The sequence below is a fragment of the Blennius ocellaris genome, assembly GCF_963422515.1.
Source record: "Blennius ocellaris genome assembly, chromosome: 23".
NCBI lineage: Eukaryota > Metazoa > Chordata > Actinopteri > Blenniiformes > Blenniidae > Blennius > Blennius ocellaris.
In genome coordinates this window covers 16,638,491-16,710,579 of record NC_137672.1, presented here as the reverse complement: position 1 = coordinate 16,710,579, position 72,089 = coordinate 16,638,491, and the positions used below count along the sequence as shown (strand labels likewise).

At 42.7% G+C, this 72,089-nt stretch overlaps 2 protein-coding genes across 2 annotated transcripts in view; both read left to right on the top strand.

Moving 5' to 3' along the window:
• htr2cl1 (5-hydroxytryptamine (serotonin) receptor 2C, G protein-coupled-like 1) overlaps positions 1 to 25,948 on the top strand; it is a gene marked incomplete at both ends in the record, with an annotated part of 26,495 nt that extends 547 nt beyond the window's left edge. Inside the window, 5 exons of the mRNA XM_080519416.1 lie at positions 10,655 to 10,855; positions 21,329 to 21,492; positions 22,058 to 22,121; positions 22,571 to 22,806; positions 25,376 to 25,948. Coding sequence (XP_080375542.1) covers positions 10,655 to 10,855; positions 21,329 to 21,492; positions 22,058 to 22,121; positions 22,571 to 22,806; positions 25,376 to 25,948 — 1,238 coding nt within the window. The remainder of the gene's footprint in view (positions 1 to 10,654; positions 10,856 to 21,328; positions 21,493 to 22,057; positions 22,122 to 22,570; positions 22,807 to 25,375) is intronic.
• A 9,324-nt stretch (positions 25,949 to 35,272) lies between these two features.
• On the top strand, positions 35,273 to 64,772 carry LOC308147160 (actin-binding protein WASF3; the record flags this gene model as incomplete). The annotated part of the gene is made up of 11 exons (XM_080519252.1): positions 35,273 to 35,376; positions 50,185 to 50,330; positions 52,607 to 52,741; positions 57,910 to 58,063; positions 58,167 to 58,284; positions 59,616 to 59,684; positions 60,145 to 60,189; positions 62,011 to 62,144; positions 62,926 to 63,228; positions 63,352 to 63,773; positions 64,615 to 64,772. The coding sequence occupies exons 2-11, from the start codon at positions 50,198 to 50,200 to the stop codon at positions 64,770 to 64,772; spliced, it is 1,671 nt and encodes a 556-aa protein (XP_080375378.1). The 5' UTR covers positions 35,273 to 35,376; positions 50,185 to 50,197.
• Between the last annotated feature and the right edge of the window lie 7,317 nt (positions 64,773 to 72,089).

Here is a 72,089-nt window from a genome sequence, read left to right as displayed (position 1 = left end):
TCTTTTTAAACTCCATTAAAAAAGCCGAAAATCAGTTGAAATTCATTGTAATTCATACAATACTGTCCCTATTGAGATATTTCAATGTACACCCAAACCACCATACCAGCATGTGTTGGATTTTCAATATCCTCCTCAGATTCACAAAAAAAGTATGTTTTTGTCATAGTAGTTTTCTTTGGGACCACTTTCAACTACAGTTGAGGGTAAGTGTATTACTCCAAGCAGCTCAAGTAAATGCAATTACAACTACACGTAGTAGTAAAATGTGCATTTATGGTAAAACTCTACGGACCCTTTCATAAGCTACATAAGCCAAATTGTGCTGTCAGTCTCGAAATCTAATAATGTCCCTTCCATCCATCTTTGTCCAGCTGGAGCCGATCCCAGCTGATTGTGAGCGAAGGCAAGGCAAACGTGGCGAGACAGTCGCATTTACAGATACAGGCCGTTTAGAGTAGGAATTCACAGATACCGACATCAGACCAAAGGGTGTCCTAATAGATACCCGGTACATCAAGTACCACATAACGTAAAGTGTCACTGCATCCCAAGTCACCATTTACTCTCAATTGCATGCTTTGTGTTGTGTGAGGAAATTGGAGGACTTGGAGAAAACCCACACACTGGGAGAACATGCAAACAATACATAAAAAGGATCCAAAGTCCATTTTCAAACTGTGGCTATGCGAGATAAGAGGTGAGTGTCGGTATTCTGCTTTTTGACCTTGCTACTATAAAAAAGTATGTAGAATATTTTTGTGGGTTCTCCCAATTATTAACAAAAAGTATCAGCATGTCATCTGATGAATCAGTCATGTAAATTATAGCAAGGTTTTACTGTATGGTCAGAATCTGACTGCACAGGACATAAGCTCCTTGCAGCCTTTTGTCTCTTGAGTTTATTTTGTCTTTTGCTGTTTTGTCATGTCCGTTTTCTGAATGCGTAATCCCATTATACTTTATTTGAACACGGTCCTGTAAACATTGTTTACTCTCTGAAACCAGAAGCTGCTCCGTGCTTAAGTGCTTGTCGTTAATGATTTCCTGACACTGTCCTACTTTAATCTTTAATAGGCGAGACGTACTTCATCCGATATTGAAACAATACTCTGCTGCGGAGTTGTGCCCCTGATCTCATGCGCCCGCCCACTCAGCAGCTGTTTGGCAGCACACTGTGACATCCGCTCTGTCGTTATTCTCAAAACATTTTTCGGTCCAATTATTAAAAGGGATTCCTGCTTCTCGGAGACGCCGCACGCTGTTATCCTGCAAGCGACTCGAGTCGCCGCGCGGCAGTTTGATAAGTGCGATATCACAGCAGCTATCGACTCCGGCCCGGGAATCTGCATTAAACGCCCACATTAGCATAATAGGACGGCGGTGCTTTAACGTCGACAGGTATGTATTTAATTTCCTCTCGGAAAGTTTAGCGACACTTTAAATCTGCGAAAGGTTATCTCAGCCGGGTCTCTGCATTTAACGCCTCAAACAAGAAGTACTTTTCCCCACAGTGTACCTGTAAATGTCACCGGCGCAGAACTGATCGCTGCACCAAATAGCGTGCGAGGAAAAACCTTCCTCGGCGGTGTACTCAACAGCTTCTGACCTTTTCGCGGTTCGGGTGACGTTAATGGTCGCATCACGTCGGTCGCTCTGTTTGGAACTGATGTCGCGTCCGCAACCCATTTAAAATGATATTAAGGAATCCGTTTGGTATTGTGAGAGGGGTGAAAGCGATTCAGCACCACAGACGAAGATGTTACACACACGAGGACACGTTTAGACCCACGTCCGCATTTTTGTCAGTGGCTTTGAGCAGCGTCGTCGTATAAACGGACACCCTAAACCAAAACAAAACTTTGAAAACATCGCGTAAACGGAGCCTTAAAGTCTTTTGAAGACGTGTGAAGTTTGAGCTTTTGAACCGAGGCCAAATTGAGTCTTTAAGAATCTTTACGCAAGCTCTTTCACCACTGACCTAATGATAAATATATAATGTGTCTTGCCATGTCAGGGCTGTCACATAGATCTTTTATTAATCAGGGCAGCCGCCATGTCATCATCAATATTGCATAGCTTTGCTTTCTAGGTGCTTTTGCATTTCCGCTTTGAGGAAGTCATGTCGGACAGCACTCAGACCGGCATTCGGAGGTTCTTGAGACTTGAGGATACTGACGACCGGGAAGAAAGTGTGAAAGCAACACCTGACATGACTGAAGTTCGCCTGCTTGCGCAGTTTCTTTTTCCTGAAATCCGATGATTCCGGACGTTTACAGCGAAGCACTGGAGAAGCTTGTGTACAGTTTCCCCCGGGTTCAAAAACGGATTTAAATCAATTCCATTTCAGTTTGGTTTTAGAAGAAGAAGCGTAGTAATTGTAGATTTCAACATGTAAAAGTGTGTGAAGCTGTCCTGGTGCTCAGAATAAATCATAAATGAAAAGTAAAACTCTTCTTGTTAAATCATATTTTTATGACTGGATTTGCTATTTGTAGTATTCAGATGATTCAAATTTGTAAATTAAGCTGAAGTTGAAAATATAAGCCTCTTAAGGCTTAAGTCATTGCCAGTCATATATTTCAGTATTGTAAATACTAGAACACTATTTATTTGAGAACTCACTTGTTATCACCAAGGTCCATTCACTTGAATATTTTAATGTATCAAATGTTGTTTTTTATAGTAAATAGTGTGTTTTGTTTTCTTGGCTGTGATGTTATTGAGAAAAGACAACGGTTTTCCATTTTTTTCCCACCTTCCAAGCAACTCTATTAATTTTACCCATAATGCCTGTTGTTGAGCTATAAGGAGTTTTTTTTTTATACCCAAAAATATGATTTCAAACTGCCTCAGGCTTAAAAGAAGCCAAAATGAAGTCCTTTGATGGGCATAATAAATGAAAATGCATCAAAACCAATGTGCACATTGCGTTTGTTGATGCTTGGCATCTGATTTTACCTCCAATGAGTTCCTATGATTGCTAAGGCCTTCAGCCTCTTTTAGCCTCGAGCAATTTCCAACTCCTGACGCGAAGAAGAAGTTGTATTTCTGCAGCAGAGAGGGTTTATTGAAAGGGTTGGGCTCACTCAAAGTAAAGATACGAAAGATACCTACTTGAATCTGCATTTCACCTTCGCAGATTTAATGGATCTGCATTAATATATTTCTGGTGTATCACCTGATTTCTACTGGAATTGTTCTGTTTCATCTCTGACGTATACCCACATCAGCCATAAAGATCATGGCCACCTGTCGAGGGCTTGGACGACACACAACCTTTGAAGGAGTCATTTGGCACCAACATGTCAGGAGTGTAAAAGCTAGTATGCTTCTAACTGCTGTTTTACTGTGGGAATTGCTGTAATCTTGTGTTCAGATCGAGGTCTCGGTGCTGTGGTTTCCACACACAGTTCACACTGTGCAGACTCATCTGCAGACCTGATCGATCCCTCTTTTGGGGACCCCTCCCCCAAATCCTGGTTCTTGACGCTTCAAGTCAAGTCAAAACCTCCATGGTTCAGATGTGTTTGTCCAGCACATCCTACAAATGCCCAAATACATTGAGATTTGGATAATTAGAAAGCTGATCAACACCTCATTGTTGAGATATTATAAGCCGATCATTGGCTCATTCGGTACAGCCGGTTGTCTTCCAGTCTGATCCGAATTCTGATCAATCATCTCCTCCTCCATGTTCGAGGATCATTAGAAAAGACACGGAACGGCAAGTTGCTCTGAATGTTGGTTGAGCATCAAGTATTGGTGTGAGAGTCTGAACGGGTTCACATGATAGTTCATTTAAAGTGCTTTAAAATGTCGCAAGCAGTAAAATGAACTATAAAAGTTCAAACCAATCTCACCAAAAGCAGTCCGTTTACTACTGTTCCTTCATTGGACCACGTTTGAACCACAAGAGCTGCAGTTCTAAAGAATCTCTGGTCCAGTTTTCTTTCGATCACGTCGCAGTCGGTCATTTTTCTGCTTCTGACACTTTGAGGACTAAATAGTCGCTCGCCATCTACTATAAAAAGGTCACTAAAACGTGGCATGACGGAGATGATCCCTTTTCTGAAACAAAAACAATGCGTTTTCACTTGAAACTTTGTGGGTCTTCATGTGCGAGTTCCGCCATCCCTCATTTTAGTTTCCCCCGCCGTTCTCTTGTATGCTCGACACAAGTTGTTCTATTGACGCTTTGTGGCTGTCAGGGCTCCTTCAGGAATACTAAGCAGGACAGGGAAGGTTGATTGCTGCTTAATGAGGCGCGTATGGTCAATGGACACACTCACTCGCACACTGCGTATGTCTTGAGTTGGAGCTGCCGCCGCCGCTGATTGCTCGCTGGTCGTAATCAATGTTTCACGCAAACAAACAGACTGGGGGGGGACACACACACAAAAAAACCCTCTGAGTCTGTCGTATTAGTATGCACAGACTGCACATATAGTCTGAAAGTGTGTGTTTCAAAATACAATCTCCCAAAAGAGCACCAGTCCCTGCAGACACACCCACTCACCTGCTCATACACTCATCTGGATCAATACCTGCAGTGTTTGTCCGTCAGACCAGTGCGTGAAAGCATCGATCGTCACCGCTCGCTGAGCGACAGACCACACACACACACACACGAATACTGACACCCACCCTGCTGCATCACAAAATGTTCTCGCACCATTTAAATTGACAATGAATCACTCCGATTATGGTAATGATGATGACAACGATTGTAATGACGGCAATTATTACATGATGATGAGACGATGCGAATGGTAACATGGCAACTTTCCCTTTCTTTTTAATTTTTCTTCGCACATTCCGTTTTTGGGCAAATGTCTTTATTACGAGACACTTAGACGCGTTGATGAAGTCTCTATACACAGGCAAAGTCAATCGGGACATTTTATTGTGCTTTTGTCATAAAATCATGACGGCAGCACACTTCAACGGCAAAATAAGTCCAATCACGCCGCGATCCGAACACATGGCCTCTGCAGCTCATCAGCCGGGGCGCATGACGATAAAGTGGGATAAATTGCAGCAGAGGACGTAAACAAACACATGAGCCTGAAGCTAAAGGTCACTTTGAGTGTTGAGGAGTTCTGCTACTGATGAACTGCTTCACGTCGCGTCCGCTGAGTCATCTTTGGTTGGAGGTGCAGGGTTTGTAAATCAGAGGTTGTGACGATTGAAATTTACAAGAAAAAAAAGCTTAACGGAAAAAAAAGGCTCTGAGGAAAAACTGCCAGAACAGCTATCATGGCTAAAATTGTTTTATATATAATGGTATAATAGTTTTAAAATATAATGAATCACTGGAGTAGAATCTACTCATGTAAGTGGGAGATGAGATGGTATTATAATTATACATATATATTATATGTAATACAATTCCATAGATAACAGACACGCCGAATGGCAGGAGGTTTGATTTACCCCTTGAATTGTAAAATGTTTGCTGGTAGGAGGGAATTTCCTGCTCTATGCATATTGTTGTTTATTTATTTGTAGAGTACAGAGATATTGTGATGTGTGTGTCCAACCTGCTGAGTCGTCCTCGCGGCTCATTCCTCAAGAGTTGGAGGGTAATTGTGCCTGAACGACTTGATACTGTTGTTCATCCCCAGGTGGCCAGTTTCGTTAAACTTAATGCAGTGAGGAGGTCTTTCGTTGGAAAATGAGTAATGGCGGTTTCATCTCCCGTGACGCGACTTGAAGAAGTGGCTGCGGGACGAACTCCGTCACCCAGATAATGTCTGGAATTTCCATTTTACTTTACCGGCGTTCTCGCGTTTGTTCCATTCATTCACACTGCGATCTTTTAAATGGAAGACGGGCTTATCAGATGAGTGTCATTCCTCTTCTTTTGGCTCGTTTCCTTCCTTTCCTCTTCCGTTGCGTGGTGGTTTAAGCGATAATAAAACACTGATAATATATGAGGCGATGAAATTGCTATTTTTTTTAAATTTTTTTGCAGGTTGGACATAAAAAAGCCCAACATGTCTCACCCCAGGTCCCACTGTCAAAGATTTTAAAAAAAAACCAGTGAATGAATTAATATAAAGCAAATAATTCAGATGACAAGGGAACGGGCGGCAGGATGGATAAAGGAAAAAGAGAAGCAGAGAAAGCAGCAGAAAGGCGGGTGTGATTGTTGAGGACTCAATTAAAGGACGGAGAAATTACACGCAGGAACATGCAGACTAAAAGTGAGCGACCTTCACGGTCAACTTAATCAGTTATCGCTGCGGGCCATCAGCCTGAGCTGGACACACACACACACACACACACACACACACACACACACACAGACACAGACACAGACACACACTGACTCAACATGTTAAATAACATTAAGTGTCATTTCTGCGTTCATGAACAGGAAACAGGATCTTCACAAACACAAGAGTCCTGTTATTCAAAATACAGTGAATTAGAGTCGACTAACATCGTACTGAGTTCTACAGAAGGAAACAACTGATGCACATCAATGGAAATAATAGAAAATAGAGCTCAACAAGTATGCAAGTAGGTTTTAGTAACATATCTTTGACATGTTTCAATTGGCTTTTTCCATCTTCATCAGAAATATTTTCCTTTAAAAAAAAAAAAAAAAACTCACTCATTTTAATACCAAACTAATTAGTTCCGTTTTTTTCTAGTTTCCCTACGTATTGAAGTTATTTGCAGAAGGCGGTGGATTTCCAAAGTTAACTTTCAGACCCGAAAAGACACGGAGGAAACAAGGAAATAAGGAAACTTGTGAGATCAGGAATGTCAAACACCACAAACTTTTAACTGGAGCTGTCAAAACTAATGGATTAATCCATCATCATGATTAATCTGATTAAAACATCCAATGCAATTAACCCATCGGCAGTGCAGAAGTAAGGTTCGTGTCACCAGATTAATTTCTCACAACTCTCTCGCTAAAACGTCTAAACTGGCTGCAGCAGAGCCAAAACGAGGACCGACTCTGCAACTTCAAGCTTATTTCTCGCCTCAAATATTTTCCATATTACTCTTTGCTGAATTTTTTTCAATCATGAAAGAGAAAGTTTGTGACCGAACTGCCATGTTGGTCCAGTTTGAACCCCGAGTTGATATGTCTCGTCTCGAAGAACGTCAACAAGGTCATTTGTCTTGGTAACCAGCCTAACAGGTACACATTAATGTGAATGAATGGTTGATTTTGAAAGAGACGAATAGTTGAAAGTGGTTCATAAACATGTTTAGTGCAGATGTATCCCCGTATTTCTTGTGTGCAAAATTAACCACAATTGATAGAGCTAGAAAAATGAATTATATTTAATCACAGTTAATCTAAATTAATCCTCTGTGATTAATCTGATTAAAAAATATAACATTTGGCACTAGTTCGTGCTCAAATATTGATTAAAAACCAAAATATTTACATAAAATTAATTCCCTCACTCTTTTTTTTTTTTAGTTAAACATGGGGCTTATGTTGATTTTGAGTTATTCCATCTCTGTTGATCTCCGAAAAAGTTGGCTTTCGTTTATTTATCGTGGAGAGCTGGCGTCATTTTCTTCAGCTCTCCTTTTTTTTTTTTTTCTTCCCTCCAACGTATTGGTTGATTAAATCATCTTGTAAAACATGAACCCCGAGTGCCGGAGAAACGGCATATTATCTCCAGTTTATTTTCCCAGAAATTCCACCTCACCTGCCAGTTGAGTAACACCTTGTGATTCAGTGTGTGTGTTTGTGTCATGCACTGCCCCCGACAGGTGTTTGACCTCTGGAAAAACTTATGCAATCTGCCTCCCACTCAGCGACTCACACACACCCAGGCCAGTGTGTGAGTCACTCCACAGGCATCACATGCAAGCTGGACGGGCGGAATGAAGCAAGGACCCGTGCTCTGTGTTTGTACGTGCACGACTGCGCACGTTTCACCGCAGGTCTCGTCTTCCGCGAGACAGTAAATGAATAAATAAACGCACATTAATAGCCGCGGGCGCAGAAAGACGCAGAGGAGGCGGCGTGTGCCCTCTTTAGAGAGCTGACACAGCTGGAAATGAAACATCAAGGTGCAGATGTGCACCATCAGGAGCGATTTCCTCCACATCGCATTTCACTGTGTGAAGTAGGATGCGCACGGGGCAACTTCTAAATGAAGTTTTGAAAAGCGGATGAGGTGATTTGTCTGGAGACGTTGGGTTTTGCTACGACCCCGTTATAAACCACAGATCATGGGTCAAATACAAAATAACCAGTATGATTTGATTGATAGTCGCAACAACACAATGTCGTAAAAGTGAATTGTACTAATATATTTTGGGATAGTTTCTTACTTTTTTAAATATTGTTTAGCCTCCAGAGTGTCATGACTCCCAGTCCGTATTCGCCTGGGAGTTTTATTGTGAATTAATCTATAATAGTAATACACCTTGGTCGTCTGACGATACGAATGTCCGTGTTCTCCCATTCTAATGTTCATAGCATATTGTTCTCTGCATGAATGTGTGTGTAGTTTCATTGCAAAAACAAATAACACTGGTACCTATGACACTTTCAAAACATCACTGAGTAAATGTGAAACTTTTTCTTGAAACACTTGAAACGTTGTCATGGAAAGTAAAATAAATGCACAAAAACGAAAGGGAATTTGCCGGTATGTCAAAAACAAAAGCTGTCATTATTCTTTTAATGATGATCCATTTAAAATTAGAATAATCGGGCTTTTTAATCATATCAGATTTATTGACAAGATCTAGTTTAGCAGCAGAGAAATAAACTGCCAAAAATAAATGTCCTCACTCCTTGAAGCATTCAAACTACACACCAATATGCATGAGGAATATTTATTGGATTTTGATAGTTTTAATCAATTTTGTCTACTACTTTATGTTGTATTTGTCGTCCAAGCAGACGTCTTCCATAAAACTACCTCTTGTATTCCTGTTTTTTTTTTGTTTTTTTTAACTACCCCCAGTGCCGACAAAGTAGAAAGTGATTTTATTTCATAACATCAAAAAATCGTGTCCCATCGGAGGTTTGGAGGACACTTGGACCTCCCATGTGGAACGAGGAAAAGGCTGAACGAAAAAGAAACAGCCTTTCACCCCGAGGACCGACATGACTGGTCGTTTTTAGCATCACAGGCCTTACTGTAAGCCCTCCGCTGGCCCACGAGGAGGTAAATGGCTATTTTACTCGCAGCGAATCAACTGTACCATAAATACCATAAAGCAGAGTAAACGGGTTTTTATGTTCTGTAATGGCATTCCAGTGGCCCTCAGGTCTCACGCAGTACAATCGTCCAACATTTCACGACTTGAGAATTTTTTTTACCCCTCCCTCTTTCTTCAGCCATCAAATCAAAATAAATCCAGCTAATTTAGTATGCACAGGGGTCAAGTGTCGTTTTTTTTCAGCTTATTAAGTCTCATTTCGCTCCTGGAAGATGGCCGGCACTGGTCTGCTGGATCCCGGTTCACCGTAGGACAACTCGGTGGAGGTAATGACCGAGGACTCTTCCTCCCGCTGGTGTCGGGCTCCATTAAGCAACTTTATGGTTACAACTCCTCTTTATCTTGCTCTTTATCTCGATCTGCTTCTGCGTCTTTTGTCCCACATGAATTCCGCGCTCAGTATCTCGCAGCAACTTAATATTTGTGTGTGCTTTTTGACTTTGCGTTGTAAAAGTCTGCCGGTGAACCGTGGCTGAGCGTTATGTGGGATGCAGGCGGCCTCTCTGACAGGCTTGTATCTTTTGAATGAACTTCACCTTGCAAAACACTTTGAGAAATGCAGAGCAAGAGCTGCAAATTACAACATATTCCTCTTCATAAGATAACAGATTGGGTTTTTTTTCTTCATGTTTAGCACAATCGATAGGAAGTTATGTCGTCTGCGCACACGTGAGTAGAACAATAACGACATTATTGAAAGTTGAGTCTCCGTAGTAGCAATTCAACTTTGTTCATAGCATATTCTTCTCTGTGTGTTTATGTGTTTTTACGTAACAGAATCAAACAATTTTCCCTTCAAAGCATTTAAACATGCATCAAACCTAAAGTCTGAGATTTAAAAAGCTGCACAGCTGCAATTACAAACTTAAAAAAATAAATAAATAAACACGCATGTCAAAGAGTTCCTCTGATGTTTTGTATGTACAGCTTAGCTTGCACTGACGAACGGGAACAATGTGTACGTTGAAGAATATCTAAACAGTTTTGCATTCCTTTTGGGATCAGTTATATGCAAACTAATTATCCCCTCTTAACCTCTATTCTCCAGCGGTACATTTATCCATGTAAACATCTCTGCCTAATTATCCCAATCATAATAATCACAGTAAACCGTATAAACGCTGTAATCAAACCGATCGCCCTCGCCTGAAGTGTCGTGGGACCGGGGAAATCCAGGTCATGTAAAGCCTGCCGCGACTTGTTCTTTGATGCTCTTTAATTAATTGAAGTTTATTCAACCTCTCCGCTGTGCGTCTTAAGCCTTCAGACTCCGCTGTCCCCGACGACTTTCACTCAGCCAGGTCCTCGGAATAGATTGAACGTAATGACATTGCTGCTTTGAAAGGCGGCCTTAAAAAAAAAACGTTTTCCATCAGCTGGAATTGACGAACTGCATGTTTCACCACTGGTGTTCTCTCCGTCTTTTGCCCCCCTGCAGACTACGCCTGGCCTCTCCCCAGCGCCCTGTGCCCCATCTGGATCTACCTGGACGTGCTGTTCTCCACCGCCTCCATCATGCACCTGTGTGCCATCTCGCTGGACCGCTACGTGGCCATCCGCAACCCCATCGAGCACAGCCGCTTCAACTCCAGAACCAAAGCCATGATGAAGATCGCGGCGGTCTGGACCATATCTATAGGTGAGGGAGGCGCACGTGCGACACGTTCCCTTCGACCTGACCCGTCGCGGCGTCTCCGTCTGAAGGCGTGCCAGAAATGTCAACCAGGGATTCTTTTGAGACGTTACCACCTTTCATCAAAAGTGCTTATATCCTGATATAACACATCTAGTAAATCCAACGTACTTGGTGTAACGACACATTTAGTTGCTGGTGGTTGTCGTATTGTGGCAGATGCACACAAACAGTGCACGGTGAGTGATATTTAAAGTCAAGCTATTCTGCTTAAAATGCATTTGAACCAGAAGGCCTTTAATATCTACTGCGTTTGGTGAGTTAGTTCCCTTCGAGTCTAAATATAAGTGGTTCAAGCCCTGGTCTTGAATCATCCATTTCAACCTGAAAAGACTCAGAACACGGGTATGCGATAGAAGAACTTTACTGGATTAAGAGGTTATTTTAGCACTCAGGCCTCGGCGTAAGACTGCGATAGCAGCGGATGCATAGACGCGATGATCTGGGATTATTCTTCATTAGCTGGGCGGAGGAGATCCGCGGCGGGGATTGTCTGCCGCTCGTGGGCGTGCCTGCAGACGAGCGGTGGTTGGACGATGGCTGGAGGTCGGTCTTCCAGCTAACCATCGGCGTGTGAGTGTTTGCACGACTGGGTGAATGTGACCAACAGTGTAAAAAGCACTTTGAGGCTGATGAAGCAGTGGAAAGGCCAGTTTGCAGGAGTGTAATTTAAAAACCTTCATCCAAGAAATTAAAATTTTACTCTTGGTAATAAAGTCAACTCTGGACTCGGACGTCTTTCTGTGAGGAGTTTGCACATTCGCCCTGTGGGGTTAAAATGAAAGTCGTGAAAGTGAGTGCATGTATTGTATATTGGTTTGTTCTTAGTTGTCTCGATTAGGCAACATTATGATAATATGATGGATTGAAAGAGCGACTAATGACTGCCGGCTATTCTTTACACGAATTGATCCTCCTCTTCAATATGAGAATCTGTTTAAAAAGTTTAAAAAAGTTTAAAAATAAAAACTAAGTGTTGAATGCCACTACAATGAAAACTGCCTCTTCTCTTTCGATCGATAACAGTCAATGAAAGCTCAAATGCTTAAAACATCTAGTTATTACCTCTTCCGGAGCATGCAAAACCCATAAAATGTAATTTTTTTGGCCCGTTCAAAAATCTGTGCTCATGCAAGGTCCGTGGGGATTTTACTTGCATTTTGTAATTTTCTGCCTCAGTGCTGACATCGCAGAGCTCGATTATCCACTGAGATGACCGCTTGTCTCATAAAATGTAATGTCCTTGTAACACTCGACAATCCAGTGAATGCTTTTAATTGAAAAACGCCACCGATTTCTCCGCCTTTGGAGTCGTATGCGTTTGCTAAAATGAGAAAACAAAAAGGGGTGTTAATTAAAAGTCAGTTCTTCAAGTGAATGAATTAAATCAGTCTGTGAAATTATTTAAATGAGGCGAGATGATAAATAGAGATCAATCAGTGTGAAATGTACCTCTTTTTTTTCTCTCCCCCATAGTCGGCCATTAAAACGTGGCTACGAAAGACGATTTTAAGTCGACGCGAACCATAAAACTCCCTTCATTAGCAGGACGTCCACGAAAGGACAACGAAACGACTTTTCTTCGTTTTTTTTTTTTTTGCACCACAAATACAGTATCCGTTTCCCCGCGTGCTTTAAATGGCCTGAAACCCTCAGCCGGTGTGTCACGGACGCGTTTATGGTCATTTCTAAGGCTGGATTTGTAGTTTGTGGTTGTTTTAGGTTTCTTTTCTTTTTCTATTTTTTTTTTTATTGTTCAGCCTCCCTGTTAATGTGACCATTCCCCGCAGGCCTGTACATTGTTGCCAGATTGATGGTTGTTATTAAATTTAACGACTTTTCGGGATCCGCTCTTACTGTCTGCAAAGGTCCTCCCAGCACACCTCCTTATTTTCTGAAATACTGGAGACAGTGTTGGTTTGTTGACGCTCAGAGCGTCGGCAGCCGCATCGTTACAGTTAATATTCTAATCCCTGACGGCCATCACCACATATTTTATATACGTTTTTTTTTATCAATAATGAAGATGAAATTATACAAATGAATGAATTGTGTTGTATTTTCAGAGTAGCCATGAGATGTTATGAGAATGAGATGCATATAGTGTGGGTGAATGTTCATCTACCGCTGCATTAAGTCATTTAGGATATTCCAGGTAATTGCAGCAAAAATATCTTCTTGACTGGATATTTTAGGTCCATATTTCAAATTTGAATCTTTCCAACATGACAAAAACAAATCAAAACACATAAAGGGAAGCTAATACAAACAACCTTCAACAGTGTTGAAAATCTCAAGAGAATACCCAATGAGATACACAAAATATCTTCACTACAAAATCTGTTTAGTGGCTGTTTAGTGTTTTCATTCAAATCAAATCAAGCAAACAGTAGGAGCCACATTCATGCTCAACAAAAGGGCAATTTTACAAATAATAGTTTTTGTGTGGCTTCAGTTTTGCCATTTTCTAGTCATTTATAACACTTCCATACTGGAGACTTTAATTTGCATGGTGTCGTGGTGTTTTCTGTTTTTGAATAGTATCCACGTCAGTGGAAGTCATCTATTGCTTATTGTTGACAGGTTTCTAGGATAGGGGTGATATTGTACCAAATAATATTTTGGGGGGGGGGTTTTCAAATAGTAATATGCTTCCTCATACTTGGAATCTGTCCTCTCTCTCCCTGGCTTGTTCCAATGTTAAAAAGTCAGAAATCAAACCCTATATAGTCATTTCCAGTCATTGTTTTACCAATCTGTCAAGGTAGGCTCCTCCCTTTGACTCCTCCCACAATTAGGCAGCTCTGCTCCGGCACATGGCGCCACGAGAGGAAGTACTTCCTCCTCTTCGCAAGATGAGCATGTACGGGCGGAGCCAGTCCAGCTCACACAGACACAGCAGATTCTGAATGCAGCTCCTATGATCCAATGTTCAAATGGGGGAAAAGGAAGGAAAAGCTGGATTTGGAGCAATAAACTGTAAATACAATGTATTTGGACCAACAAGACCAATGTGAAACTGTTAAAAAATGTATAATATGACCCCAAAAGGAGAATTCCAACCTCTCCTTTGCTGTTATTGTTGTATAACTTTGGTCTTCTTCTCATCCCTCCCATGAGAGGTGCAGGTGGGGTGCACTGACATCATTTTCTTTTACTCATGCCACCATGGTGAATTGTCTGATTCTCCCAGGACTTTGGGCTGCGGTGGGAATGCAGGCAACGGTGCTCAAAGGAACTTTGATGGTTACTTGAACAGTCACATGGCTTTTCAGAAAGTCCTGGCATGGTTTATTCATTCTTCCTTGATGCTGCTGCGAAGAAAGCGCAGTAGAGGTGGACAGTTTACATTCACAACTCTGCAGTTCTCAGTTTTTTACATCCAAGCCAGTTGTAGTGTAAAGGATTATGAATGAATGAATGGTTTATTTTGGTTCTAGTTCCAGTGCAACAACTGAATTTTCCACATTCAGTTTATAGTGTTTAAAAGTTCACGTGCATGTTTTTTTTTCTCCTTTTGTCCAATTTCTGTAGTGGAAATGGGTATAGGATAAGGCCAAGGCTTATTTTTGCCTGTGCGTTGGTAAAGTTACCCCGGACACCAGTGATGCAAGAGAAAAAAACTGAAAAATATAATACATGTTTTACTTTATAATGAACATGTTGCCTCCACACCCTCGTCTGAATGACTGCACCCCTCCTGTCAAAAATCTCACCAGGAGGTCTATTTACTGGCTGCTCTCAATCATATGATGGGACTTTAATTGGCACATGAAGGAAAAGTAAAAAAAAAAAAAAGCAGTCCTTCCCTCTCTGCTGCCTCCTTCATCACTTGCTCTCATTTTCTTTTTCCAGCCTTTCTTCTACAGTTGAAGCAATCGTTTCTGCTGCGTAATGGCTCGGAGTCTTCAGCCTGTTCAGTGTGAGTGCAGGGGGAAGGTAGCACCTCCCTCGAAGGCGAGTCTGGAGGGATCAGATGACTTTTAGAACTTTTCTCTCCCTCGGCTGGTCTGACCTCCGGCTTCTGTCGATGTTGTTTTGTGCCCTTTAAGACCCAGGAGGGCTTCCTCTGTCTCACAACACACACACACAAACACAAACACACACAATGTGTCATTACATCCTATGACTCTACGGTAAATAGATCTCCCTTCTTTTAGTGTCTGAACCCCTCTGGTGGAGACGGATGCATAAGCTTTATTAAATGTCTATTTAATCAGATTCAAATGTGAAACTTAAGGATGGTCATTAAAAAATAATGAATGAGATGAGATGAGGGATTATCTATATTAAAGAGTATCTGTATCAGATTAGTAAATCATTAAGCGAGTATCAGTCTGCTCTTTCTTTTTTTAATCTACAGTTTTCAAGGTAATTACAACAACATGGACATTTTCAACTGCGTGATGAATGATCGGCTTTCTTCCATTTCCTGATACTTTCTTCCACTTTTGTACGGATTAGAAAATCGCACGTCCCAGTAAGAGACGCTCGTCTGAAATCAGACTCGCCAACACTGCGATAGTTTCCCGCGGAGTACATCTTGCCAAGATGTTGTTGTTGAGATTATTTCTTGCAAAGCTTCATGGACCAACTGGCTCGATTGACTGATTTCTCCAGGCGCCCGCTGAATTATTATTTTTTTTTCTTCTTCCTTGACTCACTGCTCATTCATATCTTTCTACTGTAGAAATCCCCATCTTTTCCCATCGGTACTTCCTTGCCACCCCCCCCCCCCCCCCCCCAAGAGGTTCTGCACCACAACACTGAACCGTGATTGAGGTCTTAGAAGGCTTACAGCAATCAATGCTAAAGGATTAGCAACCGAACATCCAACAGAAAAACGCACCGGCAGATTTTCCTGCCACTTCTTTGCCCGTTTATTTTCCAGCAGTTTGGGCCTCTAAACCCCCCCCCACCCCCCAACCCCACCCCCCCCCAACCCCACCCCCCCCTCCTCAGATCTACCAGAAGTGGTACCTCTGCACTGAAATCCCAATCTGAACCACAGCTGCTTCCTTTATTTGTGGTGGATTTTAAAACGCAGAGCGGTGGTCATGCATGAATTACCCCGGGTGTTTTGGTTGGTTTTTTGTGTTTTTTTTTTTTTTTTTTTGGACCACAGCGAGAGCTCTCACACGTTTTCGCTGCTCATGTTGTACTTGTCAGAGGAGCTGCTTTGAAGTCAGGTTGTTGAGTCAGGGTGAGAGCGTAGTGTTTGTTCCCGGAATGTGTTGGATGTGGTGCTTCTCAGACCAAGGACCAAAAAAAATAAATAAAAAATACAAGCGCATATTGATTGTCTTCCAGCCTTTGGACCGTGGCCCCGTATGCATCCGAGCGAAACGTTTCACCCGGGGAAGATTGAAAAACCAGAACGTCTGACATCAAATCTTTACTTTGCCCAGTCCAGTTTGGATTATCGTCGTGAATCGGGCCTGTTTTGCAACCGGAAATGATAAACAGGACGTGTAGTGAAGGAGGAAACTGGTGTGAACCAGCTAATTTACATGGCCCTTTTGCTTCGTGACTCATGTGGTTGTAAGTGCAAGTAGAATTCAGTGTGGCGGATCGTTTACGTCCACCTCGTTGCTCTGAAACAGGAAAACACCAGATGGACGTGATTGTTTCTTCACTCGGTGTGATGTATTTGAAAAAAAAGCACGTAGCTACTCTCTCTCGCCCTGAAGTCTGTAGTGACGTCCTGCAAACGTCGTCATTACCGCTGGAACATCTGTGAGTAAACGCTTTCAAAGGCTTTTGAAACAGGCCGCAACAGATTGTGGAACTTTAGAAGGAAGTAAAAACTCGGAGATGCATCAAAGACAAGAAGTGAGGTGTGGCATTCTTTCACATTTAGTGAACAATAGCTAATAATGGACTTTTTATTAACATGGCTGTAGATGTAGTTTACTGCATGATCTTGAACTCCATACAAAATAGCTCTACATTTGCTATCGCAACCGATTTACTCCTGTTCTGTGTCTTTTTTGATATCGCTGTTTTGTAGATGGACAGTAACACGTGATGACTCCGTCCATATCCTCCTGGGACTTGATAGTTTAACAGTTGATTCGCCTGTAACAGCAACTTCATCATCTGTCCATAGGAATGTCGGTGTCCTCACTATTGTTGATGTTTAACATAGTTTTATTTTTTTTTTTTAAACCAACACCGCCCACTAGTGGCACAACATACTAACTACATCAATTCCAGCATTCCTGTCTTGTAAATTGACTTTTTTTTTTTAAACGTAAAAGGTAAAACTTTTCTGAAATGAAAACACAAAAAAAAGATATTTTCACTTGAAACATTCTGCCTACAAAACCCCACAAAGCACCTTACAATTTAGGAGGAGGGGCTTCAAAATGTACATATTTGATGCTGAAATAGGACACAACCCTCAAGCGAAGGTCAGAGTCACAAGATATTTGGCATTAATCTGTAAGAACAAGGGAAATGGTGACAACGGAAATGTTTTTTTTACCGGTCACAGAAGACAAATATGTCAATTTTCGATAGAAACCAAAACAACACAGTGTATTTTCCAGAAAATTGCTTTGCCTTTATAAGTTGTGCCTCAAAAGTTCCCCTTGACAGATCAAGTTAATTGACTCCCCTCAAATATTGGAGCGGCTGGTGTTTTCACCCCCCCCCCTTTGAGCCCCTGAACCACCAGCTGTCTTCCCCATCACGGGAAATCCCCCCGTCTTTCTGCTGGCATTTCCTTGACCCCTCTAAAGGTTCTTCACCGCTACACGCCGCTGTGATTGAGGTCTGCGGGGGCTTACGGCGATCAATGCTGAAGGATTAGCAGCGAAACATCCCTCAGAAGAATCCTGCAGACTTTCTCTCTTGTCTAATAACCCGCCCTGTTTGATTTGGAGGTTGGCTCAATCCATCTGGATTTGTAGGAAAAGAATAAGGGAAGCTTACATAACGACGCATTATGCAAGATGTTATACCATGGCAACACGTATAGTCCTTGATTGTTAATGTGTTCTTAAAGTGACACCTCAACTTATCCTAGTTCCAGACTTGTTCAAACGAGTTTAGATTTTCATTTGTTTAGAGTAAAAGAAAATGTGTTGGGAGTAGTTCAATAGTAAATTAGCTTTTGTTCTTGTGTTCTTGCTGGATTCCTTATGATAAACGTTATTCCTGAAGTTAATTAATAATTAATTGAAGTAATTAAAGTATAGGCTTTTCTTGAGCTGCAGCACTTATAGTATAGCTAAAAATCACTATAGCTATAAATCCCCCCCGATCCTCTTCAGGGGGAATCCAATGGACATACAATTTACTTTTTCAGGCACTTTATGTGCTGCGAGTTTTTATTCAAACGTATTTTCTTTCCATTGCATCAAATGATTCATGTTCTAGGATGTACCGCAGATCAAATAGCTATAAAAGCGTCATGATCACATGTTTACAGGCTGGATTATTCTTGTTATGCAGAGCAGAAGTTTACTGAACAATGCACATGCATCATTATTCTACACAACTGACTTTTCTTCTTCTTTTGGATTTAACGGCGGTTTGCATCTGCGAATGTTAAAATACCGACATCTGCTGGTTCTATCGCGCTGTTAGTGCAGAAAACTCTATAAAAAAGGAGGAAAGAAAAGAACAAGGATGACCATCTGGTTTCCGGCGTCGAGCATATTTAAGCCTTGTAGATTTTTCGTATGTTTACTTTTTAGATGTTGCATTAAATTGGTTGTGTTATCTGAAGTCCCGGCTCTCGGAACACTGGGAGGGTGGATTTTGTCACAAATGGTGGTCAGTTTACGGCAGCTGTCGCAACGAGATCAGCTGAGTTTGCGCAATTTGTTAAAATGTTACTGCACAGTGCGGTAGAAAAACGTGGATGGAACTAGCATAAAAAAGGCGCGGGCTCTGTTGTCTGTATTTATTCTAATGTAGTCTAAACAGACACCAATTCTCCTTGGACTCCTTATGTGTTTTCTATTTCCAGCATTACCGCCATCGCTTTCATTTAAGCCGTAAAGCTCGAGTACGCAGAGCGCTTTTACATAATCTGCCGTGCGTGGAGTCAAAGCCCCCCCCCCCCCCCGCTGTGACTCGCTGGTGTTGACTCTCAGGTTCACGGTGGTTTGTGGGGATCACGAGGGGGTTTGTAGAGCAGCTCAAACCCGGTGATTTCACAGATCCCCATCTGTTGTTACAGTAAATCTTCCTCCAGCAGCCGAGAACAGCCTCTGACGGCGCCGCGTGGCGATCCGACACCGAGCGAGTGCGTCTGTGCAAGGCAGCGTTGAGTCCGCCGTGCGCTCTGTGAGTTTACAGCGTCGGTTTTGCAGCTGGAGTTTGAGGCAGATCACCACAATCACTCAAGTCAAATCTGCTCCATTTAATAGTTTGTATTTGTCAACGATGGCGAGGGCACAGACATTCCTATGGGCAGACGGACCAAGTCGCACTGTGTTCACGAGTGACTCGACTATAAAACTAGCAAGTTCCAGGGGAATTTGGACTGAGAGTCATGATGTGACGCCGCCATCGTTGTTATTTTCCATCTACTCATGCATGCACTATTTGTTAAACATGTACGGCAGCAGCGTTTTCAAAAAGTTGGGTTGTCAGTGGCTCCGAGTGCCGTTACCATGGAAACAGGGCCTCAAATATCGACGACGACGAAGCCTTTGTTTGTAGATCAGTCCCCTCCACACGCTGTGTGAGGAGATTTTGACTCTTGCAAGACTTTTCGACAGAGTCATTGCATTGACAACTAATGTGGACAGTCACAGAAGTAAAGTGGTTTGATTTAGTGCAAACACTTTCTTCGCCTGCGCTGTGATTACATTAGGGGGTGGGGGGGTGGGGGGGGTGGGGAGGGTGGGGGGGGGAGGAACCGCTGCTGCTGCTGCTACTCCGAACTTGCAAAGTTGAGCCGGTTAGAAACAGGATAAATCGATGCAGTTCGCACTCATTCCAGCCCACACAGTTCTGAGCGGAATGAGATATCCTGACTCGTCAGCGAAACACTCCTCTGCCCAGACGCTTCATACCTTCATACCGAGACCCCCCCCCCCCCCCCCCAAGTATGTCTCGGTAATAAAACAGGACTGGACTGCAGACTCTTCCACCAGGGAAAGCTCTTTGAGATCATTTTTGAGTCGGTGTTCTAATCACAGGTCAGGAATTCAGCTCAGTCTTCAAAGGCTTGTTCTAGCCTCGGCCTTTTATCAGCGTTGTCGTCTTGCAGCACCGAGACGCCACAGCGAAGCCCCATTACACCCAGAGAGTGTAAGGGCTCAAATAATGTATTGATTTATTACCTGTGTGGCCCTTGTTATGCTCCTAATAACTTACTTCACAGCTGCTTGTCCTTATTTACTCTCATTATCATAAAAATAGAGTCTTTAAAGACTTGTGTGAAAACCAGTAACGATGTTTTTGAGCGATCACCGGCAGATAGCGCTGCCTTTTCTGGCCATGATTTATGGTTATAAATCCATAATGACCCAATGTGTTCCCATGCAATGACTCAGGCCCTGAGTGTGTGACTCTAAAGTCATTATTCTCTCCCAGGAAGCTTGAAATGACTCCACGCAATGCTCACACTCCAATATTAACCTGCGCTGTGTTAGTGCTTTAATTTGAAAGAATCTTTTTCAGACATAGGGTGCATTTGTCTTGATGACTGATTTGAATTCATGCGAATTCGGTTCAGGAAATAAAAAGTGCGTATCGGAGCAGTTTCCAGTCACCGTAATGTCGCTGTTTAGACGACTTCACTCTGATGCTGCAGGCAGAAAATCTTCCAATTAAAGACGAGAGGGTCAATCTCTGGAATTAACAGCACTCCGTGGATTTGCTTTTATGTTTTGTGTGAAGTCGAGACATTAAAGAGAGCAAAATCTACAGCTCGTCTCCCAGCGGGTTTTGAGCTTTATGCACTTCAAAAGGGAATTATGATATGGGGTGGAGGAAAAAAGAAACACTCAACTATGCTACATGCTGTTAAATCATTAATTTTGATTCATTGAAACTCAAATGTTGAAATGTTCTCAACTTACAGACTAGTTAGCACATGGATGGATGGATGTTGTTTCCAATACATATTAATGTATGGATGTATGGCTATGTAGACATATTGAATAGAATGATAGAGGGATGTTATCAACAGGATATTAGTTAAAATGGTAGAGGAACACTGTTCATATATGTTGGATGTAAATACCCGCAAATTAAATCTGAAAGTCTGTATTTAATTCTCGTCTGGATTGTTTGTCAAACCCACTGGGACGACGTACAAAGCTGACAGGGTATGGTAATCAGTATGAAATGAAACAAACCAAATTCTCACCGCTCTATTATCGCAAAAAAAAGTGTCGTATCGAAATACGAGAAACACGACGTGTTGAAAGTTCTTCCTCTTCTCTCCCCCCTCAGGAGTGTCGATGCCCATTCCCGTGATCGGCCTCCACAACGAGGACAAAGTCTTCGTCAACGGCAGCTGCGTCCTCAACGAGGAGCGCTTCATGCTGATCGGCTCCTTCGTGGCCTTCTTCATCCCCCTGGTCATCATGGTGGTGACGTACTGCCTCACCATACAGGCAGGTCTTTGTGCAGCTTCAAGAGGCTCTAATCCGGCCCACCATGTGATTTATTTATTTATTTTTTTAAGTATAAATATGAAAACTGACAGAGGCTGATTTAAAAACACTTAGATCGTCAAAAATGACATTTAAAACCGGCCTTGGTCAGAATTAATTAATGCAATCTGTGGAGGTTCACATAACACAACACCTTTCACAATAAAGGTGTCCAATTTATGTGAAGTGATACTTTAGACACGTAAACTCAAAGATATTTCCAGATGATGACAAATTGTTTTAATCCTGAATAAAAATACGACATCCAGATACAGGTGACTGAGGGTTTTTTGTTGTTTTTTTTGCAAATATAATAATATCTGATTAACTTTAATATGTACATTTCAGAATAGACTGGTTACAAAAGGATCAAAAGAAGGAAAGACTTTGACATTTGTCCATATCTGCAGTTTAATATGTTACATTTGACTTGTTCGGCCCTCCAGAGGTCAGATCAGGTTGATGTGGCCCCTCAACTGGAATGACTTTGACGCCCCTGCTCTAACGCGAGCGCTCTCGTCTCCAGGTGCTCCAGAGGCAGGCCACCGTCTTCCTGTACGAGGCCAAGGCTTCCTCCCAGCAGCCTTTGCACACACCAGCAATGACGAACACACTGCAGCCTCCACCCAGCACCTTCCACCTTCCTCAGATCAACACCCTGCCTCCCCCAGACTCACAAGGTGAACGCTCGTCGGATGAAGTCGTCTTTGTGCTGGTCGGGAAAATCCAGCGACGCCATCGTCCAGTGGAATCGGCGGATGAGAATGAAATTGATGAATTTACATTAACTTGTGGTTTGGGTATAAAGATGGCCATAGATGTGATATTGCGTGAGGCATTTCCTCAGCCGGCTCACCACCATCATGTGCTCAATTTACTATAAGAAACTTTTTAAGCCTAGTATTTTCCATGAAAACCCTTTTTCAAGATCCATTTCAATTTTTGCATTCATATCTGCCTTAACCTTAACAGTGGATTTTCGTTTTGCCGATCCTTTCGGGTAAAATCTTGAATTTTTCACGTTTTGCCCCTCCCCCAGAGTTGAAGGCCCCGCCCCCCCAGAGCAGACGAAACACCCTGAGCTGCCTGAAGGGGGCGGAGCCCAGCATCCTGCTCAGCGCCTCCACCTCGGACAGCATCAGCATCATCCCCAGCTCCGAAGTGGCGTCGCAGCTCAGCTCGCCCGCCGCCGGGCCGGGCCGGAGCGACACGGCCGGTTGCCACGGGCGACGGGGGATGATGCAGGCCATTAAAAACGAGAGGCGGGCGTCAAAGGTGAGAACGGGGGGACGAACTCCACCAGGATTGTTTGATTTGAACACACCAAACACAAGTCTGAGATGTGCGTAAGATTACAAAACACATTTTTTTGATGTTGTAACCTCTTTACGTACTTCATCGTGAAGTGATGTGCACGTCGTGTGTCACAGCAGTAGTGGGATCCTGTTTCTTCCCGTTCCATATATAACCTTCAAAGTCGAGGCGACACAGCCTTGTATATGTAGGATGATGTTGTTGCTCATTGGCTGGGAAAAGTGCAAAAATGTCAAAATTGTCTGAGGAAATGCTGAAAAATAAGGTTAAATCCTCTAAAATCAAGAAAATGTAGTGAAATGTCGCCCATCCTAAATTGTAATTGAAACTTCATAAAAAGCAACCAAAGACACAGCTTATCGTTCTATATCAAAACTTTATATTAAACTGTGTTTGCCTCGTTTTAAAGTTTAAATGTTTTTTCCATGTGATTCGATGGAACGCGACAAAAATGTCTCTTTTAGTCATAATGGTTACAGACTAGAGCAATTTGGCTTTAGTGCCTTGCTCAGTGACTCTTCAACATATGGGGGCTCAAACGTGGCATCAGGGAAATCTTTTCCCACTGATTGAAACTCAATTTTCTCGACTTATCTCTGTAGGGATTCGTCCATGTGAAGCTTCCAGAGAGGCGTGGATTATCACCTGCAGTCAGGATGAAAAATAGCTCAATTTTACTGAATATAGTATTCAAGTTGATGGTTTCTTTTCTTACAAAATGTTCCCGTCTTAAACCAACAGACACGCAAAATAAATCAGGATTTCCCAGTTTGGTCTTTTCAAACAGGGATTTGCTTCGGTCATAATAAAGGAGGCAGTAATCTACTGAATGAAATTCATCCGAGATGAAGGTTATCACTAAGTGCTGTAACTATGACGATCAAGCCTCGTGTGTGTGTGTTGGGGGGGGGGTTTCAGAGTGACTCCCAGACGTTTCCTCACGGCGAGTTTCAAATGTCTCCTCTGAAATATTTAGACGAGCTGGTGTTATCAATCCCGCACAGGCACAGAAGAAGAAGCTTGAAGTGGAGCCGGAGTCACCGGGTGTTCGGGGGGCGCTCAGCAGTGTCTCCGGGAATTTTCCCCATAAATTTTGAATGAGGACCAAAAGCACCCGTACACCTATATGAAAAATTTAGATTTGGGTTGGGAGTGGCGCAGTCGAACACCTGAACCTGTGCAACACATTTTTAAAAGAGATGTTTGAATGTTCGCATAGTGAACAAATGACCAGTGGTCCTGCAGTGGATCCCACAGCACATGATGCTTCAAAATGGGAAATTAATGGAAAAATGTACTGCATAGACAGTACATTTACGCTATTCTGATTTACTTGTTTGAGCTAATCCATCAGACTTTATTTGTACATTGGTTTTGCAACAACTTGTGGTTTCCCAAAGCACTTTACTTTTAGTAAAACACTACATCATGTAGAATGCATGAAAACTGACAGAATATGAGGGCAGAACATGACGAACCTTAAATTTTGAATTAAACAACTGTGACTTCATGTCTCAGTTCACCATGTGCCGTACAACCGTGATTTTTATTGTATTTACATTTTTATAGGCATAAAACATTTGGCCACATGTAGATCTAAATTGAGTTGCCGTTCATATTATGATCAGAATAACTTGTCAAAGTGGCCGTCAATCGAGTTGCATTCGCCCCCTGATGGTCAAATAAATATATCGCAGTTAATGTCACGATTTCCCACAGGACGGCTCTGTTCTCCGGACCGTACGTTTGACACCTCTGCTCTAAACCAGTGTTTTTCAACCTTTTTTGAGCCAAGGCACACTATTTTGTTTGGAAAACTCTGGAGGCACACCACCACCCGAAAATGTTAAAATGTGAAACTCTGTAGCCTCTATTAACAATATAAAGTCATTCTCATCAAAGTTTTATCAACAGGAATCAAGTAAATACAGACAAAAAGTATTTCCCAATGTCTCTTTTTTAATTTTTACTCACTCAGTGTGAAACCTGGACCTGATGGATGAAGAGCTGAGATCCTGGTTCACATTCTTCCTTTTCAAAAACTTCTCCATCACTGACACAGTACTTTGATACAAGATGGGAGCAGCGCAGGTGGTGGTGATTAACGAGACTGACGTCTGTTAAGTTTCGATTTCACTGGCAAATTTATGTGCTGCCATCTAGTGGCGAAGAGTATTTATACATGATTACTCTTCAACACACTGCTCTCACAGCTTACAGCGGCTGAGAGCAAATGATTTTTAGAAAAAAATGTGAAATTGGATACTTTCCCACGGCACACCTGACTAGATCTCGCGGAAACACCAGTGTGCCGCGGCACAGTGGTTGAAAAACACTGGTCTAGACCATCAATTCTATCAAGGCTGCTCTTGACACATCTTTAAACAAGGACATTCAATGTATTTGCATTATATGTAGTAAAAGTGAGATTTTGAAGTTCTTGGGGTTCATAAGTCATCATAATTTCAGGTTGAGACATGTGGCAATGACCGAGAATGACTTTTCGTCACCTCCCTGCGTCTTCCCTCAGGTCCTGGGAATTGTCTTCTTCCTCTTCCTCATCATGTGGTGTCCCTTCTTCATCACCAACGTCACCTCCGTGCTGTGCCGCGACTCCTGCAACGAGACGCTCCTCAACGACCTCCTCAACGTCTTCGTGTGGGTGGGCTACATCTCCTCCGGGGTCAACCCCCTGGTCTACACCCTCTTCAATAAGACGTACAGGAGGGCGTTCTCCAGCTACATCAGGTGCCAGTACAAGGCCGGCGCCAACGCGGCCGGGCAGGGCTGCAAAACCCTCCTGGTGCCGCCGCCGTGCCCGTCGCACGCCGTCACCCCGCTCCTGATGGGCGGCCACGGGAAAGCCGGGGTGGACCGCAACAGTAACTGTCGCAACGGAGGGCGGGGGGACAACGGGCGGCTGGCGGTGGACCCGGAGGACACCACGGACGACGGCACGCAGGTCGGCGTGGCGTCGCAGAGCCTCTCCGAGTGCCTCAACGTGGGCATGCTCTCGGAGACGGAGCCGGAGACGGAGCTGGAGCACGACCTGTCGCTCATCAGCTACAGCTCCGCCTCCAGGGAACACACGAGCAGCGTCTGACTGAGCGACTTGTCGTGTTTTTTTTCCTCGTCTTCTTTTTTGCAGCCCGCAGACGGCGGGCCGCCGCCGCTCTCGGAGCCTTCCCACCGGCTTTCAGAGGCCAAAAAAAAACAACAAAAACCTGTGGTGAAGACTCTCTGCGTTCTGGGGGGGGGGAGGATCTTTTCCTTTCTCCACGAGGAAGCCAGAGCCCCGACAGTGAAAGAGCGGGATTTGAGTTTTCTACCCGTTGCCAAAATGTCGGATTCCACACCGCAGCGAGACGTCCGAGGCCCTCGTCTCGTGGGACACTCCGCGGTCACCGGGAAGAGAGATCGACACGGGCAGGAAGTGAAACTCTGGCAGTAAACCTGGCGTGAAGCGGCGAGGCCCTCGGTCGGAGTCCCCGCTGATGCAGGCTCCAGAGTCGAGCAGGTCAGCGGAGGGAGGTTGGGGGTTCCCGTGACGACGGGCCCTTCGCAAAAGAGAGAGTCGCCCGAGCTCTCGGTCCGTGTGGCTTTTTTTTTTCCCCTCTCCACACCAGGCAAACTTAAACCAAATATATTTTTGTGCCGGTCAAGCTTTGACGAAAAACAAAGTCGTGAAAATGCGTGTGAACAAAACCCTCTTCAGCATGTATAATCAAAGACTTCAGCCGACAGAAACCCCAGGATTTCTCGAAAAGGGAGACTTTCTCAAAAGAAGGGGGGGGGGGGGGCGAGGAGGAATGTACATCATGGCCGCTGGGCTCCGGTGGACTCGCAGTGCCATCTGCTGGTCGCAGAAGGGGGTCGCCGCTCCCTCGGATTGTTAAAGGGGGAGAGGTTCATAAAAAGAGCTAAAAAAAACAAAAGAAGGTGCAGGCCTTGGGCTCAACAGCCGTCAGGCTCCGCTTCCTGCTCACCAGTCACGTGGAGAAATAACAGTTCTACTATAAACAACCAATAAAAGTTTTAAAATAGAAGGAAACCAGTCTAAATTTGTAGTTCACAACTGTTTGTCATCTTTAAAATGTCATTAATTTAGTTATTTCAAGCCGTCATATGTGAGTCACCCGAGTGAGAGTTTTATAAAAGGGGAAAATCTATTCACATAAACAAATGAAGAATAGAGTTTCAAACATCTACCAGCTGATTGGCCAACAGAAATAAAAACTGACATATCTATTTAAATGATGACCTTTTTATTTGATTTTCAATTCAATATGGCTGAATGTTGACTTAAGTCAGAATATTAGGTCTAGAAAACTGCTGAATTCAGTTAATTCTGTCGTCTTAACCTCATGTTCTAGTTTCTTTTTCGACATCGCAGTAAAAAAACGTGTAAAATCATCTGTTACAGCGTTGTCGGTTAAAAAAAGAAACTAGAACTTAAAGCTCTAGAAAAGGTTGTCGGAAGTATTTTAGTGCACATATCCTTTTATTAGATACAATTCAATATAAATCAAATTTGTTAAAGAAAAATTGTGCTTTTTTTTTTTTTTTCCTCCCATTCAAGGTCACGGTCATTTCAACTTGCCGCCGGCAAAACTGAAAGCAGAGAACAGGAATGTGTTGTATATGAAGCTGCTAATGATCTTTGATGATGATTATTTCGATGAAACGTTCATTACTTGCAGGTAAAAGCTTGGTAATCTTGAGCATGATGAAACCTCTAAATCGGACGAGTGTGGTGACGGACAGGAAGTCAAAGAAAACGACGCTTACAAAGCAAGTATCATACGCAATTTTGCAAATTAAAAGAAAAGACCTAAAATAATCAACACAGTGTAATTTAATAGGGAATCATTCCAAAGGTATCTGAACTAACAAGCCAGAAATGTCTGCCTAACTCGATGTTGTAATACCACTTTGCACCACAAGGTGGTGTATTGAGTCACTTTAGTGTCTGTTCTTTCTGGGTAAGCTGAACAGTATTAATGAAGATGCCTGCGTTCTACGACCACCTAACAGGAAGTGGCCAAGATGCGTCCAAGTTGCATTATGGGTAATTAAGTGTTTTACCAGCCTGACCAATCATCAACACCTAAAGTTTGTTCTGCTTCCCTCGCGTCTGTTCAGATTTAATCTGCCGCCTTTTACCATCTCAAATGGTTTACAAGTTCTAAATGTGTTTATTGCAGTTTTTCATGAACACATATTTTTGTTTACCTCCTGAGTAAATCAGCGTGACAAAGTCCAGCATGTCATGAAGCCTCACTCTTCCGAGACACGAGTCATTCGTTCAGTTGATAATCCCTTTAGTGCAATTACAAACACTTGAATGTACAGACTTTTTATTGCCCACAATCTGCCCCCTTCAAGGTCAAATCATAAAGTCGGCGCCCCGTAATGGGCCAATCGATCCCGGAGCCTGAGGTCTGCCGCTGCCTCTGCGTACGATTAGCAGGAAGCCTAAGAGCCGCCAGTCCCTTCGTTGACGATTCGTAGTTCCTCCACTATTTGTATGCTCCAGCCTCCACTCTTCTCTCCTTCAAGGAGAAATCTACACGAGCTAATGTTGGCGAGCCGGCGCCGAGGTCCCGGCCTCCAGAAAAGCCTGGCGCACGGCTGCATGGTGTCGTCTCAACGGGTCCTCTCAGCCTCGTTTAGATCGGGCATTTCGACGGTGCGCAGTGTGGGGGGGGGGGGAGGGGAGAGGACGGTCTGAACTTGAATGGGTCATCTCGTGTTGCATCCACATGCGAGGAAGCTGCAGCCAGGCCGGCCAACTCCGTATGTCGCAATGTAATAACTATATGTTTCCTGTGTGTGTGTGTGTGTGTGTGTGTGTGTGTGTGTGTGCCAGGTTTGGCTCAAATTGCTGTCTGAGATTGATCCAATACCTTTTCTTTTTTTATTTTACTCCACTGATTGTGTCCAGCACGGCGAATTGAATCGGGATGTCTCCCGCACATGCCGATCTGTCCAGCCCGTCGTCCCCAACAGGTGAAAAGCAATCAGCCCGGAAAAAGTTATCTGGAAAGATTTCAAAGACTTAATTTGATCCAGGTCTGGTGTTTCTGGATGCAGCCGGAGCCGTTCGATGACAGAGTTTGCACGGAACTTTTAGGATGAACTGGGAAAAAAAAATAACACGCAAGGAATTTCCACGTGATTCTATTTCTATCATTACCCATAATGCACGTAACTGAATTTACGTATTTAAAGTATATTATTTACAACACATGTCGTGATCTCCTGCAACTACGGGTCACAGAAAACAAACTCGGTAAGTCCAAATATTTACCATAAGCCTATTTTTGCCACCTCTTTTCTTCTTAGTGATTAATAATGCAATAAAGCCAATAACATAAGTTTTTACATTAAATGTCATCAAGCCAGGAACGAAATAACCTGCAAATAGTGTGATAAAATAAAAAAGCAGCACGAAATCTGCAAAAAAGAATTAATCGTTTATATATTTTTTAAATAAAGTAATTTGTTACATTTGAATCAATTCAAGTCAACTTTATTCATATAGCATATGATATTGGCTCGATGTAATCACAGTATTTCTGGATTTTTTTTAATTTAAAATTGCTAAAATGATTGACGTAATGCGTACAGTCATGTCATGAAGGGTAATAGTGATTATATACAATCACAGGAGCTCAGAAATAGAATCTTATTGGTGGTATATGCATGATGACGACGATGATGATGATGATGACGATGAGCCATCTCTGTCACTAAACGGCACCGAGTGAATCCAGAATAGCAGGTTCCTCCGAGAGTCGGACAAACTGTGCAGAACCTTTGTCCTTTGCTTTTTTTTTTGTTTTTGTCTCGCTCTCGTACGACCCTGCGATGTTTTTAACGTGTCGAAAACCTTCTTCTGTTTTAACGCGGTGGCTATTTTATTTTTTATACCGATTCAATTGTGAATGTTTGTCTCTGACACACCTTTTTAAGTTTATAAAAAAAAAAAGAAATGATAATGTCAACATCCACACAATGTATATTTTCTTTTTTTTTTTCTGTGTGATGCTGCTATTTATTTATTAAAATATTATTCTAACGTGTGGACAAGTGTCTCATATGTACATTAAACATTTGTCACATTCCAAAGAGTTTAATTGAATTGCTAAATTTCAGCTAGTAATGAAAAAGTGAGGGTAAGGGATATTAGAAGACTGATTTACTAAAATTGAGTCCTAAAAATGGATTTAAGTACCAGTGACGACGTGTATTTTTACAAAAAACATACATCTAGTACATCTTAAGTCTGACAAATTATAGTTTAGAACAATAGGACTCATTTGTGTAGAAAATATGACGGAAAAATTTCACAAAATGACAATTTGTTCTCATTTAGAGCCATTTTCAAGCAATAAGATTATGATAGATTTCAACAGATTGCATTTCTTATGAGGGCTGGACCGGTAAAAAAGTGCCATGATAACCTTTAACATTTAAACTTCACAGTTGATGCATTACGCAATGTGATATTTTTCACAAAACCAAACAGTTACTACTGAATACGATTACAGTCACAACATAAGGGCCAATTTTACTGAAACTTTTCTGTGCAAAAGGCAGTAAAATGTCCCAAAAAAGGTCATTAGGAATATCTCAATTGGAGAATTTTGGTTTAAAAAACAAAAACAAAATCAGTTTCTTTGAAACCATTTGCTTGATGGTTTAGTCGGACTGGAGGCTCTTGCGTTTTGACTCACAGGCCTCATGTTTGAAGATATAAAGACTCTTTTTAATCTCTTATAATGGCCAACAATGTGGTTGGCATTCGAATTTAGTTTGGAGGATATGATAACAGCGTTGTAGCACTTTTTTTTTTTAGAGAAATACAGCGGTTAATTCAGCTGAATATGTTTAACCCATTCAGAGACATTTTGTAGGAGTGAATTTATCTCGAAAGACAAGATCCTGCCTCCTTTTAGAGAATTACAGCGACAATTTCAACGGCGACATTTGTGGTCTTTGAAATTTAAAAAAAATGTGCCATTGTGTTCAGATTTCAGTTAGAAGTTAGAAAATCTATATTCAAGCATCACAATTGTGTTAAATGTTTGAACACGCAGCCTATCAAGGGTTAAGTGTCTCTACTGTAAATTCCCTTAATCCCCGCCGAGGAATTGAAACTAAAAATGCAAAAAAACAAGCTACATTTCCTTCCCGGGCTGAATATTTAAATTGAATCCTCGCGTCTCTTACATCCTGTAGGCCTGCACACACACACACACACACACACACACACACACACACACACGGGAATGCAACAGGCCTCAGGTTAAGCTGATGATCACACCCCCACCCCCCTTCCTCCTCCTCCTCCTCCTCCTCTCTCCCGGTTGATTAAAGGCTGCACACCTCGCCGTGTAATTTGTGGAAATGCATAATAACAGTACGAGTCGGAGCTCAATGAGCTCTCTGCCGGAGGCTGTTGTTCAGAGCGCCTGGGCAGTGGAGCCGGACCAGGAGGTAATTAAACTGCTGGCTGCGTTTCAGAGTCTCTGCTCTGCCCAGTGAGCCGGAGTCGCGCTGGCAGCCGTACGATACGGGGAGTTTGTTTATTGCGTGCGGCGCTCGGACTCACGCAACACCGAGTCTGCAAGCTGCGAGAGAATCTAGCGGTGTCCTCGTGTGACATTCCTTGCAAGGAGTTATGGTGGAAGCCGCACCATAGAAACGATTGGACATATAAAAGGGCCTTTGATCGGTTGGTGGGGGTTTCAATCAATCCAGTGGTCGATCGAACCGCTGCTGAGATTTAAGCCTTTGCTTCAACCGGATCGCTTCCAAACTCGCTTTAATGAGTTAAAACAATTACGGAGCACATCACCATTCTGATAAAAACACATTTTATTGCAGGACAATGGCATCATGTGTCATTCAGGATGAAATTAAAGGTTTGTGATAGACATTTAATGAGAATTTGTGGTTCTACAATGAAAAAAAGTAGTACATTCCTTCAATGGATTTGTAAAAACAGTATATTAATATATAATCTGATTTTTAAATAATTATGATTTATATATATATATCTTGTAGAACATTTAAGATATGTGATTGAAAATAAGAGGCTGATCATGCAGGCATTTTTCAGAATTCTGGGTAATAAAATGAAATAAAGGTGAGTGTGATTAAAAATCACTCAAAGTGTAAAGACAACAACTATGTCTCGAGGTTCAAAGCAAAGTCCTTCGAAAGCAGATATCACGAGTATGTCTCAAAAATGGCCTGAAATGTGTAATTACAACAGTCTGTCACATGGTGGCAGCAGAACAGCCCAAAAAAGAAGTAATTAATTTAAACGAGTAACTTTTATGGAACGGCAGCAGTCAACATCACGTGTCTTGTGAATATTCACAGCATTAAATTCAACAAAATTACATTTATTCCACAATTTAGGCCTTTTAGAATCATTTGAAAGAGAGAAATATATCATTGGATTTCTGTACAACGTTAATTCTTATTTTTCCTCATTTGTTTTAGACCTTTTGATTAATACAATCCTCTAAAATAACTTCAAATTTGACTTTGTAGATTAATTGAACATAATATAAAAAACTCGTGCTGTACCCAGTAGCGGGGTTATTTTTGTATGTTGTCATTTAAAGTGTGTTGACTGGAAGCATAATTTCTCAGATTTTACAATTCCTATCAACACAGCACATATCTCAAGGTTTAAAACTAATTTTCAATCCTGTATTCTGTAATTGTTATTAACTTGGCACACATAGATTGTGTGGGGGGGGGGAAATCTATTTTGATAAAAAAAAAAAAACCTCAAAACGTCAATAAATTAGACAAATAATTATCTGTATTTGTGAGGAAATTGCAAATAAATTTTTCTTTATGAGCTAGTACCAGTCCAGTAACTGCAAAGATATTTCATAATGTAAAACTAGATAATTGAGTTATTTAATGCTTGCTTTTGTATTATTTACCAGTGTAGAAGTTGCAAAAAGTGCAACTGCTGCCTCGTGAGGTGCATTTATGAATCTTACGGACAGCAAATTCAGCACCATGGACAGCGAGACATGCATCCACAACTGCATGTATAGTTTTAATAAATTCAGCACCACGGACAGCAACACGCGAATCCATAACCGTTTTATTGCAGGTATTTCTAACCTAGATGACCAAAAGAGCCAATTTTGTCACTTTTCACCAAATCAAATTTAACTGGAGCTGAAAAACATGTTTAACCTTCAAAATGAGGCGAAAGCATCTCTTAAAGTTTCATATATGGTTTTGATATAAGATAAGTTGTGTGTTATGTTGCATTTATGGCAAACATTTCATTAAATCTTTTTATGTTTTTCTGCTACCTGATATTAGAGGTTTCAGCCGTCTTTTTGGCATCTGTTTAAGACTATTTTTCTTTTCTTTTTCAACCAATTTCAATCTTTTTTTAAGCAGCGTCATTAAATTCAGCACCATGGACAGAGACAGCGACGACCACAGGACTTCACTTTTTCAACAACATTGCCATCGTGTGGTCAAACTGGAGAACTGCAGCAAGGTATGAAGTCATGTGCAGTGACTGCACAGCACGGCGCAATTCGTTAAATATATTAAACCAGGTTTATTGTTGGGTTTTTATTAGTGATGTAAACGTCGAGGACATTGTGTGTACGTCGGTTCAGTACAATTAATGAAAACCTGTTAAACGTGACGAGAGTTCGCAGATATTGCGACGCTTTTAAAATGGTTTCTTAGTGTGAAAATATTGTTGATCTCATCCTTCCTGTTCCGCAGTTCTTTCCTCAGCCACGGAGCGTTAATTAAAGCGAAAGCCCGTCGTGTTTACACGTTCAGTGGATCTCTGCTGCTGAGCCTCCATGCTGCCTCGGAGTGGGTGGTGCTTTCGGCTTTCGTCGGTAAACGTCGGATAGATTCGGACCGCGCATGCGCGCCTCCCGTAATCTGCTGCGGCTGAGTTGAGAGTAGCGTCAAGCTCGAGGAAATGACATCTGAAAATGTTAACGATAAAGCGATTTAACTTTCAACACAAGATAATTATAATGACCGCTACTGTTTTATGACATTAAATACGATACTGTCTTGAAAATGACGTGATCAATTCAGAAAATACTGATTTTCGGTGTAAATATTCTTAGTCACAATAATAATTTACTGATCTATACTGCTCAATTTTCCAATTTTAAAAACGAGGATTGAAAATTACTACAATAATGAATAAAAAAAAAATCCTACTCTAGGAAAATAAAATCCATTGATAAATACAAAATACATGATATAATATGTTGTATTGCTTTTGTTATTTTAACATCTTATCTATTAATTGTAGAATATAATTTAAATTCTCTAATTTTCCATTGTTAAAATATATTTAAACAATGATTTGATTTGTTATCCATATCTGTTTTGTCTTTTTTGTTTGTTTGTTTGTTTGTTTGTTTTTAGCACCAGTCAGACACAGGCAGTTAAGAAAGGCAGAAATAAAGAATAATCCCCCCGGCCCCCCAATAATACACCTTAGTTTATCTTGTCCTCATCAGTAAAGATCAGAGATTAATTCTTGCTTCTGTAAGTCTATTTATTATTTATTAAGTTATTGATCGTTGTTATTCTAAATGATTAAGATCACTGCACCTGTTTTCAGCCTCTCTGCTTTATAAGTCTTTGCATAGTATGTTTTGTTATATTGTGTGATTTGCTCTGCATGCATCTGTTTTGTTGTCCATTGAGAACCAGTTCTCAACTAACTCACCTGGTAACATAAACGTAAGTCGAAATAAATGAATAAAATATGCCTTCCTTTATCTCACAGTGGAGAAAGTATGTGTTGTCAACAGCAGTACAAACAGAGATATACATATACTAGACAGGAAAAAATTAAACATAAGAAACTGCAAATTTAAGTATAAAAATACACAAATAAAATGCTAATTAAAAAAAGAGTGCAAGTCCAGATTTAAAAATAATATACAGCAGAAATGCCAATATGAGCATACATGCATGTCTTGAACTAGTGCAAATAACCAGTGTAATGTAAATAGAAGTTTATAAATGTGAAAATGTGTGTTTATTGATGTACTCGCTGCAAAGCTGGCTGGCTGTGGAGCTGGATTTGGATTAGAAAACAGACCCGTTTTCCAATGAGAGCTTTTATTCTGAAAATAGCGTCGGTTGAGGATTGTTATTCCGGCAGCTTGACGCTATTTCAGGTCGACGGACGGACGCTGCCTTGGAAACCGGAGAAATCCATCCAGTCCACGCAGCTGGGCTGTGAACAGGGACCCAGATTCCCCCCTCACTTCAAAGGCTCATCTTCCTCCTCCTACATCATCACCATCGTCACCCCTCCCACTCCTCCTCCTCCTCCACCCATCCGTCCATCCCTGCATCCATCCTGTGATCATGGTCGGTATGAAATGAAGCGCGCACCGGAGACGCGCAGCGGAGACTGAGCGTTTGACAAACCCAGCGCGAGGACGAGGGAGGCGCGTGAGGTGACGGAGGAGAGACCCGCACAGCCAGGTAAAATGTGACACACGTATGTTTGCATCCCGTGTACGCGCATACACACACACACACACACACCTACACACACACGCGCGCACACTGATTGTTTGTTATGATTGCATCGTCCACGCACACGTACGCACGCATGCAGAAATCACAATGCGCGAAGGGCCAGCGGGGTTGATCTGCATGCTGAATAATCGTAACCCCGGTTTCATGTTCAGGGTTTTCCCCTCCTCCTTTTTTTTTTTTTTTTTATTTATATATTTTTTTTAATAATTCTGTGGTTTTCCGACGGTCAGGTGCCTCCTCTGGTTTTCCGCCTGCAGCAAAACGTCACCGCCTGGTAGAATCTGTCACAGGGTTTGGCAGGAATCAAGCCAGGGGAAGGAAAAAAAAAGAAAAAAGCAGTGGGGCTTATATGTATATAGTGGAGGTGTGTAGAGGATTAGTCTGGCAGTGATGCCTCGTGTTTGTGTGGCTGCATCTCCAGCTTCTGACAGATATCTCTTCATATGTATGTAATTTAGCCTCAGGCCTACTGGGTCACTCTCATGTTTGTAGTAGAAACCATCCATTCATTCAATCACCGTCCATGGGTCATAAAACCTTGGACTAAAGCTGCACGGTATATTGCAATTTTATAGTGATATCAACATGCACAGTATATTAAAAAAAAAAAAAAAAAAAAAAGCCTGTGTGAAGCTGTGTTTAATTAGGATTCCCTGCACTGTGCCGTCATGCTCTGCATATCAACATTCCTGGCCAACCAAATGAAGCCCTACTGCCCCAGATACACGCCCAGTATGGAAGCGACACCAATTTCTACAACTGGTCAGCATCTGAAGTGCTTCCGGTTGGGAAAACAATTTAAATACAATCATTTCAACAATTTTCATTAAAAAAAAATTTATACAGCAGGAAGAAGAACCTGGAGAACATGTAAACATGCTCCAAGACCTAGACTTGGAAGCGGGTTTAATTTTACGAGAGTGTTAACCACAACCGCACCTTTTTCACATTTATTCCCTCTTCAAAGGCCGAAATCTAAACGGCGGCTTCATCTCTCGTGTTTCACAAGAAGGTGCAATATCCAGTAATGTTGTTTTGTATTATTGGTGAAAAATCTCATATATAGATGATGTTAATGTCTTTGTGGGTTGAAATGGATCATTGAGACGTCTTAAAGTGAATCAACTCTTTTCGCCTGGATCTGGACTAAAATATCCATCAATTCATTGAAAGATTTATCAGCGTAAACATTAACCCTGAAATCGATGTTAATTTATGGCCTTATTCTAGCTAGAACAAACATTTTATTGATTAGAAGCTGTTTTGTAATCTTCAGAACTGCTGGTATTGATCTTCTGTTTTCTTTTCTTTTTTTTCTTTTTTTTAAATTGGATCAATTATTTTGTTAAAATGTTGCCCAGGGCTTCAGAACATCTTTTAACTATTATCAAAATTCACTTTATTAAGATGTTGTCATGTTAAAAAAATGTGATTCAATAGAAACGATGAATATACTTGTCATGTGTATACGATTAGTTAAATATTAGAAATGCTTCTAAATAAAGCAAAGTGAACTTCTTTTACTTTGTGCGTCGTTAAACAACACCAGGGACCGTTTGACCCGATTCAGTTCCAGTGAGACGCATTCGGACAGTTTTGGGACGAACCCTCGCGAAATGTTGTGCAGAATTGAAAACACGCTTTTTGGAAATTGCAGATTTCCACAATCAGTGACTTCAAACCTCATCCTACTGAGTGTCTTGGAGGTATTTATTTTCTTCTTAATGGTTCTTATAAGATCATTGTATGGAGTTTTGTGGTTCGGCATGAATCACGTATGAAAAAAGGAAGCTAAATAGCTAAAAGTGAACATGATCTGGACGTTGCGTCATCTCAGATCAGGCTATTTTCAAACTTTCCCAATAACGATTACAACTGTCCTTCTCTGTCGAGTAAACGAAGATTTTTAGATAGTGTATTAACTATTCCACTAACCTGTAGAGAAAAGGTCAAAGTTTTGCACTCGGCACTCCATTTTGAGCTTTTCATCACAATCTTGAATTGCTGTACTCTTGATGTTAGCATTTAGCATCTCTAGCATCAGAGGTTCAGACTCTATAGCTCCGACTAGTGGCAGCCAGGTGCATGACAGTGTAATCGGAACTATGTATGTGGCCAAAACAAGAAAAAACGAATATTTCCGGTGCCCACGAGTGAGCGGATGAAAGTTTAACCATTTAATTGAAGTGTACCTTTTAACTATCTCATTGCCACTGAGTATGATGTTGTATAGCGATATCGCGATAACATCACACAGGAGTGGATTGACCATTGGTCTTCCTACGTTGCTTTGTAAAAAAAAAAAAAAAATTAACAAACCGAGTCCAGCTCTGTGAACCCTTTCCAGCCCAGACTCCAGCAGTGATTAGATAATAGGTTTCTTTTTTATGTGCGTTTGTACAGTACAGAGCTGTATTCATGAGAGACGGTGCTCAGACAAGCTTGCGCTGATTCCTTACATAAGCGAATCGCCGAGGAAGGAGGGCGAGGAGGGCTGAGCACTAAATAAGCATAAATGCTCCGACAGGGACGCAGCAGAACACACACATATGCATAACTGTATGCACACACACACACACGCAGTAATCTGACTTGAGGCAGTGAAGAAAACACAAAGGGCGACTGATGCGGCGCCGGCTAACAAACGCTCGTTCCCTGCCGAGGGCACAGTGGGTATAGTTTTCTGAGTGTTTCTTTCTTTTTTTTTGAGGGAGGGGTGCACCATCCTCGCTTGTATTTATAAATGCTGTGACCACAGCCCACTAGGTATCCCTGGCAGCAACGTATTGCCTATTACAATTCTTCCTTTAGCAACAGATGCTATCAAAACTAGCTAATTTAGCAAAGTAAAGCCCCCCCTAAAAAAGTTTGACATAAGTAGTATAAGTCAGTTTTCACAGTTTTTCGCAGTCGTGATAGGCAGCTAAACTTAGCAGTTATGCTTGCGTCGTCACAGTTTTAGGTTCATGTTGTCTTTTTTTAACTAAAACTGTTTGAACTGTGGGAAGAAAACATGTAAACGTAGCGTAGCAGCTATAGTATGTCGTCGTTGGCGTGTGGTAGAGTTTAGTCAAAGGAAGCGGAAGGAAAATATCTGACAAAAAATCTCTTTAATGTTCTTCTTGATGGGCTTTAACATCAAACAAGCTTGATTTCTTTGTGCTTCTCTGTTTTTGTGCCACTTCTTGAGTCTCTCCAGACACTGTTTGCTGTTGTTTTATTGATAAAGTGAGAATTTTCCTCCCATTTCCTTCACTTAAAAGGGAATTTTCACAGAATGTTTGTTGTCTGTTTGATATAAAGGCTTAAGCTCTTAGTTGCATCACTTGAGGGGTAAATGCATAAAATAGCTGCTGTAGAATAACAAAAAAAAAAAAAAAAAAAAATCGAAGGTGGCTGCCAAGTGTTTGCAGGAGATTTTAAACCACCGGGGAAGGTTTTCCTTTTTCCTGTGCTGAAACTCTGAGGATGATTAGGATTCCAGAAGCAGGAGGCGTGTTTACACAGAAATCTGAATTCACCAGAGCCTCTTTGTCTCCGGGTAGAAGGCATGTTATGTCTTTTCCAGTTTTGCTCTTTCTTTCCTCCCCGGGGATCGTGTTCTGTCACTCTGCCTCCAACAGGTCCGCTCGTCCTTTTTTTAAAAACTTTTAAACGTTTCCAGGTGACAGGAAGCGTGCTTCGGTTGCGTTATTTCAACTTTTTTTTTTTCTTTTTTATCCCTCGAACACATGTTCGGTTGCATCCCATGGTTTGAATTAACTCCCAAGATGCACGGCAGCCTCTTCAGGGTGCACTTAGACTGAGTGATGTCGCCACTTAGAGATCCGCTCTGGGCTTTTTTTTCTTTTTTTTCTCCTCCAGTTTGAATAACCATCTGACATATTTGAAAAATATATTTCTGTCATGGCTCCTCACTGTGCTTCTCTGTAATGCAAGACTTTTTTTTTTTTTTTTTTAGTAATGCAACATGGAAAATGGGCACATGTTCAGGGATGAATGGCCTGAAACCACTTTGATTAATCACAAACGTTATTGTTTTTCCACAAACAAAAGCTTAAACTAAAAAGATCTACTTGATATTTCCTCCTTAAAATGTACATATAGACACTTCAAGAATGTTTAAATAGGGTTTTTGACTTTAAAGTTACACAATATTTAAAAGTTACACCATTTTTCAGATGATATTGCACATTTTTGTGCAAAGCACTGATAAATAACCTGAAAGCAACACATGGAATAATCTGTTTTTCATATTCTTCATTGGGGGAAACTGAGCTGGAAGCTGGTTTACTTGACCTGTAAGCAAAGCCTCAATTATTTTAGTTGCATGTATTGTAAAGACGTGCTGATGTTCGTGTTATTTTGGTTACTTTATATTGTAAAATACAGTATTGTGCCTAAAATTAACGTGCATAATCTCCCTGCTTCTTCAGAAAAGTGAGTTTGATCATTGTTATGGCTTCTTTGAAGCTTTTGGTGTTATATTTCTGCAGATTTTTTTTTCAAAATGCACGGCCTTTAACTCATTTTGTTACTCTACCAACACGTTTTTCACACTTTCAATCTTCCTCTTTTTTTCAGCTTTGTGTCACAAATCAGTTCAACGACGTCATAATTTCTCCAAACTACCAAACTTCAAATTGCTTTTGGGATTTTAACCCTTTAAATTTTATTTTAATTCGTTATATTTGCCTGATTATGTTTGACGTTGTGATAGATCCCCATTGACTTCCATTAAAGTCACATTTTCTGATCTTGTCACCGCTGCAGTTTGAAAGCGTGCATTCTGCAACGTCTGCATTTTATTTAGAACAAAAGTAGTCCGATTTGACTTTTTTTTTTTTTTTTCCACTGTATTCCACCGTACTCAAACCATTTCCCCCATCGCACGCCGACGTGTGAGTTTCCTTTTTATTTTCCGATGTTTCACACTGGAGCTGTGTGACGACCTTCCGCCTCCATTTATCTTCACTTTTCTTCCGGTGCAGGTAGGAAGAGGTGATTATTCAGCATTACTGCGTTGTCAGGAGATATTTATTCCTGGATGACTCGGCTTCTTTCGGAGGGAAACTCTTACCCCCCGCCCGTCACTGACGGGAGCAATCCCTCCAGGCGGAAGATGGAATCTGAAAAGTCAAAGCAGATTTTTTTTTATTTTTCCATTCTTCTGCTTCCCTTCCTCACATTTTCCTTCATAAGGAAGTGAGCCTGACTTGGCGGTTTGCTGGATCGATGATCGGGGAGTGTTTTGGGTGTTGCAGCTGTTTTTTTTTATCGACGCCGCCATCGATCCAGCGCTGACCCCCCCCCCCCTATTGGCCACACGCTCGAAAGCGAACACAAGTGTTTTATGGCGAGGGGACGATCAGCGACGGGCTGCAGGAACACATCCTCGACATGATGCTCCTATTGATCTCTCTCCGAGCTGAAGGTGAACGCCTCCGGAGGAAGAAAGCGAGCGGACGGGTCTCAAAGTGTCAACATGGGTTGTCGAAATGTTTCACGGAGTTTCACGCGTTCGGAATTTTTTTGTTCATGTAACTTTAATCTTCTCGCTTCCCGCGAGGCTGAGCCGCAGGATTCCACCCGGGCTGAAACCTTTTTTTTTTTTTTGAAGGACGGCGAACGGAGGGATGGATCTCCTCTTCAGTCACGATTAAAGCGTTTCAGACTCGGGGCGGCTTCGCGGGGAAAAGCTCTCCGATTTCGGCGAGGCGGGAATCCCTCGTTTGAGGCGGCCTGTCAGTCGCTGTTAGGTGGGGAGGAATTTGTCAGGGAGGGACTTAGGAGTGTGAGGCCTCGCGGCGAGACACACACACACACACACACACACACACATACACAAACTTCCCATGTATTTTCACAGTCAGTATTTATTGTGTCAAGTCAGTATTTTAATGAAACAAACTATAATTAAAGGAAATACTGTAAAAATGGTGGCACAGTGGTTCACAGGGTAGTAAACTGATGATCAGATCATACTTTTTTCTTTAGTTTTTCTTTTTTCTCTTTTTTCCTTCACTTCCTTTTTTATTTTTTTATTTTTTCCTTTCCTTTTTTTTTTTTTTTGTCTTTTCCCTCCTGTTTTTGATCCGATTGTAGAAAGCTGAAGAAACGAACACTGATCTTTTTTTTTTTTTTTTTTCCCTGCTTGGAAACACTCGTCATTTCAGAAATGACAACGTCTTGATAAACATCACATTTAAACAAGCAACAAGCTGGATCCTTTAGAGTTGAACGTTATTTCTACTTCTCTCCACTCCTCCTCGCAGTCGTCGGCCTCTTTTCTCCCCCCAAGTTTGGAAACTGGTAGGGGGGGGGGGGAAACTGGGACACTGCGAGGCATCACACCACATCCTTAATGTGACCCGTCTCCTGCTGCTCTTCCTCCCGGTTGGCCCCTACGTCTGCACCGTCGCACCCAGTTTTTTGCGTCCGGCTGCATGCGTGTGCGACGGCGTCGGGTCACATGGTTCTGCCGGATGACTTGTTGCAATCGCGCTGATGCCGGCACATTTGATTGTGAGCGATGAGGGTGGCAGAGGGGCACGGGGGGGGGGGGGAGGCCAGTTCTCACACACAGCAAAGAGCTGAATGCAGCTCAGAAATGCTGCTCTCATTGCATTCATTCACAGGCTGACCTGTTTACAAACCACATGAGCAGTGAATAAAAGAGGGTATAATGGGCATGGTAGTAACACTGAGGCGGCTGTTAGCTGCTGTTTTGTGCAGCTCTTCTCTTAAATATGTGTTAAAAAAAGATAACATTACAGTTTTATTGCGATAACTCATCGTGAGCGTCTTGTCCTGGATTGTATTTTAGAGTGAAGTGGGTTTTTTTTACACTTCACGTGAAGGGGTGTGTTAATGATCCCAACTGCGGAGAGCAGATATATCAGTGGGCGCGAGGTGATTGTTTAAGCCGTCCTATTGATCACGGGACGAGATTGGTCGGGATCAGTCCGGCTGAGCTCGGCGGGGGGAATCGATTGTTCGATTACGCGCCGTCTGATTGTCCTTGAACGCCTCATCGAGGAGTGTCTGTTAATGGCCTCTGCTCATCTGTAGCGGAAGTCAATGGAAATGTGGCGTTTTAAGTGATCGCTGATGTTTCACACATCTGGAAAGAACTTTAAATATTAAAGTGTGCGTGCTTTTTTCTTTTTTCTTTTTTTTTTTTTTGGTTTCACATATTTTATTAACCTTCCATTAAAGTTGCTGTTTCATAACACCTCATCACTGTCAGTTAAGGGGTACTTTGGACACACGCACACACACACACACACACACACACACACACCCCTTGCATAACTCGCTTGTCCCTGTGTAAACTCTCTGATCGCCGTCTTATTCAGCCTGAAAACGACAACACTTCCTCAGAAACCATGACGACGCCACAGCCGGCGACTCACAAAAACCAAAGTGCAGAGGCCACCGCGGCGTCTCTCTTCTCCTCTCTTCTCTTCTCTTCTCTCTGCTCCTCTCTGCTCCTCTCTTCTCCTCTCTTCTTCTCTCTTCTCCTCTCTTCTCCTCACCCATTCATCTCCCTTTTGTGTCATTTGTTATTGGTGAGGATTGTAATTGTGATCATTTTGTACAGTGGCTCTTCACCCGAGAGCATGCAGACATCAAAGAGAGAGGGAGAGGGAGGAGGGGGTATTGGGGGCAGGGGGGAACAAGCAGGCGAGACTGTATTGGGGGGGTTGGGGTTTAAAAAAAAAAAGAGGAAGAAGCTGAAAGTGGCGTCGGGTTCATGTAACATCAAACAAGCACTTTTGATGGCGTTTCAGTCGCATGAAACAGAAACAAAGCTGCTTTTTTTCTTCTCTCATACAAATGAGAACTCGTCACCATCCTTTATTTTTTTTTTTTAAAAGATTAAAAAATTGTTTTGTTTTTTTTTAATTCCCGTGCTTTGTTCCGCTCTCCGTTCGCCCATGCCTTTTTGTTAGCTGACATTTGGCGCGCCATCAGGCTGGGAGCTTTTCCCGGGCTCGCGGAGCAGAACCACAGTAAATCCTGACTCCGAATAAAACATTAGCTCTGTTTCTCTGCGTTGGCTCACGTTCCTGTTTTCATAGCGAGCGTGCTCGCAGACCGTCGATCAGGGCCGGGCTCCACGCTCCTAACTGCGACATTACACGGATTCAAAACTGTACAGCTAAAAAATACAATGTTTTCTCACTGAGCCAAAACGTTTTGCAGTGACACGTTAACAAAGGTTCCGTGATATTGGATAAATACAAACAGTAATGTTCATGTCCTTTGAGATTTATGCTTGTCGTGTCACACATTTTTTTTTTTTTTGGAGAATCAATCCCACTTTTCTTTGATATTTATTGGATAGAGCATGAATTCACAATGCATTGAAACACAAAATGTATCGCTTTTTTATCGCTATTTTGTTCATTCGCTATATATCGCTATTTTCTTCATTTTGCATGTTTTGTACAGATATTGCAATAATGATAAATGTACAAAATTCTGGGTCGTCCTCTTTAAGACGTATTTTTTCCCCGTACAATTCCCTCGTGTGCCTTTCTAAAGTAATAACATTCTCAATTTTTGCTCAAATCTAAACCAATTTGAATAAACAAGGACAAATATTTGCAAGTTTTCGGTATTTGAGACACGTGCTTGTTATTTTTATTTCTTTTTTTTTTTTTTTTTCTGGCTCAAAGAGACGTGGACATTTGGGGAACAGCAGGTTCTGTGTAATGGAAAAACTCTTTCCAGGTATACTTTTGGGAAACGGAGGATCCGGTCTCATGCGAGGCAGTAAATGTCAGGATCTCTCAGGCACTGGTTTATACTCGCTGACCTTTTATATTTTACTTCTGTCTGTCTACCACTATTACACTTTTATAGTTGTACTGGCTTCAGTGGTTTGGTTGTGTCTTGTTAGGTTGTGACACCAGACTTTGTTTAATCTCTAAACGTCTCCTTATGCATCGACAGTGAGTCGTTTTTTACACGTTATGTATAAATATATATAGATATTTATATATATTGACCTAATTGTAAGATACAATTTGAATTTTACCTCTATAGTGCTTTTCCGCTGCTTGAGCAGCCCCCAAAGATCACTTTACACTATTAATCATAATCACCCATTCACACACACTCACGCCTGTTTGGGGGTTCAATGTCTTGCTCAAGGACACTTTGACATGTGGACAGGGTGAGATCGGGAATCAAACCTGCAACCTTCCGATTGAGAGTCGACCACTTAACCAACCATTTGTCTAAAATCTCAAAATATGTGCATTTTTCATTATATGGCACCATAAATAGCTGATAGATGAGTTTATTTTAAAAATTTGCATTCTGCTGGCTTGATGCTATTTTACATTTCAAGCCTCAAAAGACTCATGTTGGACCTGCTTTAACCGATAAGCTTCATGCCTGTCCATTCCCGCTGTATTTCTCCATCCATCGCATCATTAGCAGGTTAAAATCCTCCACAACAGCACATCTCTCCTAAAGTATAAATGTTCAGTTGAGCAGTTTGTCACATCATTAACATTCATGTCCGTACGTGATAACACGCGGCAGCAGGTGGCTGTCACATTAGCGAGACTCCAACCTGGGCCTTCATGTAGAATATAATCTAATTAGACCATTATATAGAATGGCTGCACGTCATTTCCATTAGTTACCGTGGGGATGATTAGCTGTGATTATACAGGTTCCTCTTATGGAGCAGGAGGAGGAGGAGGAGGAGGAGGAGGAGGGGTTGTTCTTAAGAAGAGGCTGTGGGACAGTATGTGTGTGTACTTAAGTCTACACGGCTGAACAGACGGTGCAGTAATAGCATTAGCTCATGCTCGCCCGACCCGCTGCAGGAATGATGAGTTTGATTAAGGGCAATAATTAATACGGTTTCCTCCTCGATGGGTCTCAACTAAAAGCAAATGGAGTAACTCACCCGCCACTCCATTAAACCCATGTAATGCTTTAAGTTGGACAAACATGGCAGCGCTTCTGTGCCCAGACCCAAATAAAGCCTATTACTGGACCCCCCGGGGAGATGTTTGGGTGCAGCATTCAGACTTGACGGGGGGGGGGGTTGGAGAACATCTCCGCACCTCTTTACAAAGATCAGACGGATCTCAGATAACTGTAATTACACACACAGCCATCGAAACGCTGTTCGAGGGAACGGGACCTATAAAGGAGACCGTACACCCACTGAATGAAATCTTTGAATTACACTATTCCATAACCTACTTTAGTGTAAAAGCATAAATTAGCTCCATTGAGTGCTGGATCCACCTGGTGAAGGAGTCAAAACACAGTTTGTGTCCCGGAAACAATGGGCCGACATGTGGAAGTTGATCGGCTCACAGTTAAATAACACATAAGTGTCATTTAAAAATTGAATAATGTACATGGTGTGCCACTGGAGCTAATAATATCAATGAATATGCTTTTTCTTTTGTTTGAGGACTATTTGTTTTGTTTCTTCCTTTCTTTATTGCAAAAGATAATTTTTATTTGCGGTAACGCTCTGGTTTAACTCCACAGCTTTTCCTGGAGGAGTAAATGGATTTTTGGAGTTGATACCAAGACCCAACACATTTCCAACCCTCTTAATAACTGCCGCCAAATAACTGAGTAACATTCCAGCTCTGGTTGTCCAGATCAAATCATTTGGCCAATGAGGAAACAAAGTTGTTGTTGCCTTATGTGGTCATCTGCTATGTGGTCAACCAGGGAAGTACAGAAGCTGGGGTCAAATTACAAGCATGGGGAAAAATGTGATTTTTACAGTAAAAAGATGCCTTTGGAAATAAGTATTTCTCGTTAACAAGTCTCTCTTCGTCGTCTCCCTCCAACTCTTCTATTTTCTCTGCGTGCCCTCCACTCTACCGCTGAGCTGGATTCATTTTCTCGGCACGTTGCCATGACGACGCTCCCACGGCACGCTTCCTTCCTCCTCATCGTCGTCTTGATCATCCCCTCCCTCCCTCCATCCGTGCGCCCTCGTCCCAAAACGTCTGAGAAGCCGATGAGAAGCATGTGATCCGAAACTTGCACGCGTCCTAAAATAGAGCGATTTAACTTTTAACTTGCTTTTTTTTTCTTTGTGCATCAACTGCATCACCAGATACGTCACATTTTGCAGTCGGCTTAAGAGAACTGAATAAATGACATTATAGATTACTGATTGTCAAACTGTGCTGTTTAAAATATCTTTCAAAATAGACATTTATTTAAGTCTTTATTAGTATGGGTTTCTGATATAGCTGCTACTGCTTTGTACAGTGCTATAATAATCCTTTTATCACAATTAAATGTGTATTTGTTAACTGTAGCTATAAAGTGAGCATTAGCAACTCCATATTGAGGTTGGTTATACTCTTTCTCATGCAATACACACTGTTAAACAAGTGAAAATCACAGTTTTATATTATAACGGTTCAGAACAGTTGATGTAAACTTTTGAAAACGATATCTTTATGTGATCAGTGGCAGTAGAGCCCATCTATTGTTTTCTCCAGTTTGCTGTTTAGATGAGTCACCAGCAGCTCTGCAGCATCTGTTTTATTTACGATGATGCGGTCTGTCATTTTACAGCCTTGATGCACTTTTTGTTGAATCCAAACGAGCTGAAATGTTCACACTATAGAGCAAAATAAGATATCGACAGTATGAGCCAGGAGGACATGCATAAGCAATGTGAAATCATATATATGCAAATAATTTCATGATTTGACTGCTGTATCAATCATGTCTCGCTGCCTTAGCTGTGAAGCATGTATTTTAATATTTTAACGTGTTTGAGCCTCCTGTTTAATGCCCAGTGTTGCTGTTCTCCCCCTCGCCGGTGCAGCAGACCAGACCGATATCATCTCGCCCTGCAGCTGACCCGAATGTGCCGGTGTGAGGAGACTAAGTGCCTGTGGGTCAAAATGCAGTCAGTTGTGTATGCGTGTTCCCGCAAGGTGTGTGTGTGTGTGTGTGTGTGTGTCGGCCAGACGGGGAGTGGTGAGGGCATCCACCGTCATTTCACGAAACCCCCACAAGCTGCAACTGACCTCAAAATGATGGCGCGCACACAATTTCCCCCCCGTGAAAATAAAAGGTGAGCTTAAGCTGAGATCGGTGCAAAGACGGTGAAAACCCACAGAGGAGTCGGGGGTGGGGGTGTGGGGGGGGGGGGTGAGAAGATAATTCACCCCTCCTGATTTATTGATGGAACCAGGTTGAGATGGAGACTAGATGTGGAATACACACACAAGGAATGTGAGGAAGGGACAAGTAGGGGAGGAATCCCACAGATGAGACGATGAAGAGCGGCCATCGAGGCGGCAGAGGAGGATGAGGAGGAGAGTGTGTGTGTGTGTGTGTATGTATTATTAAAAGGCCCGGGTGTTAGATTATTTACCACAGCTGGAGGAGGAGGAGGAGGTCGATGCACTCTCGGTCAACCACACCGTTAAAGAGGAGCCGGTGCAATCTGCGCCGGTTTGTGTAATCGAATGTCAGGATCTATTAGAGGACGCCGGCGTGTGAACGAGACGTAAAGGAGGGCAAACTAGTCACTTCTTATTAAAGCTGGCGTGTGTGTTCCAACAAATTGACACGTTTTCTCGGCGGCGGCGGCGGCGGGACCGATGTTGCACTCAGGTGTTGGCGTGACTCTTTTTTATTTTTCTGACACACACGCAAAACCTCGCAAATTTGGCAGCCGATTAATTTGTTTGTTGTTGTTGTTGTTGGTTTTTTAAATTTTACCTCCGCCCTCCCCGCTCTTGTTCCTCTCCTCCTGGAAGTATGACTCTCGCCAGTGATTGTTTTATCGGGGGGGGCGTGGGAGTGGCGCGCTTCCAGAGCACTGACCTGGGAAGAAAAGCGCACGCCTCCCACGTGCACATATGCGCTCTCTTGAGGAATACACACACACACACGCACACACACACGTGTCGCATCACACAAAACCCAAAAATAACAAGCGTGTCCCACATTGAGGGCTCGCTCCGGAATGAGACGAGCAGAGCGGCTTCGTCTCACGTGTTGCAGTCTGTCGGCGACCCAACCTCCCTTTGGTGCAACTTCTTTGCACGACTTGCTTTCAGACAGTTTGAAATGCAATCTGCAGAGGCTGTGTTTCCATTGGCAACAGTCGGACATGCTTCACAATGAAGTTTGTTGTTTTTTTTAAATAGGATCGATGGCAGCAGTCTGATCTGTGAGACAGAAAGGTTGTCTAGGCAGAGTAGTGCAGGTACTGACTTTGCAACTATTCCATAAGTGATAGCGAAAGGATGTGACAATGAGCAAATACGATGGGACATGTTTCACTAAATAGTCGTCGCACATGCCACTGTTTCAAAAAAAAACTAAAATAAAATTGGAGTTTGGGGCTGCAAATCCCAGCAACTTATCCAATGGACCATGACACCACTTGCTCCCAATCCCATTTAAGTCCTAAATTTGACACCTAACACCCACCGCATCCACCAATTTTAGAAGACACCCTCTCTATCTGATTGAGGGTCACAGGAAACTGGAGGCTGTTACAGTTAACAACTTCCAAAGGGCTTAGTACAAAGTAAATTGGTTTACAATCCGAAATGTGGGCTTCAAAGCGGAAATATGGGCTTCAAAGCGGAAATATGGGCTTCAAAGCGGAAATATGGGCTTCAAAGCGGATTCTCTAAGTTTAAAGACTCTTGCGTCTTGATTACTCGTCAACCAATAAGCCCGGGAATCAAACCTGGATTCTCTCACCATGAAGCACTTCCTCATCGTTGCACCTAAGTATTCATGTATCAAGTCATAATAATGCTCAATCCAGCAGCTTTACACGATGTATGGAGGTGCTGTAGTGCTCCATCAGCATTTTTTTTGTTTCGGCGGTGCCTTTGGGTGCTCGACGCTCAGACTGCAGTACAGGATCAGAGAGCATTTCTGCCGGAAAACGGTGGAGCGAGGAGGACTGATGAGAGCCGCGCGGAATCAATCATGGCATGGCGTCGAAGGTGGGGACCATAAAACTAAAACCAACGAGCTGAGGAGACGGAAAATTTCCATATCGTTGCCGAGGTTAGAGGCAGACATTTGCATCAGTGTCGATGTCAATAATATTGAATTATGGAGGTTTACTTGCAAACGTGAGTCTCCCCTCTGGCTTATTCTGTAATATATTCTCCTTTTTAGCTTCTTTTTTTTTTTTTCTTAACCTTCTAACATGCACCCAGTGCAACTTCACGACGTGACACGCAACATTTGCAGTCCTCTCGGCTCCCTCTCGGCCCCTCGCCGTCTCTCTGGCCACCGTTTCGGCTCGTTAGCAGCATTTAGAAACTTCTTTCCGCCTCATTTGGCTCTTGGCTCATCCGCCGTTCGCATTGACATTAAGCAGCGTGATGAGTGACTGCGCCCCACGGTGGACATGACACCTCCGTCTCCACGAGGACCCGCGGCCATTTTTCCTCTTTTTTTTTTTTTTTTTACCCCCCCTGTCTTTTCTTGTCCTTGTCTGCCAGTGTGGCTCTGTGATGTTGTCACCGCGCTTAAATTCCCCACAGGGGGGGGCCACGAAATAAAGAGTCACAGTGTGTTAACTGACGTCTAAATATACCCTGCTGAGTACACTGTCGCAGTTCGGGACAGGTTTTTTTTTTTTTTTTTTTTTTGAGTGTGTCGGATCTTGTTTAGGAACAAGTGATGGATGAAAGCGTGTGTAAGAGTGTGTCGTAAAGTTAACGCAGTGTCTTATGTGTGTTTGCGTTCCCGCAGGGTGTAGATCAAGATGCCGTTGGTGAAGAGGAACATCGAGCCCCGGCACTTGTGCCGCGGCGCGCTGCCGGACGGAGTGACCAGTGAGCTGGAGTGCGTCACCAACAGCACGCTGGCCGCCATCATCAAGCAGCTCGGAAGTCTGAGTGAGTTTTACCGTCGACCTGAGCAGCGCGATACGCGATATTAAGCATCTGTGTCACAAGATATGCTTCGATGTTTCAAAGCGTTTTAAAAGGACATTATTGAAATATCAAGAGAATTTGTGCGGCTTCATTATTTCATAGGACACAGGAAGTCAGAAACGCAAAATTCTCGGACAAACGTTTACGCAGCAACATTTTGAATGCGATGTGTTCAGGGTCGCGGGATTGTGAACCACACACACACTCGCGTACACACCGAGGGGCAATTTAGCGTCACCAATTGACCTCACATGTATGTTTTTCACACAAAAAGGCCCCGGGTCGTACCGGAATTGCGGCCCAAATACGATGTCTGTTTTCATAGAAATAATCAGGAATGTTGAAAACATTCCTGCTTGTTTTCAACCACACACACGGAAATAACAGTAGGCTATAAACAATAACAATGACAAGTACATTCCTACAGACAAACAGCCAAGTTGGATTAATTTTACAAATCAATATCAACTATAAAACTACGAGGAGAATATGAACTGGGAGTCATGACAATCTGGAGGTCGCCATCTTTTTTATTCGTATTAATATTATTATTGTCCATCTCCTGAGCGTGTGCAGAAGAACTACTTACTAAGGATGTCGTGCGCATGCGAAAGTTGCGTTTTGCCCAGTTTCCATGGAGACGGAGTCAGAGCATCTTCATAAATATGCACAGTGACTCGAAACAAAACGGCAGTTTTTGCCGTTTTCACATGAAAACTGATTCTGAGAGACATATTATGGCTTTTTTTTTTTTCACTCTGATGGAGAACGAGGAAAATTTCAAACTATGCAGCGCGTCTTTCAGGTTGTCATGGCCGTCTTTGGTGTTTGCACCCTTTTTCACTCCGCTAAGATCCTCATCTGCATCATCTCACGTACAATCGCGCCGAAAAGTAATGAATTCAGAGCGATGTAACTGTGGGACACGTCACTCAGGATTACTTGGGTGGTTTCTGGCTGTGTTGCAAGCAGCTGTGGGTGCAAACGCGAGTGAAAGCTAACCTTCAAAATGTTGAAGGTGGGCCGTCACTTAAGAGTCGCTCGGTTCTTTTGACGAGGCCTTGCAAATATTTCCCTCTGTGAAAACACTTTCTGATGATCCAGCTTTCCATCTTTTCATACCTCGAATTCGTTTGAAAGCTGTGAACATTTTCACAGCTGCTATATTTTTTTTTACAGGAGGAAAGATCATTCAGTGGAAATGAAAAAAAGGCTATTTAAATTTGATTAACGGTTCGAGGCTGAATGGAATTCAGCGACGGCTCACGGTGAGCGAGCTCTGCCTCGGCTCCATCTGCCACACGGTGGGCTGAGGAGGCGGAGCGGCACCGCAGGTGCGCGGTATAGGAGGCGGCGGCGCTCCAGAGGAAGGCTGCGTTGCTTCAGCCTTATTAATAAATGAGGGTGTTTGTGCAGTCACGGGCTCTCTCGCAGCCCGAAAGGTGTTTCCGAGGATTGAGTGCGACAGGTGCACAGCAGGAGGCGGCACGTCCCGCCGAGGTCCAACCTCGGCTGACCTCTTTCTGCCGCGGCTTGCCTTCTGTAAGCTTTTAGTGTCTTTACGCGTTGTCGCTCCGAAACGCCCCGTTATTTCCAAATACGAGGAACAATGCATCAAATCCTTGCATACAGCACAGGGTGAAGGGGGATCGAGCTGTTGAGGTGAACTCCATGCAAACTGTAACTGAATTCACAGTGGATTGCATCATTTTCGTCATTGGTTGCAGCATACACGATATAAATATCACAAAAAATGAACAGAACCGCATTCAAGATGTTCCCATTTCCCAGCATGTCAATGTTTTTTGGCCAATCGGATGGAATCCCACCTACATGTCCACACAACACAAAAATCTGTGATTTTATTTGTCCTGTGTAAATGCAGCAACTTCAGGATAAAATCCTCACTGTAGAGATATATACGGAAATTAGATGGCAACTAAAATGAGCTCCGACTGGTTTCGTCGTCGATTAGGGCTCCTGATTTGCAAATTCTGGTCGTTTTGACGATCCATACCGACGACCTCTAAATTGAAGTCCTCAGATCGCAATGAAAGATCAAGTTCTTTCCGTCATGTTGCACCATCTAGTGTTACAAAATGGTATTGCAGGACAGGGCTGTACAAGTATTTGTACAGTATGATGTATTGAGAAAAAACACGACATCACAGTTCTTTTACTTGTTTCATTGCGCTTTCATCATATGTCGAATCGCGTTTGTGTGTCTTTGCCTCCAGGTCGCCATGCGGAGGACATCTTTGGGGAACTGTTCAACGAAGCCAACAGCTTCTACCTGAGGATGAGCAGCCTGCAGGAGAGGGTGGACCAGCTGGCCGTGAAAGTCACGCAGCTCGACTCCACCGTGGAGGAAGGTGAGTTTAGCGACGTTTTTCCCACATCTGCCCTTGAAAGGACCTCTCCAACAACGTTACTGAGACTTCTGTGTGTGTGTGTGTGTGTGTGTGATTGCATTTGAGCTTATTTTCCACTGGGATTTGGAAGATGAAGTGTTGTTATACGGTGTAATTTATAAATGCGTTCCCCGGCGTGGGTGCATTCTGACGCTTCCCCCTCATACTGTTGCTTCCAAATGGTTCGACTGTGATCACGGCTATCGAGGCACTCTGGTGGGTGTGATTGTATTACAGCTTGTTTTTATGTCCACTGGATGATTAAATGTTATTAAAAGCAGGGAGTGTTTCAAAGTGGAAGTATGATTGAGATATCGATTTCTCTGGCCCGCAGCTTTTTAATGTCTGTACTGATCATTTATTTATGTAAATTCTCTTTCAGACTTCATATTACGCTTCATGTGCGCATGTGTGTCTTTGCCACTGGAAGTTTTAAGGCTCATAATGAATTTCTAGTCATGAAACCCACAGTAAGAATCGCCGTTTCAGATATTAATCATCAGTAAGGTCATGTTTAGATTTTCACCTTAAAGAATATTGTAATTACGGTCCAACTGAAGGAAGCAACAATCTTAAAGTGTATTTACAGTATACAAGAAAGATTTCTTGTGAATATGAAGACAAGATCTTCACTTGTTCATTTTTTTTTTATCGTCATGTTTCACCTGTTTTTAGAACATTGACAGAAAAAAAAATGCTCTCCAAGAATGTATACTTAAAGTGGCTTTAAAGACTGAAGTGCAGTAAATGATGGTCTGGAAACATATTCAGCACTTCAACGTTTGTGGCCTTAAACACAGAAAGAATGAAGAAAACGTTGGTAAACAAAGTGAACTTCTGAAACACTGCTGGTAGGAACTGCAGATTCAAGTTATCACAAAAAAATAAAACAAAAGTGTTTTTCAATGGATCTCAGCTTTAACCAAAGTCATATTGTTGTTGCGTGTTTCACTAATGTGGTGCAGATGTACCATCCATGGTCCTGTTTTGTCTCGCAAAGTTCAAACTTCCATTAACCCATTGATGAAATTACACCCAGCAAATGTAGAATATCACATTTACTTTTTAGTATATTGCAGATATCTCATTGGGGTTTGATGGAAAGAGGATTGTTGAACTTCTCACTGGATCCCCAGTCAATTCTACTATATTTATATGCATTTTTAGGCTATAAATGATGTAATAAGTGATGTTCTGTGAGCGCTCTCCAAAGAGTTGGTTGAGATGTTGTGGTTGGGTGAGAGACCTCACAAATATAAGAGCCCAGAGTGTGTGTGTGTGTGTGTGTGTGTGTGTGTGTGTGTGTGTGTGTGTGTGTGTGTGTGTGTGTGTGTGTGTGTGTGTGTGTGTGTGTGTGTGTGTGTGTGTGTGTGTGTGTGTGTGTGTGTGTGTGTGTGTGTGTGTGTGTGTGTGTGTGTGTGTGTGTGTGTGTGGACAACCTGTTCCACTTCCTGTGAGGGATATCTGTCCACATATCCGTGTGTGCGTGTGTGTGTGTGTGCGTGTGTGTGTGCGTGCTGGCTAATGCACTCAGAGGAAAGCATGCAACTCGAAAAGTGTGTGTGGCTGCGTGCGCTTGTTTTGTAGAATGCAATTCAGATTCATTATCTCGTCATTAAGCTTTTTAGCGTCTCCAAAGGTCAATTCTCTCAATGCTGTAATTGATAGACACACACACACACACACACACACACACACACACACACACACAATGGTTCTTTGTCTTTCTCATGTTGTTCTTCTCACTCCCTCCTTTCGCTCAATCATCCTCTTCTTTAGACCGTCCTCTCATGCTTTCTTCATCTTTGATTGTCAATTTACTTTTCCATCTCTTCTTTTTCAAGTCTTTCTCCATCACTTTCTTCCTCCTGTATTTCTTTTCATTTTCTGCTTATTTCTCTCTCTCTTCTTTCCATCCTCCCCCTTCTTTTATTCTCTTTCATTTACGTATGTATCATCTATCTCCTTTGTGTTTTTGTCTTTCTTTCTTTCCCCCATCTCTTTATGTCCTAATTCTTTCTTTTTCTCCTCATCCCCTCTTTTTTTAGTTCCTCATTGCCCTTTTTATTTCATTCTCTTTTATTTTTTCATACTCTTTTTCATTCTTTGTCTTTTCTGTCTAGCCCATTTTGAGCCTCTCTCTCTCACCCTCCCCTTTTCTCTCTTCCCCCCTCTCTCTCCCTCTCTACCTCCCTCCTCCCATCTCTCTCTCTTTCTGATATTGCCGAGTCATTCTGCAGACGGTTAGCTCATCAGATCGAGCGGCGCAGACGGCGATGAAAAGGAAAAGCTCAGCAGTCCTCCGCCTTATACCTCTCGTTCTCTCCTCCTCTCACCCTCTCGCACCCTTTCATCTCGCCTCTCCTCTTATCTTCATCTCCCTGCCTCCTCCTCCTCCCCCTCCCGTGCTTTCATCCCTCGCTCCTCCGTGCTTTCATTTTTTGTTCACTCCCTTCCCTTATTCGCACGATCTCCAAACCGAGGCGATAACGAGATAACGTCGGCTCTTTTAATCAGCCAGAAAGGAAGAAGGGAGGAGAGAGGGATAAAGAAAGAAGAAAGGAAAACATGAATGGAAAAGGAAGAAAGAAGAGGGGGGGGGGTCATGAAAGTGAAAACGGAGGAAGAAGGAGGAAAGAATGACAGATTAGGCGAACGTATGAAGGTAAAGAAAGCAGACGGAGAGAAAGGAGGGAAGGAAAGAGGGAAACAGAAAAAAGTGGTAGTATGACGATTAAATAGATGGGAGCAAATACCTTTTTTTCTGTACTCGGGGTGAGTGAAAGAAGAAAAGACAGTAAAAAGACATGAGTGGTCATTTTCTCAACACCACAATGGACAATATGAGACATTTGAGATATTTCACAGACGTTTAATGAGGAAAATGTTCACACAGACACCTGAAGACTGAAAACACTCATCACACATCCTGGCCTGGGGTCCAATCACATTCCTTCTCCTTTCCATGTAAACATCTTCCCTTCAATCCGATCGGAATGAGACTGGGAGCCAGGATATTAAAGCACTTTGAACAAATGCTGTAGGTTAATGAAAATAACTGGATCTGCTTCGTTGGTTAAAAGAAAAGTCAAAATCTGGCACTTTGTTTGATTGGACAGCGTGAGATCAACACAACCGACCCGCCGTGGTCGTTTTCAGTGCGAATAGTTTGGTTTTGTGAAAATATGTCCACATGAATGGAGCCAACAACAACAAAAAAAAAAAATTACATTGGTACTCATCTCAGTTTTATCTACTTGTAAAAACCGCTGCGTCACGCCCCAGAACGATTGCCTATAAAGTGCTGAACAAGCTTATAAAAACCGTTGGTGCAATTGATTTAAACGCCGGAGGTTCGGGTCACAGTCCCGTAGTCATCCTGCTTATTACGTTAATCTGCTCATTAAACGGCGATTATGCATGTTTGTGCAAGAGAGGAAGACGTTAAAGGCAGAGACCGGGGAGGAGGAAGAGCGTATATGGTCAGGGGTTGGGTTGGGTGGTGGGATGAAGGGGGGGGGGTGGAGCGGCGGGGTGGGGGCGTCTTTGAAGATGTGTCTGAATGAAAGTTGCATTAGCTGCTAGTTTTGTGGATTATTCATTTGGCCGCAGGGACAGAAGCTTAGGAAGGAATGATCAAACACTGAGCAGACAGGAGTGCGCACGCACACACACACACACACAGATGGATCAAACAGCCAATCAAGCCTCCAGTCTTTGCAGTCGGAGGTCAAACTGGTCTTTTCTGCTCTGAAATCCGGCCACAACAACGCAGAATGGTCCCGTACGGGTACAGAGAGTCCAGTGCATCTCGGACATATGTCTCACTGACGCGCTTTAACCTTCTCATGTGCGGGCTGATCCCGCGTGTGCACGTGTGTGTGTGTGTGTGTGTTCAGCCATCTGCCAGATCCTGGATAGCGCTGCGGTGGTGTTAAATCTCCTCTGGGGTTAAAGGATTGACACACATACGTGCAGTATGTCTCTCAGGCTCCCACTCTCGCTTTCCCTCCGCCTCACACTCGAGCGGCACCGTACCAGTCTGCTGGCATTGTACCCGCAGTGTGTGTGTGTGTGTGTGTGCGTGTGTGTGTGTGCACGTAAGATGTTTGTTAAGCTGATGCAACAAGCTTCAAGAGTAATCCGTCCCCGCTGTCCTATTATCACCTCTCTGTGTATGTGTGCATATGTTTTGTGTCGGAGAGAAAACGCAACTGACAGAAGCGTCGGCCCATAGTGTGCATGTGGAGTGTGTGTTCTGTATGAATGTGTGAGGTTTTTTGTTTCTTTGGGGGTTTTTTTGCATGAATTTAAGCTTGCATAGTGTTTGAAACTTCAGATAGTTATTATGTGTTGATTGCAAATTTCAAGCAAATGGCGTCGCCAAAAGAAGTGTAGACTGAAGGTTTTATTGGTGGATGATGTGTATAATGGCTGCGCGGTATGGCTTAGATTTATTATTGCGATATCGTCGTCCTTATTGTCGGCAGGGCAGAAATGCAAAATCAAAGAAAACCGGCATAAAAAGTTATAGTTGTGTAAATTAAGCGCAAAGACAAAGTGCACTGTCATTCGTTATTGTTATTGTTGTTATATTTCACGCAATATTCGTCACATGTTCACTTATTATTGCAAAAATAGGTGTTTTATGTGGTTTTGCCGTGTGTTGTTTGATCTCCTCTACTTCTGCCTCTGTAAGCAATTCCAACAATGCTTTTCAACAAAACTCATGAGCACATACATCTTGAGGTCAAAGCCACAATAGGAAAGGTCAGGAAAAAAAAAAATCATTAAAATCAGCGTTTTAATAGCCTCTGAAGCAAAAAACCCTGTGTTTTGTTGGTGTCTTATGGGAAGTAAAGGGTCAGCATATCAGGCTGTGTTCACACTTTGTTTAGAAAAACAATACAGTTTGTCATATGTCGTCATCCCCCGATGGCACAAGCTTTACGCTACATACTCTTCCTGACGGAACCACTTTGCTACGAGGTTTCTGCCCAAGATTCCAGATTTCTGCAAAACTCCCAAGTGATCAGGATGCATTTTGCCAAAAACTGAATGAAACATGTTTCACCATTTTCTATGCTGAGCTATTTGATCGAATCTCTCTGCCTACGTCTGCTTTCCAGTCTCCCTGCAGGACATCAACATGAGAAAGGCCTTCAAGAGCAGTACCATCCAGGACCAGCAGGTGGTGTCGAGGACCTCCGTGCCCAACCCCGTGGTGGAGATGTACCACCGCTGCGACAAACCTCCGCCGCTCAACATCCTCAGCCCCTACAGGTCAGCCGTTTACTCTGACGACAGCGATTATAAGAGCATCTTGTCTTATTTTTGCGTTGTTTTGGGTTTTTTTTTTACATTTCCTGTGTCGTTTCTCTCCCAGAGACGACAAGAAGGACGCCCTGAAGTTCTACACCGACCCGTCCTACTTCTTCAACCTGTGGAAGGAGAAGATGCTGCAGGCCACCGAGGACAAACGCAAAGAGAAGAGGCGGCAGAAGGTATGCTGTGTGAGGAGGAGGAGGAGGAGGAGGAGGAGGTGGAGGAGCAGGAGGTGTGTACATGATTGAGAGACTGGATGGTTGCTGGTGCATCGGTGTGGATCTGTGAACTGAAGAGAAAGTAATTCATCCTTTGCTTTAATTTGCAAATATGTTTTTTTTTTTTTTTCTGGCCTACTTGTGTCATTTTTTTTATGCTGCAGTTTCTGTTGATGCATTCCTATTTTACTGTACTCGCCATTTAGCTTTGCTTTTGTCACGTAATTGGTTCTTGATGCAGCAGCAGCTGGGCAGGCGCATTACACTGACACAAAGAGACACGTAACCAAGCGGGAATGCAACCCTTAATCACTTTGAATGAAATGTAAACGTATTTATGCAAGTCGATTAAAGTTCTTGACCTGTCACAGTGGGAAAAACCCAAGATTTAAGTGTAGTACTTAACTGTTCCTACTACAACAACATGAAAATGTATAAGAAACAAGATTAAAAACTATTTATACATTTTCTTATGCAATAAGATGGAACACAAAAATAATCATATTTAAAAATAATAAATAACTTGTAAACTCAAATCCAAACATGAAATGAGCTGTTTGACGAGTTAATGAAATAAACTGGATACCATGTTGACTCAGTGCTGCCACCCGATGCACGGTAGTGGCATTACCTAAATCAAGCATATCGTACCTTTAAAATTATTCAAACGTCACACAGACTTGCTGAAATTTAAACTTTAAGGTTTTTCTTTGTTATGACGCAAAGTAAGAGTTTCGAAAAAGTCTATTAAAATCATATTTGCACTGCACTATGCAATGCAAAATACATTGAAACATATGGATTCTGGTATGGATTCAATACTGAAGGGTAGAAGTTCATATAATCAAATCTTTTGTGATTTCTGTTTCTCCATTCGTACAATCTGTCACCATTTATAACGTATAGGTAAGTCCTGTTACGTATTGGGTTCAAAAGCCCTATTTTATTTCGCTTTTCTAAGCTGACCTTCAGTGGCATTTCCCTTTTGATGACAGAGGATTGAATAAAGTGTCTCCATCAATCGTTCCCCGCTGCTGCTGTACATGTTTGCTGCATTTGGTTGATTTTAATGCTGCTCATATTGTTCTGTTCCCTCCCTTCGACCTGGAACCCCCCCCCCCCGCAGAGTAACAAAATGTAAAAAAAAAATGCCCCCTTTTAGTAATGGGAAGGAGGGTCTTTTGCTACCGTTTACCTGGCCACGGACCCCACCCCCACCCCCACCCCCACCCCACCCGTCTTCCTCTGCTCAGTCTAACGCACCAGCTTGTCTTTCTCCCATGTTTCCATAGGGCTGTCCGGCCCACCCCGACAGGCCCCACTCCAGACAGGCCCCACCCAGGAGCCCCCTGTCCATCTCTGTAAGACAACCCCCCCCCCCCCCCCCCCCCCCAACATGCTTCCCCCTCGCCTCAATTTATTTACCCCACACACTCCATATACAGGGTAGAGGATGCCTGAACATGGGTAAGGCATGCAGTCACACACTCAGCCAGGCACACACACACACACACACACACACATACATGCACACACACACGCGTGCACACCCCCTTGTGTTTGTATCTGTGTGTGTCACCGTGTCTCTAACCCTCCGTGTTTGGTTTCTGTAGCCGTCCTGTGCTTCCACATGTTTTTTTGGCTCCGTCGTCCATCGTGAACGAGTGTGAGTGAGGTAGTGGGTAGAGTAGTGTGTGTGTGTGTGTGTGTGTGTGTGAGAAGGAGCTGGTGACGGGGGTCCATTTCTTTCCCTCTGCAGTTGATTAAATGGGCACGAAAGTGATTATGGCTTCTCTCCTCTTGTCTGTCTGGGTCTTGCAGGAGCAGCAGCGGCAGGTGGAAGATCCGGGCAGGGAGGTGAAGAAGGTCGGTCACATTTTCACGTCGTTAATATTCATGTCGGTGTTTAACTGACTCGCCACGGTCAAACGCTTCACCGGGCGACTGGGGCTCAGGTTGACGCTCCCAGGCCTTTTCTCCTGGAAACATACAGACACTGAGTGAAGTCCACATATTCCAGGTTAAATCCCCCAAAAAATCCCCTCAGGATATCTTCTCTATTTGCTTTATTCCAAGTTGAACATTACAAAACATAAAAGAAAAAAAACTAAACGTTATCGTCTACCATATTTTTAATAATTATTAAAAATAACTAAATATGTCAATGTATTTTACAGAAAATGAGAATGACAACAAGTGATGTTGTCATTTTGGTGGTATTGGGAATATGTTATATTACAAAAGCTTCAGCAAATACCTCATCCAATATCTTTCTTCTTTTTTTTTTTTTAGCATTATTGAGTTATCTTCTAAAAGAAAAAAGCCTTTCTTGTTTGATTAGATGATTATTGTGGCTTGATACAGACATTTTTGAAAGAAAGTTCAACTTCAGTGAAGATGATTTGTTTTTGTCCGAGGTGGAATTTTAAAAACTGAAAATATACAAATATACTACAAAATGTTTGTTCTATTAATGTCTCAGAAAATAGGATGGTTATTGTAGTTTGTGGTTGAAGTGTAAAGATCAAGTTGGGCACTTCTCCTGGAAACATGACATATTAAAGTCAAATAGAAAAAAAAGTAACATTTCTAATATATGATATCAAAACTATGTTCTGAAAAATAAATAGCTTTGAATTCTAGTCAAAATGGAGAGGATTAAAACACATAGATGAGTTTCTCTTAAAAACCCAGTCATGTTCTGCAAATACTTAATATTTTGGGCTTCAGCTTCATTTTATTATCTCCTGAGTGATGTTTATATTAACGGTGCATAAAAATCAAATTCATGACTCCATGCGTTTCATCTGTAAAGCTGCAAACCGCTTAATTATGATGCATGTTTTGTGTAAATTAGGGCCATAAATTCAAAGCGGTGCGATATCTCTTTAAGGAGAAAAAAAATAATAAAAAATTGCTAATAAGACACATGTGTTTAATGAGCCGGGAGAAATGAATTGTTGTGATTAAAAGTGAAAATCTGAGACCGCCGTCTGTACGAGGAGCTCTTTATCACTCAGAAACCATCCCCGGAAAATATGTCTTTAAGCCATTAAGTGAAGTACAGCGAGACACTCCTCTGTGTCTGTGGACTCTGACGGGGCGTTAGCGAGGTGCTAACTCTCCGCAGCGGACCGACGGAATGCAAATGTGTTGCTGAGACGCTGCTTTAGTCACGAGAGGAGGAAACTCCCTTTTCCAACTGCTCATGCTGGACAGTTCAGTCGATGGTACTTTGCAAAAACTGCATGAATGCAGTACAAACTCCCAGCTTTATATTTAGATAAAAGTTGCATGTTGCATGAAACGTCCTTGAGAGACTCAATACTCTTTGTACGCCACCGGATGGCGCTCTCGGTTTGAGGATGGAGGCTGAAAGACTGTAAATGAAGGGTACTTTCGAACGTTTGTTGAACAGACGGCGCCATCTAGTGGCTTCACAAAATAAAGACAGTGGTTCAAAACGACGCGCGTAAACGTGACTTCCTATAAACGCAGCCGGCTCCAGATTCGCATGACGACATTTGCAAAGTACCCGAACACAAAACGTGCTTTAGATTCAAACAGCACTTGCTTCATGCAATAATTACTCCCGGTTTGCACAGTTCTTGTTTCAGATTCGCACAGTCACTGGTAGAACGCAGAAGAAAAAAAACATGTTCCTGTTCTGTTCCTTTGTCCTTGAAGGTGCGTAAAGCTCGTAACCGGCGTCAGGAGTGGAACGTGTTGGCGTACGACAAAGAGTTCAGACCGGACGCCCGGCTCACCCCCTCGCCGTACCACGGCATGTCCTCTGAAGGCTCCCTGTCCCCGGACAGCAGGTAACCTCACAGGAGAGGCTCCATTAAAGCTTCTGGGTTACAAAGAAAAAAAGAAAATAGCATTGTTACGTGTTCAGGTGTCTGCACCTTGTATCATCTCTCCACCCTTTACTTCTTACTTTCTTCCATTTTCAAACCAATAAGTATGATTTTTGTTAAGATTTCGTAGGAATTTCACGTTTTCTTGATGAATAACGTGTGTACATCTGTATGGGTGGTTGATTTCACTCAAGGTTGGATACTGAAAGAGAAAAATGACGACAGAAATGGACGAGGATTCAATCCGATTCAATTGGACGTCAGCGGCCGCAAAGTCAAAGCAATCGATACAAACTGCTAAATTACAGTAATCGAGTACTACTAAAAAAACAGTGTCATTACAGTGGCTTGCTATTTCATGACATCACAAGCATCTCCAGGGGATTAAAGAGGATTACTTGGCTTCACTGAGAACAGAAAAATCAGCTTGAGATGCTCCTGAAGTTTAACGTTGAGTTTGATGAGAGGAAGAATTAAAATGCAGTCGGTGTACCGACCTCTGCTTGAGCCATTAATTCCACACTGAGGATCGTTTGAAGGTGTCTGCTGCCCTCTGCTGGAGAAGACGACAAACAGCATGTTTATTTATGTTTGATGTGGATTTATGGGCTTTACATCCAAACGGCCATGAGAAAAAAGATAAGATGAAACGTTTAGGGAGGATCTGATTGCAGAATCTGCGAAGTTTTGAGTGAATCAAAGGGGGAAACACTCGATTTCAAGCTGCTCCTCTTTTCACCAGATCCATGGCGTCCGACTCCTACCCTGCCAGCCCCAACCACCCCTCCGCCCAGGCCCCCGGCGCCGCCCACCCCGCGGAGCACCACGGCAGGGAGCACCTCAGCGCCGCCGCCCAGACCCAGTCGCTGGATCGCGTCCTGAGGCCGCCCAACCAGCCCCCCGGAGCCGCCGCCGCCGCCGCCGCGGGCCGCCACGCGGCCTCGCTGGGGCGGACCCCGTCGGGACACGGCGTCCCGGCCGGGGGCGACGCCACGGTCAACGGGCCGAGGCAGCCGTCGGTCAAAGACTACCGGGCCGGACACGGGTACGTTGGGCCGCGTCTCAAATCGTCGCGATCTTTACGTAAAGTCAGTCATCTGAAGCTTCTCTTCTTCTTCTTCTTCTTCTTCTTCTTCTTCTTCTTCTTCTTCTTCTCTTTGCTCGCCAGCAGCCAGCCCTCCACCATCCCCGAGTACTACATCCCCCCGGCCCCTCCCCCGCCCCCACCGACCATCCCCTCCGCCCAGACCGCCTTCGACGCGGCGGCGGCGGCGGCCCCGCCCTCCGCGGCCGCCGCCTCCTCCGTCCCCCCGACCTCCGCCGCCCTCTCCCGCCCCTACTCCCCCTCCCCTCCCCCGCCCCCGGCCAACTACGTGCCCTCGCCCTCGCACCCGCCCTCGGGGGCCCCGCCGGCGGCCCCGCCGCCGCCCCCTCCCGGCGGGGCGCCGGCGGCGGCGCACCAGGCCCACCCGTCCCCGCCCCACGCCGCCGTCGGCCAGGCGGCCGTCGACGCGGCGAGGAAGTCCACCATGCTGGGGATGATCCCGATGAGCGACGCGCGCTCAGACCTGCTGGCCGCCATACGTAGAGGTAAGGACGCGCCTTCTGTCACGCCGCCAGCCTCTCCGGCTGGGGAGCAGATTCACGGGAGGTTCCCGGAGCGAGGGTCGTTCTCGGTGCAGGGACGTCGGGATGCGGAAGATAAGGGGTCAAAGGTCAAAGGTCACTTTATTGGTGCCTGTGGGCCGCAGGAGGGAACGTCTGGCAGCACAGATACGCTACATGGACGTGGGTTTGTGGAAAGCCGAAAGTCAGATCAGTCACATGTCCAGCTTCATTTCCAAATAAAAAGAATTCAATTAGCTTTTAGTCAAATTTGTAATAATCTGATGTTTTCTTGATGAATTTAAGGGAAACTAATATTTTACCAGTTGGCATAAAGCCCAAGATTCAGAGCTCGGGGATTTGATGTTCTTCTTCCTCTTCATCCTCTCGCCTCCCTCTTGTTCCTCCATCGTCTTCCTCCTCCTTCCTCCCTCTTGTTACTCCCCCCCCTCCTTCATCACTCTTTGTTTGTCCCTCTTTCGCCCTCCTCTTCTTCCTCTTCCGTTCTCCACCTTCCACAACCTCTTCTTCCTTCTCATTCTTCCATTTCCTCATTGTTCCTCGTTCTTCTTTCTCCTTTCTCTCTCCCGTTCCTCTCCCCTCCTGCTCCTCCCACTTCATTTTATTCCTCCTTTTTCCTCCTTCTCCCATTCATCCTCCCTCTTTTCCTGCCTCCTCATCCTCTCATTCTTGCTTTCCTCCTTCCTCCCTCCTCTTCCTTCGCCCCTCTGCCCTCCTGCTCTCTCCTCCCCTTTTCCTACACCTTCATCTTCCTTCTTATTCGCCCTCCTCCTCCTCCTCCTCCTCCTCCTCCCCCCTCCTCCAGGTATCCAGCTGAGGAAGGTGCAGGAGCAGAGGGAGCAGGAGGCGAAGCGGGAGCCGGTCGGCAACGACGTGGCCACCATCCTGTCGCGCCGCATCGCGGTGGAGTACAGCGAGTCGGACGACGACTCCGAGCTGGACGAGAACGAGTGGTCCGACTGAGGCCAGCGGAGGGGAGGCGGAGGGGAGGGCGGGGCGGGTGGAGACGGCGGGGCGGGTGGAGACGACGGCGAGCGGGGGGGGGGGGGGGGGGAGAGAAACGCGAAGGGTTAAGTTTCAGTGTTCCATCAATGACATTTTAACGGACGCTACCTGTCACGCGTGCGAACATTCCGCCACATGTGGGTTGTTTGGGTTTTTTTTTCCAGTTTGTAAACACGTAGGACGACACATCTCACACACACACACACACCCTTCACCTGCTCATCTCCAACCAGCCACACTCTGCTGTGAAAAACAAGCACGCCCCCCCCACCCGCACATCCGAGAGGAGATCATTAGCAATACCACGGCTGTGGAGCTGCGAGCAGGACGGACCCTCAGCCTGTTTACTGAGCACAAAGAGTAATAGTGCAATCCTAGCGTATCTGCCAAATGTAGAGAGAATTTATGGAAACAAGTGAGGATAATCAGGGAAAGGAAAACCTAACGAACGCAGCTCATTAGCAGATCGGTCTGCTGGGCTGCACCGGTTGCTAAAGCAAGCGCACCCATCCCCCGAAGAGACGCCAACATTTTGGGAGTTTGGGTCATTATAACGGCACAGAAGTGATTAAATATGTGTAAAAATAAGTAATGTAATGCATATTATGTTCATTTAAAATATTTAATTTAGGGTAGGAACTTGAATTTGAGAAAAAAAAGCACAGAAAATTACTATAAACAGTAGTTCGTAATATTTTCTATACATCTTCAGACAAAGAAGTATTTGGTTTACTATAGATTACAAAAACAGAAACTCAGTCCTGTAAAAATCTGAGTTTGATCAAGTGTATTATGATTTAAATATAGAAATTTTAGAAGTATGAAGTCTTCTTGGATAAACGATGCCCTTATATTTCTTTGTGCCCTCAAATCTTCTGCGTTTTGTGATATTTTGAAACAAAATTATGCAAATATGAAAACTGATATTCGTTAGTCATCAAATTCTACCAATTGAATTTAATTCATGAATGAATTTAGAGACTTTTTGCTACAAATCTGGAATCAAGCGAAGCTGATGATGACTATAAAAATGCTAATATTATTTATTTAAATATTCTCTCACGGGTTTATATTTTTTTGAAGAGATTATGTGGTAAAAATGAAAACTAGAAAAAAATCATACACAGCTTTTAAAATACTAAAATTGTAGCAAAGGGTTGCAAATGTCTAAATATAATCAAATCTGATGATAGTTCGTTATAAAAATTAAACCGCTTTTATTCTATTTTTTTTTTTTTTAGAATAAATTATTTTCTTTGGAAAAATTTACAATTGAAACTTTATGTTGAAAAATGTTCTATAATGTTTCCGGATGAGCAAAACTTAATTTTAATTACGTATCAAAATGCTAACTATGATATTTATTTTGAATATTGTTAAATGTGTGATTTATTGTTGAATCATTTGAGTATGTAGTTGAAAGATTAAAATGAGTCAATTACTACTCATTTTGATGAGAGAAAACCAAACTCCCAAAATTCGGCGTCGTGTTCAGATCCTTTTTAAAAGGACCCCCCCCCCCCGACACCGCCCGTCCGGGGTCACGCTGGTGGGAAATCCAAACGCCACCAGACTACTTTCCATATCATCACATAAAACAAAATTAGAGCTTCTGCCATTATTGGCTTCAGATAAGTTTATTATATTATGTTTTTGTGCTCATTCATGAATTGAAGCCGCCTGTGGACTATAAATACATAACGTGTACGGGACTTGCATCAGTAATATCCAGTATATTATCTCTTTTCAATATAGGTTTGGCTAATCCTCCGTATAAACTGATTGGACTGTAGTGTTTTTTATAATGTGCTATTTTTCTTTTTTCTTTTTTTTTTTTTCTTCTTTTTTTTTCTTTAATGTGCTGCAGTGAGTTGTTCACTTTGGTTTATTTTGCTGGGGGTTTTTTTTCTCGAACTGTCGCTGCCCGAATGGAGGTTTTCCAGAAGCAAACAGGTCACGTTGTGTCAGAGGAGTCGCTTCGCACGACAATCCCAACTTTAACTTTTCATCACATGAATCCAATTTGTAAGCGAAACAGGATTCTGGTGCATTTCTACACTTTTATTGGTTAAAATCCTTTGATTCAGTGGCGTAATCCAAAATCCAGTTGCTGTTTTATACGTTTAACTACTTTTTGAAGTGGTTTGTCATAGTGTGGGGTGTGTCCCCATTAGGGGGCGACAGAGAACTTGGAGACGGGGAAGCTATAGGCAAAATAAAGCAAGAAAGATAGCAACGCTAATTTGATTAGCGAACTTGATCTTTTTTTTGGTATACAAGAAAAACTGATGAGAAAGAATTCATTGGCTTACCCTCGAAATATTGTTAAAGACTTTAATGCTGTAACAATTGGTTGCTAGCTAACGACGCGAGTTCTGAGCTAAACTGAGTCCCAGTGTTTGATAGTCGCCACTTTTACCGCCACAGCTTAAACATGGCTTTTCTAGAGCTAAAATCAGAAGAAAATTCAAGTTATAAGAAATCGTTTCATGTTATTATCCTCCTATACCTTGACAATCCCTGTTGGGTTACATATTGGGAGAAACCAGGGTCATTTGTAATCATTCATTCCAGCAGGAACACGTTAGCAACTAGCATTTGCAGGCAGGAACTCAGTTTTAGCGGGAAAAACCTCGTTATGAAATGAACATTTTTTTTATTTTATTTTTTTCCATTTTAGTGGGTTTTATGGCAGCATTAAATCCTTGGGGAAAGGAAAAGAAAAAAATCAGGCTAGTGGTCAATGCTAATGAGTTAGCCATTAGCTCCAAGGTGAGCTGGTACAACAGTTTGAAGTAAAAGAAATGCAAAATAAATAAATGTATAAATGATAGCAAAAAATATCTATATATAAAGAATGTTTCCTATTGGCCTCAATCAGAACATATTATTATTCAGTAGATCAGAGAAATGATGCTAAAGCTCGCAATGAAAAAATTCAAATCTGGACTCGAGATGTATATAAAAAAAGAGGTGACTTTTCTGAAATGCATTAGAAACTTTGATAATGTGAACCTGGTTCATCCCATAAAGTTACCCCCATACTGTAAAGTACCAACTACTAGATGTTTGACTTCCATTGTAACGAGGAAGTTTGATCACTTGAATACGTTGCAGTTCCTGACCTGGACGTTCATCAGATCGATGCCCGAAATGACCGATTTTGTTGCATTAAGCTATAAAAATGATGCTCAATTGGCTTGTTGAAGGTGATTTTGCATTTATTTTCCTGTTGTAAATAAACCACATAGTTGAGGATACACCTGACATAACTGCACTCTGTTCTGGACAAAACACCACGTCTGGATTGAGGGACTGGATTGGTTTGGCTGGTTTTTTTTGGTATTCTCCCTGAGTGTTTTGATGTAGGATTTTACGAAAACTGTGCCATGGATGTTGTTGTTGAGGCAAAAACAAAAAGCACACAGGAGCAGAGAGGATGTGATCTGACTGGAGGCCTGAGCGGGAGCTGGAGGAAGCTCCCCCGGGTCCCCGACGTTCTGCTCTGTTCTGTTTGTTCTCCGCTTGTGTTGTTGTGCAGGAGCCATAGATATACCCCGCCGTGACGTTTAGGCATTACAAGTATTTCACAAACCTTCAGCGCTTAAGAATGTAAAAGCTGTGACATCGATGTTTCGCCACTTTCCCATCGACCAAGACCGAGACACAGCGGCCCTGAGGAGAGTCCCATGTCGGCACAAACTTCAGATGCGAAAGTCTTCAAAGTGTTCGGGAGCAACATTAACCCCTCGTGTATCTATGGCTTACTGGCTTGTGAGAAAAACTTCATTCTGTGTTGAAACTGTGAGAAATGAATCATGTTGTATAGACTTTTGGTAAGGGAGCTTGTAAAGTAAAAAAAAAAAAAGAAGAAGAAGAAAATAATGCATTTGGGGTAATATAACCTAGACGACGAAACAAAGTAAAAAAAAAAAAACAACCTGTGTATCGCACACTAAAAATAAACTGTAAGCAAGTATGCATGTAACTATAGACAATAAATGGTGAACAAAACCACGTAATGTTTAGTCTGTTTTTATTCCTACCATTTATTTATTTAATGATTTATTATTATTTACGTTTTTCAACCAACCCCTCAGAACACAGTCAATAAGACTAAAATATATATTTTTTTTTACCATTTTATTTAATGCATTTAAGTCCAAATGTATTTATTTTTATTTGTTTCTTGAGACAGTGCTTCTCAATCAACCCCTAAAAAAAACTGTAAATAAGACGAAATTGACTTTTTTTATTTATTTCAAGGCTGTTTATTAACTATTTGTTTGGGTTTTATTGAAAGTATTATGCAATGTAAGAAATGTTGCCACGTAGCTTGTGTTAAGGATCGATTGCAGTGTCCCAAGTATTTGACCATAATGTGAGTTTTTATGTCTTTAAGCTTCTAATTTGACATTGTGATCAGTATTATCTTGTTTCATAGATAAATAGATTTCTGTATGTGCTGAATGTGTGGAAGTTATTAGGGTGTTTCCTAATTATTTATCTGCCAGGATGCATGCATAATGTGAAAAGTGTAGGTCCAAAGACAAAACCCTGTGGAACTCCATGGTCAACTTTAGTCGGAGAACGAAGCAGAAACTGTCGGATGAATATGATTGAAACCAGTTTAGTGCTGTAATTTGCAAGACGGCAATAATTTGCATCAATCAACCCACCAAAAAAAACCAACATGAAAACAAATCTGAATTTGCCCAAAATGATTGTCTTTTTTCAGATTTGACATTAATTTGTAATTGACACAATACTGTTATACTATTATCATTTCTGCTCCATTTTGCCAACACCTTTCAACTCAGTTCTCACTTAAAAAAAAAAAATAAGTTGAGCTTTATTCTCAAATTTTCCACTTTATTGCCCACAATTTGACCTTTTTGAAATATTTTAAATCTACAGTGCCTGTATGATGATTTCACTTGACTCCCTAAAGGTCTGTTAAGTATGTAGGCGTTGTAGAGGTCGAGTTCAATTATCATTTCCTAGCAGCAGGTGGGATGGTTTCCTCTTTTCTGAGTATCATCCTGACTCAGACTGTATAAAGTGTCTTTCTTGGAAGAAGTAATCAGTTTGTCACTGAGTCTAGGAAACCCAGCAGTCAGCCTCACCATGTTGGCGGCGTGCCGGCTGCAGGAGGAAGCCGGATGGCGACACAGCGGCGAGCGAGGAGAGGTCAGTGGATCCAACAAAAAAAACACCACGAAACAAGTTCCACCTCACTTTGAAAAAAACACATGACTCAGTTTGTGAAATCCACATTTGTTTTTGGTACAGAGAGAAGAAAGACCTTGCCTGTTTTGAGCATTTTGGAGAGGTTGTCATTCAGACGGCTATAGAATGCACTTCTATTTTTTTGGGGTGGCTAAACATGTAAGCTAACTCTACAGAGTGAAAAAAGAAAAAACAGCCACTGAATTTTTGATCAGTTGATGCTTTTCTGTATTTATCTACCATCTGAGGAGATAAACAGACACAACACTCCACTGAGACGCAGAACTGAACAGCTGATTCCAGCATGTGAGCTAGCTACCTTGCTACGTGCCAAATACCACAAGAGCCAAATCCACGCTGTGAGGGTGAGTTAGCGGGAACAATGATGAAAGCTGCAGAAATAGCACGGCCTGGAAAAACAACAGGCTTCTTGTGGGTTTCAAATAAGTAAATTTAGTTTTGCAAAAATTGCTTTCAACATTTCAACACAATGCACTTGAACACTGTTGAACACCGCCAAAATTAGGGACATGGAATTCTTGCCAGCTACGAGAATGCTGCCAAGGGCTCTGAGGATTTTAGCCCCTTGTGGTCCCAACTAACCCTCCCGTCTGCCGAATCACTTTCAGTGCAAAGGTCCATGAAATTCTTACCAACTTTGCCGACAGTGGAAGAAGGGGATCCAACACCTCTCTAGTCAATGTTTACTGAATCATTTTCTGCAGCCCTCCATCTGCAAAATGACTTTTCTTGCAATTGGGAATGACATTCTTACCCAATATTAGTCATTTTTTTCTGATGGGGAGGATGAGGGTATCTAATACCTCTCTGTTCCATGTATCCCCCTTTTTTTTCTCTTGACAGTGGAAAGCATGATTTTTTTGTTCACAAGCTACAGGGGTGTGGATTTGCTCGCATGGGTATTGATGGATCATCTCCTCCCTTATCTTCCACACAAAGGGTCATGCAATTCTGTCTCTGCTGGCGGAGGAGATTAAGATATCTAAGGCCCATCTAGTCCTTTATAGTCTTCCATCGGAGGCTGAAATGCTTGCCGACGACAAGAATGCTGGCTTATTTGGGTCAAACCAGTAAAAAGATTATTGTTTTGTTGATGTTTTATACAATGTTTGCATATTATATATTTTACTGTTAAATATCAGTGAACAAAAGTCGAGGAAAACTATGAGAAAAAAAAAAAAGAATGGCCGGCAGATGACGTGTTGTTGTTTTTTTAATCTCCTGTCCACTTGTGAATCATTTCCTGTCCACATGGAGGAAATAAACGCCACAGGTTTCCATCAAATGTTCATTAAAAATCTCAAATTAGTGTGAGGAGATGCGTGTGCGCATGTGTGAATCAGACGCGGCAGATGCAGGAATATTGCTTCCTTCTGTGCTCCTGTTCTGCTCTCCAACACGTGCGCGCACATGGAGGTGATTTGCAGCATCCTGCAGCAGATGGTGGAGAGCCTTGTGACTCATGGAGGGAGGTGTGTGTGTGTGTGTGGGGGGGGGGGGGGGGGGTTGATTGGAGGGGGGGTAGAGACGGTAAGGTCGAAAAAGAGAAGGTGCTTTGGCTTCGTGCTTGTTTTAGAGAAAGCGAGAGCTGCTGTAATGACGTACAAGAAGTCAAGCACGTGGGCGGATGCTGCAACCCCCCCCCTTCCTTTACTCCACCCCTCCTTGTCTGTGCAGTACTCACCTCTGGCCACGTGGTGGTGCTCTTCACCTCTGCGACAGGGAGCCACGTCGAGGTGAGCCAAGTCATCACACCTCCACGGCCTCACACTGGCACTCGCACTGTTCCAGATTTTCACCGACTCGCCACCAAACAGAGGTGAAATGACACACGCGGCCGCCTGCGTCATCGACGTCGACGATACACACACCCTCACACACACAAAAAGGCATCAAAATGAATGTGCCTTTCTTTGAGATGTTCCCTGACCATATTTGGTAACTTTTGTGTCGCGTTATCTTTTTTTTTTTTCTGAAGCAAACTTCAATCCGTTTCATCTAAAGATGCAAGAAATGACTCGACTT